Source organism: Schistocerca piceifrons, chromosome X (assembly GCF_021461385.2).
Source record: "Schistocerca piceifrons isolate TAMUIC-IGC-003096 chromosome X, iqSchPice1.1, whole genome shotgun sequence".
NCBI classification, from domain to species: Eukaryota; Metazoa; Arthropoda; class Insecta; order Orthoptera; family Acrididae; genus Schistocerca; species Schistocerca piceifrons.
The window spans coordinates 276,078,551-276,150,639 of record NC_060149.1 but is presented as its reverse complement, the minus strand read 5'-3'; the positions used below and the strand labels follow the sequence as shown (position 1 = coordinate 276,150,639).

Sequence of the window (72,089 nt, the reverse complement as noted above, 5' to 3'; positions counted from 1 at the left end):
TGCGTTCACTATGCTGTTTGTAGTAGCTTACCCGCATTCCTATTTTCCTATTCATTATTAAACCTACTCCTGCATTACCCCTATTTGATTTTGTGTTTAGAACCCTGTAGTCACCTGACCAGAAGTCTTGTTCCTCCTGCCACCGAACTTCACTAATTCCCACTATATCTAACTTCAACCTATCCATTTCCCTTTTTAAATTTTCTAACCTACCTGCCCGATTAAGGGATCTGACATTCCACGCTCCGATCCGTAGAACGCCAGTTTTCTTTCTCCTGATAACGACATCCTCTTGAGTAGTCCCCGCCCGGAGATCCGAATGGGGGACTATTTTACCTCCGGAATATTTTACCCAAGAGGACGCCATCATCATGTAATCATACAGTAAAGCTCCATGCCCTCGGGAAAAATTACGGCTGTAGTTTCCCCTTGCTTTCAGCCGTTCGCAGTACCGGCACGGCAAGGCCGTTTTGGTTAGTGTTTCAAGGCCAGATCAGTCAATCATCCAGACTGTTGCCCTTGCAACTACTGAAAAGGCTGCTGCCCCTCTTCAGGAACCACACGTTTGTCTGGCCTCTCAACAGATACCCCTCCGTTGTGGTTGCACCTACGGTACGGCTATCTGTATCGCTGAGGCACGCAAGCCTCCCCACCAACGACAAGGTCCATGGTTCATGGGGGGAGATACGTAGGAGAGAGCAATATACTGCTTGACTCCTCGGTGAAGATATGTTCTCGAAACTTCAACAAAAGCCCGTACCGAGCTACTGAGCATCTCTCTTGCAGAGTCTTCCACTGGAGTTTATCTATCATCTCCGTAACGCTTTCGCGATTACTAAATGATCCTGTAACGAAGCGCGCTGCTCTCCGTTGGATTTTCTCTATCTCTACTATCAACCCTATCTGGTACGGATCCCACACCAGTGAGCAGTATTCAAGCAGTGGGCGAAGAAGTGTACTGTAACCTACTTCCTTTTTTTTCGGACTGCATTTCCTTAGGATTCTTCCAATGAATCTCAGTCTGGCATCTGCTTTACCGCCGATTAATTTTATATGGTCATTCCATTTTAAATGACTCCTAATGCCTACTCCCAGATAATTTATGGAATTAACTGCTTCCAGTTGCTGACGTGCTATGTTGTAGCTAAATGATAAAGGATCTTTCTTTCTATGTATTCGCAGCACACAGTTTGGCAACGTTCGCAATCTATGCAGAAAACAAATGAACAAACATAAACAGTGTGCTGCGTGCGGAACACATGAACCTACCATATTGTTTCTCTTGTGAAGTTCACAAAAGTGAGGCGAAGTGGAAGCAATACCAACGCAGCGTCCGAAAAAGCGGTTTCAAATAAGGCGAAAAATTGACAGGAGTGAAAGTGTAACCAATTTTAGTTCGGTCTCAACTTCTGCCAGAGGTAGAAGTCCAGATGGGGATACATTGTAATTGTCTCTTGCGTTTTAATATTCGGCTCTTATTAGAGAAGAGGATAGTGACTTGCAACATTACACAATGTATGTGCTCCATTTTACATATACAGTGCTTATTTTTGATCTTGCAGTCATTTTAATTACTTAAGTCAGAGATATGTATGCGTATGTAAATAATGTAATTTGATACTATTTTTATGCCAGATGTAAATATCTTGTGAAAATAATGAATATCGTTGACTTCTGTCAGAGGGTTACGTAATTTTTTTACTGCGTGTTTGACAATATTTTTAATACTAGACTCAGACTGGTTGGAGATAGGAAAGAATACATCGGAAATAATGTTAGTTGACACATTATTTAATTAGTACACTGTGATTGATTAGAAGATGAGGTATCATGGGGTGTAACACACACAACTGTTCTATATTCGTTACCTTACAGTTTTAATGCTGCTCTATGATTTGTTGGAGATATGGGGAGGGGAGGGACTTTAATTTCCCATTAATGCAGTTAGGTTATTTCCGCCATTTTGTGAAATACTGTGCTACGATTTATTAGCGGTAAGAAGTACTTCACTGTGCGATTCGATGGTGATAGGAGGAGGAGGACATGGTTTTTAATTTTCCAGTAATGCAAATGGACTATTTCAGCCACCTTGGATTTTTAATACTACACTATGATTGACTGGAGATAGGAAGGGGGGGGGGGGCAAAACGTGGTGGGAGAGCGGGAGAGGGACGGTGCTTTTGATCTCCAATTATTGATTATTTGATTGATTTCTTTTATTGATTGATAACATCATCATTTGAAGGTCATCAGTAATGTGGTGACAAACAGAGCCGAACTATTTGAAACAGAACAGGGAATCAGCGATCATAAAGCGGTTACAGCATCGGTGATTTTAGCCGTAGGTAGAAATACACTACTGGCCACTAAAATTGCTACACCACGAAGATGACGTGCTACAGACGCGAAATTTAACCGACAGGAAGAAGATGCTGTGATATGCAAATGATTAGCTTTTCAGAGCATTCACACGAGCTGACATGAGGAAAGTTATCAACCGATTTCTCATACACAAACAGCAGTTGACCGGCGTTGCCTGGTGAAACGCTGTTGTGATGCCTCGTGTAAGGAGGAGAAATGCGTACCATCACGTTCCCGACATTGATAAAGGTCAGATTGTAACCTATCGCGATTGCGGTTTATCGTATCGCGACATTGCTGCTCGCGTTGCTCGAGATCCAATGACTTTTAGCAGAATATGGAATTGGTGGGTTCAGGAGGGTAATACGGAACGCCGTGCTGGATCCCAACGGCCTCGTATCACTAGCAGTCGAGATGACAGGCATCTTATCCGCATGGCTGTAACGGATCGTGCAGCCTCGTCTCGATCCCTGAGTCAACGGATGGGAACGTTTGCAAGACAACAACCATCTGCACGAATAGTTCGACGACGTTTGCAGCAGCATGGACTATCAGCTCGGAGACCATGGCTGCGGTTACACTTGACGCTGCATCACAGACAGGAGCGCCTGCGATGGTGTGCTCAACGACGAACCTGGGTGCACGCATGGCAAAACGTCAGTTTTTCGGATGAATCCAGGTTCTGTTTACAGCATCATGATGGTCGCATCCGTGTTTGGCGACATCGCGGTGAACGCACATTGGAAGTGTGTATTCGTCATCGCCATACTGGCGTATCACCCGGTGTGATGGTATGGGGTGCCATTGGTTACACGTCTCGGTGACCTCTTGTTCGCATTGACGGCACTTTGAACAGTGGACGTTACATTTCAGATGTGTTACGACCCGTGGCTCTACCCTACATTCGATCCCTGCGAAACCCTACATTTCAGCAGGACAATGCACGACCGCATGTTGCAGGTCCTGTGCGGGCCTTTCTGGATACAGAAAATGTTCGACTGCTGCCCTGGCCAGCACATTCTTCAGATCTGTCACCAATTGAAAACGTCTGGTCAATGGTGGCCGAGCAATTGGCTCGTCACAATACGCCAGTAACTACTCTTTATGAACTGTGGTATCGTGTTGAAGCTGCATGGGCAGCTGTACATGTACACGCCATCCAAGCTCTGTTTGACTCAAAGCCCAGGCGTATCAAGGCCGTTATTACGGCCAAAGGTGGTTGTTCTGGGTAATGATTTCTCAGGATCTATGCACCCAAACTGCGTGAAAATGTAATCACATGTCAGTCTAGTATAATATATTTGTCCAATGAATACCCGTTTATCATCTGCATTTCTTGGTGTAGCAATTTTAATGGCCAGTAGTGTATTAAAGAAGGTGCGAAGTTTTTTCTGTTTAGCGAAAGTGACAAAAAGCAGATTTCAGAGTACTTGACGGCTCAACACAAAAGTTTTATCTCATGTACCGATAGTGTTGAGGATCAGTGGATAAAGTTAAAAACCATCGCACAATATGCATTAGATGAGTATGTGCCAAGCAAGATCGTAAGAGATGGAAAAGAGCCACCGTGGTACAACAACCGAGTTAGAAAACTGCTATGGAAGCAAAGGGAACTTCACAGCAAACAGAAACATAGCCAAAGCCTTGCAGACAAACAAAAATTACACGAAGCGAAATGTAGTGTGAGGAGGGCTATGCGAGAGGCGTTCGACGAATTCGAAAGTAAAGTTCTATGTACTGAATTGGCAGAAAATCCCAAGAAATTTTGGTCTTATGTCACAGCGGTAGGTCGATCAAATCAAAATGTCCAAACACTCTGTGACCAAAATGGTACTGAAACAGAGGATGACAGACTAAATGCCGAAGTACTAAATGTCTTTTTCCAAAGCTGTTTCACAGAGGATGACTGCACTGTAGTTCCTTCTCTAGATAGTCGCACAGATGACAAAATGGTATGATATCGAAAGAGATGACAGAGGGATAGAGAAACAATTAAAATCGCTCAAAAGAGGGAAGGCCGCTGGACCTAATGGGATACCAGTTCGATTATTTATTTATTTATTTATTTATTGTTCCGTGGGACCAAATTAAGGAGAAGTCTCCATGGTCATGGAACGAGTCAATACACGAAATTATAACACGATTGTACAAACAGATAAAATGAAATATAAGAAACATATTCAGGCGACAAGTCGTAGGTTTAAATAAAGAAAATGAACAATGTAACACTGGAATTTTCTTAATGTTTTAGCTCTTCCAGGAGCTTCGCGACAGAATAGAAGGAGTGAGCCACGAGGAAACTCTTCAGTTTAGACTTAAAAGATTTTGGGCTACTGCTAAGATTTTTGAGTTCTTGTGGTTGCTTATTGAAAATGGATGCAGCAGAATACTGCACTCCTTTCTGCACAAGAGTCAAGGAAGTGCATTCCACATGCAGATTTGATTTCTGCCGAGTGAAAGCTGCTAACACTTTGGAATAAGCTAATATTGCTAACAACAATCGACATCAAAGAAAATATATACTGTGAGGGCAATGTCAGAATTCCCAGGCTATTGAATAGGGGTCGACAAGAGGTCCTCGAACTTACACCACATATAGCTCGAACAGCCCGTTTTTGAGCCAGAAATACCCTTTTTGAATCAGAAGAATTACCCCAAAAGATAATACCATACGACATAAGCGTATGAAAATATGCGAAGTAAACTACTTTTCGTGTTGAACTGTCACTTATTTCAGATACTGTTATAATGGTAAATAAAGCAGCATTTAGTTTCTGAACAAGATCCTGAACATGGGCTTTCCACGGCAGCTTACTATCTATCCGAACGCCTAGGAACTTGAATTGTTCCGTCTCGCCTATAATATGCCCATTCTGTCTGATAAAAATATCGGTTCCTGTTGAATTGTGAGTTAGAAACTGTAAAAACTGAGTCTTACTGTTATTTAGCATCAAATTATTTTCCACAAGCCACAACTTATTTCATGAACTACATTACTTGATACTGTTTCAATATTACACACAAGATCCTTCACTACCAAGCTGGTGTCATCAGCAAACGGAAATATTTTTGAATCACCTGTAATACTAGAAGGCATATCATTATGTAATTAGAAACAACAGTGGCCCCAGCACCGACCCTTGGGGAACGCCCAACTTAAAGTGCCCCATTGGGACTGAGCATCACTACCACTCTCAATGTTGCGGAGAATTACCTTCTGCTTTCTGTTCTTAAAGTAAGAGGCGAACCAATTGTAAGCTACCCCCCTTACTCCATAATGGTCCAACCTCTGCTGTAATATTTTGTGGTCAACACAGTCAAAAGCCTTCGTTAAATCAAAGAAAACACCTAGCGTTCGCAACCTTTTATTTAATCCGTCCAAAACCTCACAGAGAAAAGAGAATATAGAATTTTCAGTTGTTAAACCATTTCTAAAACCAAACCGTACATTCGACAGCAAATTGTGTGAATTTAAATGCTCCAGTAACCTTGTATATACAACCTTCTCAGTAACTTTAGCAAACACCAATGGCATAGAAATAGCTTTAAAATTGTCAACATTATCCCTGTCTCCCTTTTTATAAAGTGACTTCACTACCGAGCACTTTAATCGGTCAGGAAACTGACCACTCCTGAAGGAAAAGTTACAGATATGGCTAAGTACTGGGCTAACATACATAGAACAATACTCCAGTATTCTGCTAGATACCTCGTCATATCCATGAGAGTTCTTGGTATTTAGTGATTTAATTATTAACTCAATCTCCCTCTTGTCAGTATCATGGAGGAGCATTTCAGGTAACAGTCTCGGAACACTTTTTCTAAGAGCGCTATATGAGTCCCTGTTGAGACTAGGTTTCTATTTAGTTCACCTGCTATATTCAGAAAGTGATTATTAAATACTATACATATATGCGACTTATCAGTAACACGGACATTCCCACTACGCACTGATTTTATATCCTCGAACTGTCTCTGCAGACCAGCCACTTCCTTTGCGACTGACCATATGGTTTTTATTTTATCCTGAGACTTAGCTATTCTATCTGCATACCACATACTTTTTGCCTTCCTAATAACATTTTTAAGCACCTTACAATACTGTTTGTAATGGGCTGCTGCATTTAGATTTTGACTGTTTCTAACGTTTTGATATAATTGCCACTTTGTTCTACAAGATATTCTTATCCCTCTAGTCAGCCACCCAGGCTGCCTGCTTGTGCTAGTACCCTGTTTTGAACGTTCTAACGGAAAGCAACTTTCAAACAGCAATAGAAAATTCTTGAGAACAGCATTATATTTATCGTCTACTGTATCAGCACTATAAACATCTTGCCACTCTTGTTCCTTGATAAGGTTTACAAAGGTCTCTACAGCAAGTGGATCAGCTTTCCTAAAAAGTTGATAACTATATTTAACATGTGTTGCAGCACAAAAATCTTTTAGAGTTAAAATTTGTGCATCATGATCTGAAAGGCCATTCCCCATTTCGCTGACAGAATGCCCTTCTAGTAATGAGGAATGAACAAAAATGTTGTCTATGGTTGTTCTACTGTTCCCTTGCACTCTCGTTGGAAAGAATATGGTTTGCATAAGATTATATGAATTAAGGGGGCCTACCAGCATCCTTTTCCTTGCACAATCACTTATACAATTTATACTGAAGTCACCACATATAACTAACTTTTTGTATTTCCTATAAAGTGAACCAAGAACCTTCTGTAGCTTTAGCAAAAATGTTGTGAAATCGGAGTCTGGGGATCTATAAATAACAACAGTTAGAAGTTTTGCTCCACTAAATTTAACCACACCTGCACAACATTCAAACACCTTTTCAGTGCAGTACTTTGAAACATCAATTGACTCAAATGCGATGCCGTTTTTCACATACATGACTACTCCCCCACACCGCAAACAGCTCCTAGAAAAGCTGCCAGCCAACCTGTATCCTGGTAAGTGAAGCCTCTGAATTATCTCCTTATTTAAGAAGTGTTCAGATATACCAATAATTTCAGAGTCAACATCTATAAGCAGTTCACTAACTTTATCTCTAATACCTTGTATATTTTGATGAAATATACTAACTCCCTCAATACTCGGATACCTAAGCTTTGTCAAAAGCGGTTACTCTGTTAGAGAGACTTCCCTTAAGCAGGAATACCTCTCAGCTGACTTCAATCTAAAATTTTACACAGAGAGCGTGAAGGAACTTGCCCCCCTCTTGCAGCGGTGTATCGTTGGTCTCTAGAAGAGCGTAGCATTCCAAAATATTGGAAAAGAGCACAGGTCATACCCGTTTTCAAGAAGGGACGTCAAACAGATGTGCAGAACTATAGACCTATATCTCTAACGTCGGTCAATTGTAAAATTTTGACACGTATTATGTTCGAGTATAACGACTTTTCTGGAGACTAGAAATCTACTCTGTAGGGTTTCAAAAAAGACGATCGTGTGAAACCCAGCTCGCGCTATTCGCCCACGAGACTCAGAGGGCCATAGACACGGGTTCCCAGGTAGCTGCCGTGTTTCTTGACTTCCGCAAGGCGTTCGATACAGTTCCCCACAGTCGTTTAATGAACAAAGTAAGAGCATATGGACTATCAGACCAATTGTGTGATTGGATTGAGGAGTTCCTAGATAACAGAACGCAGCATGTCATTCTCAATGGAGAGAAGTCTTCCGAAGTAAGAGTGATTTCAGGTGTGCCGTAGGGGAGTGTCATAGGACCGTTGCTATTCACAATATATATATATAATCTTGTGGATGACATCAGGAGTTCACTGAGGCTTTTTGCGGATGATGGTGTAGTATATCGAGAGGTTGTAACAATGGGAAATTGTACTGAAATGCAGGAGGATCTGCAACGAATTGACGCATGGTGTAGGGAATCGCAATTGAATCTCAATGTAGACAAGTGTAATGTGCTGCGAATACATAGAAAGAAAGATCCTTTATCATTTAGTTACAATATAGCAGGTCAGCAACTGGAAGAAGTTAATTCCATAAATTATCTGGGACTAGGCATTAGGAGTCATTTAAAATGGAATGACCATATAAAATTAATCGTCGGTAAAGCAGATGCCAGACCAAGATTCATTGGAAGAATCCTAAGGAAATGCAGTCCGAAAACAAAGGAAGTTGGTTACAGTACGCTTCTTCGCCCACTGCTTGAATACTGCTCACCGGTGTGGGATCCGTACCAGAAAGGGTTGATGGAAGAGATACAGAAGATCCATCGGAGAGCAGCGCGCTTCGTTAAAGGATGATTTAGTTATCGCGAAAGCGTTACGGAGATGATAGATAAACTCCAGTGGAAGACTCTGCAAGAGAGACGCTCAGTAGCTTGGTACGGGCTTTTGTTGAAGCTTCGATAATATGCCTTCACCGAGGAGTCAAGCAGTATATTGCTCCCTCCTATGTATATCTTGCGAGGAGACCATCAGGATAAAATCAGAGAGATTAGAGCCCAGACAGAGGCATACCGACAATCTTTCGTTCCACGGACAATACGAGACTGGAATAGAAGGGACAACCGATAGAGGTACTCAAGATACCCTGCGCCACACACCATCAGATGGCTTGCGGAGTATGGATGTAGATGTAGATGTAGATGAATGTCATGAATGACCTGGAACAAAAGGTCAATGACCAAGTTCTAGGTAAGGTATTGTGTCTGTAAGGATTCTAGCTGTACCAGAGTCGCTTTACCTAAACTACTATTGGGTCAGCATTAGATAACGTACGGAAACACTCCCCTGGGACTTAAACTGCATACTCTCATGCAACCGAAACAATTAAACATTATGAATACATCGCTGGTAACAGCGTTTGAATGGACAAATGAAGTCTCCTAGGTCGCTTACTTCAATATATGGGGAGAACCCAAATTCTGGCACCTGGATGGCAGAGTGTGATTGCTTGTATACTAACAGTACGAAAATGTCTAATAAAATTTCGTTCTGCGCATGTTTTTGGTAGGAAATGTTCAAATGTGTGTGAAATCTTAAGGGACTTAACTGCTAAAGTCATCAGTCCCTAAGCTTACACACTACTTAACATCCTAAGCACAAACACACACACCCATGCCCGAGGGAGGACTCGAACCTCCGCCGGGACCAGCCGAGTAGGAAATGGACGTAAAAAATACGCAGTTTGGCAACACCAGAATCACATGTACGAGAACAGTCTTCAATTATTACTTCTTAAGGAATAGAACCCAGTACGTTGTCCTCGATGGTGAGTGTTCATCGGAGGTGAGGGTATCATCTGGAGTGCCCCAGGGAAGTGTGGTAGGTTCGCTGTTGTTTTCTGTCTACATAAATGATCTTTTGGATAGGGTGGATAGCAATGTGCGGCTGTTTGCTGATGAAGCTGTGACGTACGGGAAGGTGTCGTCGTTGAGTGGCTGTTGGAGGATACTAGACGACTTGGACAGGGTTTGTGATTGGTGTAAAGAATGGCAGCTAACTTTAAATATTGATAAATGTAAATTAATGCAGATGAATAGGAAAAAGAATCCCGTAATGTTTGAATACTCCATTAGTAGTGTAGCGCTTGACACAGTCACGTCGATTAAATATTTGGGCGTAACATTGCAGAGCGATATGAAGTGGGACAAGCATGTAATGGCAGTTGTGGGGAAGGCGGATAGTCGTCTTCGGTTCATTGGTAGAATTTTGGGAAGATGTGGTTCATCTGTAGAGGAGACCGCTTATAAAACACTAATACAACCTATTCTTGAGTATTGCTCGAGCGTTTGGGATCCCTATCAGGTCGGATTGAGGGAGGACATAGAAGCAATTCAGAGGCGGGCTGCTAGATTTGTTACTGGTAGGTTTGATCATCAAGCGAGTGTTACGGAAATGCTTCAGGAACTCGGGTGGGAGTCTGTGGAGGAAAGGAGGCTTTCTTTTCGTGAATCGCTACTGAGGAAATTTAGAGAACCAGCATTTGAGGCTGACTGCAGTACAATTTTACTGCCGCCAACTTATATTTCGCGGAAAGACCACAAAGATAAGATAGGAGAGATTAGGGCTCGTACAGAGGCATATAGGCTGTCACTTTTCCCTCGCTCTGTTTGGGAGTGGAACAGGGAGAGAAGATGCTAGTTGTGGTACGAGGTACTCTCCGCCACGCACCGTATGGTGGATTGCGTAGTATGTAGTAGATGTAGATGACTACTACCCACCTGGTGCAGTGGATAGAGTTTTGCAATAGAATACTCTAGTTGAAGCATTGTATTCCCTGTTTAGGAGGAACTTTTTTATGTTTTAACTTTTTTAATTTTAGACTGCATGAAACTGTAGCTTCCTTCTTTATTGTTATACGGCAGTTACAGCAGGTGTTATAAAAACACGTGTAATTACTTAATACTACCAAAGAAATGAGACTACAATCATTTTTATGATTCCACTCTGAAATACGTATTTTGCCTTTAAATTTTTTACTTTGTTATCTTTCAAACACTCCATCACTTAGTGCTTTCCTGCCCATTGTTAGTATTGCTTCGTTGTCCTCGTTTTATCGCTTCCCCCACAGTAAAAAGAGAAAAAAAGCCTCTCTCTCTCTCTCGCTCTCTCCCTTTCCCGGTATATAGCCGCTGTATTACTATAAGAACCCGTGTACCGTATCAAACAGTCTAAAACTAGAAAATAAAAAAGTGAAAAAAATTACACCTAGACTTGGAAACGAACTCGCGAACCCGAGTACTTCAACGTAAAATTCTACTCACTGCACCAGCTGCGCAGCACTAACGCGACAATAGTTGAAGACAGTTGCCATACACGTTATTACAAGTGTTGCGAAATTGCCCATCCTTGACGTCCATTTTCTGCCGAAAATATGAACGGAACGAAATTTGGTTAGAGGTATTGTTAGAGTGCAAGGAACCGCTCTGACGTCTCCAAGTGCACTGATTTTGGTTCACCCTGCATAGGGAGCGTGCGAAGGTGACTGCGAAAACCTCTAACAGCACGAGCGGAAAACTATGAATGAGAGACCGAGAGGTCAGCTGTATTCTGTGCATGTCTTGTGTACGGCGTCCGATACTACAAGCCTAATTTGTGTTGGCTCGCAGGTGTAAAGTGTGACTCATCACATTTGAAGTCTTCCACTATAAAGAAAGGCATAGGCCTTCAAAAAAGGTACATATGTTTTTGAAGTTAAGGGAGTATTGGTGAAGGAAGTGTCCGGGAAGTGTGTTTATTTATTTGTTCTTAAAAATTTCAATTTATTGACGTCCTGCTGGTGCCCATGCAGTCATCTCAGTAGTGGAAAGACTATACGACAGTATGTTTGAGGCATCTTCCTTGTCATTCTTGACAATATCGAATGTAAGGACAACACAACACCAAGTCCCCAAACGGAGAATCAGGCAACTGTTTAAGAGAAATCAGTATTAATCAGCAGCCTTATGCTATTAAAATCAGCCGGCTGAGTGGCCGAGCGATTCTAGGCGCTTCAGTCTGGAACCGCGCGACCGCTACGGTCGCAGGTTCGAATCCTGCCTCGGGCATGGATGTGTGTGCTGTCCTTAGGTTAGTTAGGTTTAAGTAGTTCTAAGTTCTAGGGGACTGATGACCTCAGCTGTTAAGTCCCATAGTGCTCAGAGCCATTTGAACCATTTTGTTGAAATCAAAATAAACTGCGTAAATATTTTTCTCGTAATTGTGTAATGTGAGAATGTTATATGTATAACATTATAAGCGGCATGTGCAGTATCGCATTTGTTTTCAAGTAGACTGTGATCCAAAGTGAATGTGAGTGTAAAGCAAGCCTATCGGAGTGCTGTGAACATATTGCTGCATAGTGCTGTTCATTAAAAGTGAAAGAGATTAGTTTAAATCGTCAATTTTGTACCAACTGGAGAAACCAGAATCTTCTTGTTGCAGCTTGCAGTACAAAGGCGAAACGGTTGAAGAAATATTTCACGGCAAAAACCACACATAATCTGTTAAATTTACAGCAACGGATCAGCTGACTCTTAATCAACAAGAGATTTTTGAAAGGATTAAACAGGTTGAGTTTCCCGTTTCTCACATATTACGAGAAAAAAGTGAAAGTGAAGCTAAGGTTACACTGAGGTGACAGGAGTCATTGGATAGCGATATTCACAAATACAGATAGTGGTAGTATCACGTACACTAGGTATAAAAGGGCAGTGCATTGGCGGAGCTGTCATTTGTACTCAGATGACTCATTTGAAAAGCTTTCCGACGTGATTATGGCCGCTAGACAGGAAGTAACTGACTTTGAACACGGAATGGTAGTTGGAGCTAGATGCATGAGACATTCAACTTCGGAAATAGTTCGGAATTCAATATTCCGAGATCCGCAGTGTGAAGAGTGTCCCGACAATACCAAACTTTAGGTATTACCTCTCACTACGGACAACGCCGTGGCCGACGGCCTTCACTTAATGACCGAGAGCAGCGGCGTTTGCGTAGAGTTGTCAGTGCTAACAGACAAGTAACACTGTGTGAAATAAGGGCAGAAATCAATGTGGGACGTACGACGAACGTATCCTTTGGGACAATGCGGCGAAATCTGGCTTTAATGGGCTATGGCAGCAGACGACTGACGTCATCACCTTTGCTAACACCACGTCATCGCCTGCAGCGCCTCTCCTGGGCTCGTGACCACATCGAATGGACCCTATACGATTGTAAAACCATGGCCTGTTCAGATGAGTCCCGATTTCAGTTGGTAAGAGCTGATGGTAGGATTCAAGTGTGACGCAGACCCCACGGAGCCATGGAACCAAGTTGTCAACAAGTGTGCAAGCTGCTGGTGGCTTCATAATGGTGTGGACTGTTTTAACATGGAATAGACTGGATCCTTTGATCCAACTGAACCGATCATTGACTGGAAATGCCAATGTTCGGGTACATGAAGACCATTTGCAGCCATTCATGGACTTCATGTTTCTAAATAACGATGGAATTTTTGTGGATGACAATGACCATGTCATCCGGCAACAATTGTCCGTGATTGATTTGAAGAACATTCTGGACGATTAGAACGAATGATTTGGCCACCGAGATCACCCGTCGTGAATCCAATCGAACATTTATGAGACATAATCGAGAGGTCAGTTTGTGCACAAAAACCTGCACACCTGTAACACTTTCGCAACTATAGACAGCTACGGAGGAAGCGTGGCACAATATTTCTGCAGGGGACTTCCAACGACTGGCTGAGTCCATGCCATGTCGAGTTGCTTTACTACACCGGGCAAAAGGAGGTATGACACAATATTAGGAGGTATCCCATGACTTCTGTCACCGCATTGCATATCCAACTCAATTGTGAAACAGTTGGCTATGGACGCTGTTGAACGAAGTGAATACCCTTCCTAGAGCATGAAGCTCTCAACTCAGCCATTTTTACACTAGCACGCCGATTTATGCGTAGCTGTTTACTCATTCAAGACTGTTGTAAGTGTCTCCGTTAGAGTAAGGGGCACAAAGCTATTGCCCGCGTGCCGCATCCAGCACGCGACGTCACTTCCTCAGGTCCGAAGAAAGCTTGAGAAAAAATATGAACACAAGGTGTTGTGATACAATTTAAATTTAAATATTATATTCATACTAGATCTTCACACATGTAGATACCTCCTGGCTCCTATGTGCCTTACATTTTCTATCTGCCGGCCGCGGTGGTCTAGCGGCTCTAGACGCTCAGTCCGGAGCCGCGCGACTGCTATGGTCGCAGGTTCGAATCCTGCCTCGGGCATGGATGTGTGTGATGTCCTTAGGTTAGTTAGGTTTAAGTAGTTCTAAGTTCTAGGGGACTTATGACCTCAGCAGTTGAGTCCCATAGTGCTCAGAGCCATTTGAACCATTTTCTATCTACATTTACATCAATACTCCGCAAACCGTCTGACGGCGTTTGGCGTAGGGTACTTCTGGTACCACTAACTGATCCCTCCTTCCTTGTTCCACTCGCGAATGGCACACTCGAAGAATGGTTGTCGGTAAGCCTCTCTATTAGACGTAATTTCTTGAATTTTTTCATCGTGATCATTTCGCGAGATGTGTGTGACAGAAAGTGATATATTGTCCGACTCTTCCGGGAAAGTGCTTTCTCGAAATTTCAGTAGTAAAGCACTCCATTATGCATAGCTATGTTCAGTTGTAAATTATTGTATCTCGATTTTCTTGTTTATTGTAATGTTTGCTTATTTCGCACTATTTCAAGGTTTTGATTATGTTTTTAATTCAACGTCATTTTCATTTTCAGATTCCGTTTACTTCACCTTTCAGCTATGGCCAGAAAAGTGAATGCCGAGAGTCGCGTCTTCAGTGAAATACGGGGGTAAAGTACTACTTCTTTGTGAACACAAAGGACCAGAAAATTGCTTTCGAAATGTTAGACTCTGGCAAGTATGATTCCATGAAACGTCATTTAGAAACTAGAGAAATATCTTCACGAGAAGGCTTTGTTGTAAATAAATCTGTCACACTTACAAGTTAGAAAATGGTGCATGGCAAAACGAGGAGTGTGTGATGGAAACAGCAGATGACTTATGTCCTAAGAAAGCCAATTTATTTTAGGCATCAGCCTTTCGGAAAGCTCAGTTGTGCGGAGAAAAGAAGAAATTGGAAAGTTCATAGCCGCCGGCCGGGGTGGCCGAGCGGTTCTAGGTGCTACAGTCTGGACCGCGCGACCGCTACGGTCGCAGGTTCGAATCCTGCCTCGGGCATGGATGTGTGTGATGTCCTTAGGTTAGTTGGGTTTAAGAAGTTCTAGGGGACTGATGACCTCAGAAGTTAAGTCCCATAGTGCTCAGAGCCATTTGAACCATTTTTAGTTCACAGCCTTACAGATACGCTAGAAAGCTAGTAACTTGATGAGGCATTTTCTGGTGCTGGGTGAGTCTACCAATCTCTAGAGTACATCACAAATTCTCGTGTTTATTCGTGGTGTCAATTTAGACATTCAGACAGCGGAAGAGTTGGTATTCGTTTGTATCATCCATGGAATAACAACCGGAAAATACATTTTCATGGAAGTGCAAACATTTTTCAAGATTGTAGTCTTCAATGGAATCAGCTTCGAGGTGTTGCAATTGATAGAGGAAAAAACATAGATGGAGTGGAACAGTCTGATGGGACAGATTAGGACTCAATTGGAAGATTTGCAAATTTCGGTCGCTCTGTTCATTACTATATCGTATATCAACAAGCACTCTGTGGGAAAGACTTGCGTACCAGTCGTTTCTCCTGCGAACTTCATTCGGGGACGTGCACTGAATCACCGTAATTTCCACTTTTTTTTATTTTTTATTTTTTTTAAGAATTTGAATTCTGTGACGGTGAGGTGGCACAGCTGTGGTAAAGTCCCTGTTTCGTTTTTACAAGCTCTGAACGGCGAGAGATATTTTTCTCACTAAAAACGATAGAGCTGGTCCACAAGTGTCAGACTCTACCTGTTTATTGATTGTTGGTCGACATCACACTCCACATGAATGAACTGAACTTTAAACTTCAGGGAATGTGTAACCTCATCTGTGATCTCTACACAATCATCAAAGGATTTCGGAGAAAGCTATCATTGTTTGAAACGCTACTGGAACGAGACATTTCTTTTAATTTTCGCTGTTTCAAAGAGTTTTCTGCTACAGTCACCAAAGATGTCAACAATGATTTTCCGAAACAAATTATACGCATTGAAGAAGTGAATTTGGAGAGTTTTTCATTTGAAGACAGAAGGAAAACTTGTAGAATTTTACAGCTGCTTACCTGATGTTGAGTTTACGAAACTGAAGAAATTTGGTATGGTATGGCATCAGTGTTTGGAACAACTTACATCTGTGAGCAGACAGTTTCAAAAATGAAGTGTGTGAAGTGAGCACATCGAACGAAACTGTTTAATGAAATTTTGAAAGCTATTCTCTTGATTGTCTGCAGCGTTACCAAACTAAACATTGATGATATCTTGGAAGCTAAACAACAGTTTTTCACTAATCTCACTAAGGTTTTTAAGATTCTTTGATAGCTTTCTTAGCAAATAGACACGCTGGTTATCCTTGTTTTTTGTGCACTGCATGTCGCTCATCCATTATTAATACGGAATTCTGAATCTAGTTTGTAGCCCTTTTTTATCAGAGATTTCGTGGTTTGCAAGTATTGTACAGAATAATGATCATCATTTTGTCAGTTATCCGCCCAGCTGTGATAAAAGTTTGGCGACCTCTGCGCTAGTGTAGCACTTGCAGTGCGCACGCTCCCTGTACGACGATCTGCTGAGTTGATACATTTCATGTGACTTGCTTTATCACACAGCAGTGAGGTGGCACGGCTGTGGTAAAGTCCTGTTTCGTTTTTACAAGCTCTGAACGGTGATAGATATTTTTCTCACTGAAAGAGATAGAGCTGATCCACAAGTGTCAGACTCTGCGCCTGTTGACCGTGTCAGCAGTCCATTCAGTGACGTCCTTTGAGCGAGTGATTGTCACCGGGCACGCCGCTTAGCTCTCAAATGTCAACGCATCCTTCTCGCTCTTCATTATGAAATAAATATTATTCCATCCCAGATATCACAACATGTACCATGTTCATGTTGATAACTTGCAGTTAGTATTACGGAGTAAAATGCCTGTTTCCTAAATTTGTTTTAAGTTTTGTAAAACTTTATATCACAAACTTTTACTTTGATGTTTCAGTATACCTTTCTGATACTATAATTCGAATGTGTATCACAGGTTTTTAACCTTCTTATGAAAGATTTTCGTGAAGACATAGTTTCTTACAAATTTTTAAAAATACCTCTTAATGAAAAAGGACTTTTAATTAAATCGTTACTCTGAACTTTTCACCTCCGTGCCCAGACGCCGCACGCCTGCGCATTAGGAGAGGGGTAACAGCCCTCATAAAACACTCGCACCATGCATTTTATCCGGTCTGGCAAACCATTACTTGGTGACAATGTGACGCTGCTTTCAGTTGCTATCAAATATAATTTTCGGTTTACTTTTGAAGTTGACCTGTATGTGTAGAGTTGACTAAGTAAAATATATATTCTTTTCTTTCTCTTTTCTAGTTCGGATGATGACCAACGGTGGCCGATACCGGTTAACATCACAAAACCTTTCTGTGTGGTTGCGTCAAAGAAAATATTACGTGTACAATCTATCACGTGTCGTCACTATCTCCCGCCAAAATGTCACTTTCTCCATAAAATTTATACTGCGCGTCTAAATTACAGTATATTATTTGAGACTGAACTAGGACTCAGGTAAAATACGGGGTGGTTATAATTAAAGTGCAGCTAGTCACGGACGTGCAGTGTGGGCTGTGATCCTCGTATGGCAACGAAACATGATAGAGATACTAATGCGTTAATGCGGAACAGCCTTACGCTGAAAAAATAGTTCCAATTTTGGCACCAGGTGCAAGTCTGGCCCTGCACAGCATCTCTTCGACGTCTCTGGTGCTCATACTGAACAAACTGTGTAAGCAGCAGTTAAGAATAAAATCAGCCTTTTTCACTTGTTTGACCTTTTCTGCCCAAGTCCCGTTCGTAATGTATTACATATGGAAATATTTCTATACGTCTTTCTTACATTCACAACGCCAGATTTGCACCCGGTCTCCAGAACTGAAACAATTTTTTTTTCGAGCATAGACCGGTTTCAAATCAACGCATTAGAATGTGTACCAAATTTAGCTGCCATACAATAATTACATCCCACACTGGACCTCTGTGAGTATCTGCATTTTAATTATAACCACCCAGTATCTGCAAAAGCATACTAAGATTCGCTAATATCTGTTCTTATTTGACTCACTAATTTCAGCCATGTCGAGCCCATCTCCCACAATAGCACGCAGTTTTAAAACGCTCAATGATAACTGTGTTTCTTGCCTTACTTTGTGAGGCCTAACGTACTGCGAAAAACTACAAAGTCGTTTGTAAATTTCTACTGACAACCTAGAGAACTGTTTGAATAAAGATAATTCTATTTGTTTTGCAGTGTACTATTAGACAGGGTGAGTGCCGTCATTCCTAAGACCACATAAAAATAAATTGAATTTCCTACAGAACTGTTGTGTTGTCAAGTGGTGTCTTCTTGGCAGGAACGACATACTTCATAATTCCATAGAAAGGCATAACCAATTGTACATAGACTGTTCGGTTGAAATAAATACATTATTCAGCACTACTGGCCTATTTAGATAGTAGATCACTGTCAAGCGCATCTGTAGCGTAATAGCGATAACTAAAACAGGACACAAGTTAAGAAGATAAAATTCTATACAACCAGACTGTATGTAATTATAGCGAAAATATAGTCTGATTGCTTACCGAGAGAGATGGATATATTCTTATAGTAAATACACATAGGGAAAAAAGTCACATACCTTGCACGTTTAACAGGGTATGGCAATGTACAGGATAATTTGAAACATACTGAAAAGCTTGTAAGAATGTTGCAGGGTAGATTCTGCTGAGAAAAAATTGTTAAGAAAAAAGCTCGATGCGTTGCGCCGCTTCCGAGTTAATTAGCATTGAAGTTAGCCAAACAGGCCGTTGCGGGCGCAAATTGAAGCGACTCGCCAGAGACGGTGTCGCCAAACGTGTGCTTCATTTGGTTTTCTAAAACAGAGCGAGAGAGCGATACGAAAATTGGATAGGAGACAGCAGTAAGGATCGAACCCGCACCAAAGGCTGAGCAGTATCGTGCGCTTTCATCTACACTATGAGAACAACTGACACTAATTATATCTGTCTGGCCACTTGAATTTGTGTGCGTAGCCGCCTGATTGGTTAACTTCAATGTTAAATAACTCGGGAACAGCTCAACGTATCGATTTTTTCTCAGCAGATACTTCTCAGCACAATCTATCTTGCAACACCCTTACAAACCTTTCAAACTCTTTCTGATCACCCTGTGTAAGGTGTAAAAAGCCACGTATACAAAATTTTAGAGTGTTTTTAGAGGAGATAGAAAGAAACACATTTTTATGTGACAAAAACATCACAGGTGCACCGCTTTCCCGCTAAGGGTCCAAGAAGGTTTTGGCGCTAGTGATGTGCAGTCTGATGAACATTGTTTTCAAGATGTTACTGACTTCTTGCGGATATCTGTTTGTGAGGAGAGATGAAGTGTTTGGTGTAAGAGACGCCGATAGACACTTTGGAACAGCTGGTTGCCGATTTGGCTGAATCTGCAGCCATTATTCATGAAACACCTGGTTTTCTTGAGTGTGTTAGACAGCACCAGTAAACCTCCGATTCTTTAAAGAATCGAACTCCCATGTATGAAACAGCTTCAAACGTCTGATTGCTTTACACATTACTTGATGTGGCAAATAATTGCCTTTAAGCATGTGAGCGAGAAAAACTTAGGAAAGACTTGAAATTTTGCTTAAAGTTTGTTGGAAGTTGCTAAGTAATCTTCTTGTGAAAAACTGTATGAATATAAACACTACAGTTTTTGCTCTATTTTAAGAAAAAAAGTAGGTTTTTAACGCATCTCAATATTTATGACGTCATATCTTCTGAACTATGCGTTGTAAAATGATATAACCTTGCAGGTACATTCAGTGGTATACAGGACGATCAGCTGCCCCTACCTATGGACTTTATGCAACCCACATTGCCTTCAAAAACCACTCGCAAGATTTTCATATTCTCTCGCTTGCTATGTGCAAACTATTAATGCAATAGAGGATATGAAGAGAACATGTTTGTACGAAGTTTATGGTGGTTAAATTTTCTATTGTGCCACATTTTCACTGGAGGCCCCTGTTTTCGAGTCATTCAAGAAAGGCATGGATGAAGGTAACTTCTCTATGGTTTTCTTGAAAAATTCAAAAACTATGGTCTGCAGCGAAAACGAATCCTGGCACAGAATTTAACTACATTAAATTTCCTACTAAAAGGTATAGTTCATTTTTTTCTGTAGGACTAACAGTTAGGGCCTAGTAAGTGAAAGAATATGAAAATTTGTGCGTGGTATGTGAAGGTGTTGCAGGTTGGTTGGTTGTTTTGGGGAAGGAGACCAGACAGCGTGGTCATCGGTCTCATCGGATTAGGGAAGGAAGTCGGCCGTGCCCTTTCAGAGGAACCATCCCGGCATTTGCCTGGAATGATTTAGGGAAATCACGGAAAACCTAAATCAGGATGGCCGGACGCGGGATTGAACCGTCGTCCTCCCGAATGCGAGTCCAGTGTCTAACCACTGCGCCAGCTCGCTCGGTGTTGCAGGTTGCATTAAACCCACAGATAGGGCCAGCTGACACACACTGTATGTACATACCGTATGAAGAGTGTGTTGTTAATAGAGTTAATAGTAAAGAAGTAATAAATTAAAACCTCATGCCTGGTGGTGAGATTCGACTGAATGAACAGTTAAACTGTAGTAAGTGATCAACTGTTTCCCCTTCATCATTTTGGGGGGCTTCTCAGCGCGAAAAAGTTTCGTAAAAGTTTGAAATTGTATGAAAAATCTGTTGGAAAATCGCTAAGAGCTCTCACTCTCAATAAAAAAATGAATGAAACGTGGTTATTTGCGTGTCGTCAGTTACATTGCCTCAAGACAAGTTCTTTCTAACTGTAATACTTGTCTTATTTTGTTAAGTTAATGAGTAGATCATGACAGCAATTCGGTCAACAATTAAACGAAATACTGAAATTCGGATTTTTGTTGCCCCTATGCTGCAACTGATACCAGGTTCCGGGATAGCGTCTTATTAATACAGATCAGCGCGCAGATGCCAGTTGCCCATTAATTTGAACTGACGACATTTTCAGCGTCTTAAACAATATTCATCACACGGCAGTTTGAACAGTCTCTGAACATCACTAGCGTCAAAACCTTCATGAACCCCTAGCGAGGAGACGGTGCACCTGCGACCTTTTGAACACTTTAAAAAATGTTTCTTTTTATCTCTTGTAAATACGTAGTTATTTACACCCTGTATGGACATAATGAAAAAGATAGCAAGCAGTATAAAAACAAAAAATAACGAGAAAACAAGTCTCGTAACAAATAACAGGTAACCACATACAAATACCTTTTCACAGTGCAGCCACAAAAAATTACAGCATAAAACAATGAGCATTCGAAATACGAACAGTCTCAGGTTGTCGTAAATAGCTAGGAATTCTCGGATCCTAGTATAAAAAAGCGCAATGTAAGAAACTCAGCAGTATGAATACAAGCGGCTGAGCAGACGGTCATAATAACAACTCCAGAAGTATCTCATTCAACGCACTCTTAAAGCTATGCTTTAGGAGAAAGACGTGTGTATTATAAATTTTATTATTCATGAGAAAACGAAACGAACAGGTCTCTCTCTCTCTCTCTCTCTCTCTCTCTCCCTTCTCTGTGCGTGGGTGTGCGTGTGCGTGCGTGCGTGCGTGTGTGTGTGTGTGTGTGTGTGTGTGTGTGTGTGTGTGTGTGTAGAAGTATCAAACGTAAGAATAGAGTCAAAAAGTAGCAAAAGTCAAGCCCCAGAATTTTAACCATATACAATGAGAATCATTGAGGAGGACATCGATTTTAGCTAGTACAGTAGCAGAACCTGTAATGTCGCTACCCGTCGCTAGTACAAAGGGAATCGAACCCTACATGTAGACAATAAACATGACATTTAGTTATAAAAGGTAAACAAATTCACCCATACATTTCAAATGTGGGTCATTAAACAGTCCAAAAACATTTACATGAAAGGCTTTAGTAATACATTATGTTTTTGTTATAACGTTACATCCAGTATGGCCACGTACATTTTTATCTTTTTGACTTACGTTCTATTTTAGTAGTCTCTTTTATAGAACAGGTGCGCTTGACAATGATCTCAAGTTTAAACTGTTCAGTAGTTCTAAACAAAGGCTTTATCGCAAATCATTTGGTAATGGCCATGTGTTTCCTTGAATCTAATGTATTGTCTAGAAACCTGGACTGCCATAATGCAGTTGTTGACTTTCCGAAACTGCAGTTACACAAAATAGCACAGTTCCAGAATTTAAAATTTTTGATCACCAGTAACGAATTTTGTGGTTTTTTAGGAAATAATCACTGGCTGTTGATAAATAAAATTACGAAATAAACGTGTCATGTCATAGTTGGCTGGCGGGCCCCCCAGATGTTAAGCAGCTACATGGGAGAGATTTTCTTTATTCACACGCATTTGCGGCTTTCATTTTCACCGCGTGACTATTATATGTTCGTGTATTTGTGAGGTGTGGATGATCTACGACTGATGAAGAAGGAAGAGGGGAGAGAATTAAATTCGGTAATGACACATATTTCAGTATCTCGAATAGAATCCAAGAAGCCGCAGAGCCTAACATCCCTTCCCAGGAAAGGATCGCCAAGCCATCACAGTGTCAGAAACGACGTAGAGAGTTGGGATGTCCCATGATACTGCAGCACAGTCTGATGATCAGAAAGTGTACGATAACGGCTATCCTTCCCTTGTCGACAAAATTCTGATCCCGATAATTTCTTCCACCTGAATGTCTCCGAGCTGAACGACAGCACCGCATTAACATGCATCAGCCTACTCGGCTAAGGAGGCGAAAACATCACGTGTCTTTGCCAGATGCATCCATATCCTATTCGATGGACAGTCTCTAGGTGGTACCACTATAAATTTTTTTCCCAGGCCCCTTTACTGCTTTACATGTCGAGTCATCGACTTTATTCAGTCACACACTCTTACAGATACGCACGAACCCATAAAGCGTTTACATTTTTGTCTGTCATGTATTTTCCCGGGGACAGAATGACTGTTGTTCCAATTCACCGGTTACGGCCAAGGTTCTCAGGAGGGTTTTCGTGGTTGTAAGGCAAATAACGGAACCAGCAGACCAAGAACTTAAACAACCCACTCTAGTTCAGTAAAGAAAAAAAGGAAGCATAAGTACATACAGTGGTTTATTCTACATACTAGTCACTTATTCGTTAGGTGTGTATGACCGAGAATTTGACATCCGCTTGGGATTGTTGTACAGAGTAATTGTGAGATTTAGTATTGCTTTCGTGTGGTGCACAACTACTGCAGGGGATCTGTTACTAAGTTGTTGTCTCTAGAATTAGCCTATGATAGATGTGTTGACAATTTAACTAGGGCTGGTCATGGCTTAACTAACTGTATCACTTCAGCTTGGAGTACTCTGAGGTGGTTAATGAATTTTTTATTGAATGGGACACTAATGAACGTATTGCCGTTTATGCCGTAAGTCCCTGGGACATTGAAGTCTTGTCTAGAACACTCCCCATTTTGAATATCAGTACAAGTTGTGAACAGTTCTGGTCCATAATGTCATTTTCCAAACCAAAGATACGAATATACATATGGCTGGAGCTGGAACATGATATAAAACAGTCTTCTCCGTAGCTAGCTTGGCAAGAAGGCTATAACATCAGCAGAATCAGAGGGCGAACCACTTATGATTGAATTATATTTAAAAACGTACTGAGCTCTTGTCACTAATTTTTGAAATTGGATCTGTCTTATCAGAAAAAACTGTTGTCTTTTAGTCGTCTATTATAAATTTTCTCAGCATTTTGATCGTGTGAGAAGACAGTAACTGCTTCGTTACTGCTGCTTCCATAATTTGTGGCGTCCTGTTTTCTATTTCTCTTAACTGATCGAATCAGAGCACTCTCTGAAACATGCAAGAGATTTTTCGAAAGTCTGAGAGTAAGCGGCGACTTTCTGTAAAAGGTAAGAGCACTTATCTTAGAATATTTGCTGGATCTTTCTAACGTGCAGGAAAAATAAAGGGAAATGGTTCAAAGGCGAAACATTTTCTTTTAGTTAATTTTGGATGACACAAATAAATATATATTTGACGGTCTGTATCACGAGAACCATAGGATACATATGCATTTTAATATATAAAATTTTATTTGATGTTAGATTGATTCAGAGCCGAAAGGGTACACTGCCCAAACCTTTCCCGTGATCCCTTGGACCTCAGTGTATGAGACCGACGCTTTGACAAGACAATCGAAAGGCAATTTAAACTTCAACTGAAAGCTGTGTTAGCGACGGATAGATTGGGCTTTGCATCTCGTCTCGCCTTGTCACTTTGATCACAAACCGTTACACATAGGTATTAGACCTAACTCGTAGCTAATTGCTCCGTGCCACTGCTAGAGTTAGTGGTAGATTCGGAGCTGTCACTAGCTGCCTCTGAGAGTGTACTCGTTTCAGCTGATCCTTGAGGGGCAGTGGTGCTGGAAGCGCTGTCTGGGCTAGTAGTTTCAGAAGATTCGGACGGAGCACGTTCGGTAGAGGCGGGTGAGGATCCACCATTTTCAGTCGAGTCACCAGAAGAAGCCTCTGTGATAACGACAACAGATGGAGTGACTTCCGATGATCCAGTGGAGGTCGAAGCTTCTTCCGCGGCAGCAGGAGTATCGACAGAAGCAATGGGACTGGGTTCTGTGGCGACTGGACTCGCACCGCTGTCTACAGCAGCAGGCGAAGTAGTTTCTCCGCCAGATTCGGAGGGTGCCGCTTCAGTGCTGGATACTGGGGCTTCACTGCTGGAAGCGGGTGCCATTTCGGTACTGCTGGAAGCGGGTGCCATTTCGGTACTGCTGGAAGCGGGTGCCACTTCTGTACTGCTGGAAGCGGGTGCCACTTCTGTACTGCTGGAAGCGGGTGCCACTTCTGTACTGGGTGAAGGCGATGCCTGTTCGGTACTCGGTGCCGCAGAGGCTGCTTCGGAGGCGGCGGGTGCGGATGGGCTGGCTGCCGGTTCCACAGCTGGAGCCGAAGTGGAGGAGACGGCCACGTCGGGGACCGGCTGGGGTGTATCGGCGATGCTGTTGGTCTCTACCGCCGGCACGATCACTTCGGAGCGGCTACTCGCTTCGGAGTTTGGACCCGCTTCGGCAGGTGCGGCGCTGTCCTGTGTGCTGTCCGAGCTGCTGGAACTCGTGGAATTGTCAGCTTCGCCGCCAGCAGCTGCGTCGGCACCGGCGGCTGCGGCTGCGTCGGGTAGGCCGCGCGCCCACGGCGGCAGGAAAGCGTCCAGTGGGATGGAGCCGCCCAGCAGCGGCGCAGTGGCCGCCGGGAACACCACGGAGCTCTCCGCGGCGGCCTTGGCTCGCTCTGCCAGCGACCTGAAGGCGGGGCCCCCATCTGTCGCGTTCTCCGCCCCGCCAGACGCCAGCAGCCGCGTAAACTGCGACGCCTCGCTCAGCAGCTGACGCACCTCCGGCCCGGTCACGAACAGCACCTGGCTGTCAGCGGAGCCGTCGAGGAAAGCGGTGCGGTAGTAGAAGCCCTGGAAGCGGTTCTCCGGCGGAGGCGAGTAGGAGTAGTGCGTCTGCGAGATGGCGGGCTGGGCCGAGTAGTGAGTGGCGACTGCGGGCTGGGCCGAGTAGTGAGTCGCCACTGCCGGTTGAGCGGAGTAGTGCTGGTAGTAGGGCAGCGGCGGCGCCACGTACGCGAAGGGGGGCAGACCGAACACGCCGGCCAGCGCCGTGCGCGACAAGCACACTAGGATCACCTGCAACAGCAACCGTGCACTTGAACACCGAGCTCTGTCGCTCAATTACAAACTGAGGGCGAGCGAACTCGGTCGGGATCTGTTCAAAGAGACCACTAAGAAATTCGGCTTAAATGAATTTTCAGAACTGCGGAAGGTCTCATTCTGGTTGGCTGGGTGGGACTGGAACCTTGCTCCTCCCGAAAAAGAGTCCACGATCTTAACCACTACTCAATCTCGCTCAGTATTATAGTCTGCAATAATGTCATCGCTAACAAAACGACTAAAAAAAGCGTAGTACACTCATGGAAATGGTAAGTGTTACACCACCAACACATTGGCCGAAAGCTACCAAAATGATACTCCAGCATTTCCATGGCTGGGGGATGTGTCTGTTAAACTTTCATCCTAATATGAGCTTATATTCAATATTTTCAGCGCAGCAAAAAGCCGTTCCTACATTAAGGGAATCGTGTGAGTACATGATGGTTATGGAATCGTGTTAGTACGTGATGGTTATTGGGTATGCGTAAAGTTACCGGAATTTTTCATATGGAGACTGCAACACAGCATACCAAGAGGAATTACACATGCAGCTTATCGACATCTTTCGGACTTTGAGAAAGGTCGAATTATTGGCAACAGAGAACTGGTGCAGCATACGTACAGATCGTAGAATCTGTGTTGCAATAACTGCAGAACGAGTGGTGACGATATGATGCACAACAATAGTGTGACAAGAAGAATAACTACACCACGAGAGGATCGTAGAATTGTTCGGCTGCCTCTGACGAATAAACGTATGTCAACAGTTAAAAACCGGACAGTGATTACAGTCAGTGTGTCACTATGAACCTTCGGGAACAGAATACTGAAAGCTTCATTGAGATATCATGTTGCAATGTGTCATGTACCACTGAAATGAAATGAGCGTATGGCATTGTGGGCCGGGAGTCCCCCATTCGGGGGAGTTCGGCCGCCGAGGGCAAGTACTTATTGCATTCGACGCCGCATTGGGCGACTTGCGCGTCGGAGATGGGGATGAAATGATGATGAGGACAACACAACACCCAGTCCCTGAGCGGAGAAAATCTCCTGCCCCAGCCGGGAATCGAACCCGGGCCCCTTGGCGTGGCATGCCGCCGCGCTGACCACTCAGCTAACGGGGGCGAACCATGTACCATTGACACCTTATCACAGACAACAGAGACTTGCATGGTGTAGAACTAATGTGGCGTTCTGTGGTGTTCATCAATGAGTATCGCTTCTTTTTTGTGACTGCCAGATCGATGCCGACAAGTTCGTGGGCGACCTGGCAGCAAGAAGCAGCGATTATTGAGACCACTACCTTTCCAGCTCTCGGAACCGTGGTGTAGGGAGCTATTGGATATAGCACCAGGACCGATTTGGTACTTGCTGATGAGACGTTGAATGGTCGCCAGTATGTGTTAAGAATGGTGAAGACTGTTGTCATGCCCTTCATGATCAGGGCACAAAATGGCATATTTCAGGAGGATAATGCCCCAAACCGCAGTTCACATCACAAAATCGTTGAGGAATGTACAAATTCTTGATTCGCCTACCTAGTCCTCCGATTTGTTAGTCATGGAGCAAGTATGGGATGCGATGGGAAGGTGTATACTTCCAACAGCCTCCAGGTAGCAATCTTCATGAACGTTAGGGAAATATTCCCAAAAAGAGCAAAAATTAGGTAAAACATACCCTAACTGAAGACAGAGTATGTAGTTACTGCAACAGTGCTGCACAAAACAGTTACGTCCAAACCAGTATTATTGAAACCCGCTACTGTCATAAGTACACAACGCCCAGTTCCATGTTTGAGAACGGAACATCAGTTAATGGTTTTAGATTGAGTAAAGATAGTAGAGACAGTGAACTGGATTTATTTTTTTCAGGATAATTGGCGTAGAAATTAGCTCAAACGTCGTCAGAGGCCATTCCGTCAATTATTCATAGACTATAGGACAACCATTCTAACCATTGCTTCAGAATGCAATAAGTTCAGTATGCAGCGCAAACGACAAGTTGCTCTTCGATTACCGATAGTTGGTATAGATGTCGAGAAGGTACAGGATCCCGAGCTCATCATAAGTACCATCCAAGCTTGCTGCAGCTACCAGAGGGGCGATATACGAGGGCTGGAACTTTAATAGTGGGAAATGTTTATTTACAACTTATACAAAATAGATAAATGTTTCAAAGCTTTATTGTCCTTCAGGGTAGTCACCAGAATTGTGTATAACCAGTTGTCAGTGATGTGGAACTCGTAGGATAGCTTTAGCAGCGTCAGTTGTGTTGATAGTTCGAGAGGAGCGGTCTGTTTCCCGAATCTCTGTAACAGTTCTGAAACGAATGCCAAGAAGCGCTTCTTTCATATTAGGAATCAAGTTGAAATCACAAGGGCTTAAGTCCTGGGACTGTGGTAGATAGCAGGCTGTGTTCCAAAAATGAACAGCTTAGAGAAAGAAGCGGCGACACTTTCTGCAGAATCCGCCCATCCTTTTGTAGGACAATGCCCGGTCTCATGTGGCACAACTTGCTACTGATTTGGTCGATCGATGAGGCTTGATTCCTGAGATGAAGGAATCACTTTATGACATTCGTTTCAGAACTGTTGCAGGGATTCGTTAGGCAGTAGACCGCTCCACTCGATGTATGAACACATCTGATGGTGCTAAATGTGTCCTACGACTTCCACATTGCTGGCAAGGGGTTATACACAATGCTGGAGACTACTCTCAAGGGCAGGAAAACTTTGAAACATGTGTCTGCTTTGTATACGTCGTAAATAAATGTTTGCCACTATTAAAGTTCCAACCCTCGTAACTGATTACTGTGCGCAGAAGATTTAATTAAAATGATATTTATGTCAGTAAAATAATGTGTGCCTAAATTACAACTCCTTACAGGAGAGAGCGTTTCTAGTAGCCACGCAAATATGAACAATGAATTGGAGTGTGGTGGAGGATAATATTCTTCACATACGTGTTCCGATTTAGCTAGAAGTATGAAAGCATATATGTTATGATTTGCCTTGGAGATGGATACCAGAATCGTCTATTGAATATCCTCGAAAGGGTCGAGGCAGTGACTGCATGTGACGTGGTATATCTTAGGATGGACGTACAGACCTCAAGTCTCCAGAATGAACTTTACATGGAACTCTAAACGGGTCTACAGAAATGACATTGTGAACGTCCTCATGTAGGTGCAAAATGTGAGAATTTCATTGTACAAGACGACTCTCGACCAAACAGGGTTTTAGATATGTGATCAAAAGTATCCGAACATCCCCAAAACATACTTTTTCATATTTGGTGCATTGTGCTGCCACCTACTGCCAGATGCTTCATATCAGTGACCTCAGTAGTCATTAGACATAGTGAGAGAGCAGAGTGGGGTGCTCCGCGGAACTCACGGGTTTCGAATGTGCTCAGGTGATTGGGTGTCACTTGCGTCATATGCCTGAATGCGAGATTTCCACACTCCTAAACATCCCTAGGTCCGCTGTTTCCGATGTGATAGTGAAATGGAAACGTGAAGGGACACGTGCAGCACAAAAGCATACGGAAGAGGGTCATAATGTGTAATAGGCAGACATCTATCCAGACCATCACACAGGAATTCCAAACTGCATCAGGAGCCACTGCAAGTACTATGGCAGTTAGGCGGAAGGTGAGAAAACTTGGATTTCATGGTCGAGCGGCTGCTCACGAGCCACACATCACACCGGTAAATGCCAAACGATGTCTCGCTTGGTGTACTGAGCGTAAACATTGGACGATTGAACAGTGGAAAAACGTTGTGTCGAGTGACGAATCACAGTACACAATGTGGCGATCCGATGGCAGGGTGTGGGTATGGCGAATGCCCGGTAAACATAATCGGTCAGCGTGTATAGTGCCAACAGTAAAATTCGGAGGCGGTGATGTTATGGTGTGGTCGTGTTTTTCATGGAGGGAGCTTGACCCCCTGTTGCTTTACGTGGCACTATCACAGCACGGGCCTACATTGATGTTTTAAACACCTTCTTGCTTCCCACTGTTGAAGAGCAATTCAGGGATGCCGATTGCATCTTTCAACACGATCGAGCACCTGTTCATAATGCACAACCTGTGGCGTAGTGGTTACACGACAATAACATCCCTGTAATGGACTGGCCTGCACGGAGTCCTGACCTGAATCCTACAGAACGCCTTTGCGATGTTTTGGAACGCCGACTTTGTGCCAGTCCTCACGGACCGATATCGATACCTCTCGTCAGTGCAGCACTCCGTGAAGAATGGGCTGCCATTCCCCAAGAAACCTTCCAGCACCTGATTGAACGTATGCCTGCGAGAATGGGAGCTGTCATCAGTGCTAAGGGTGGGCCAACACCATATTCAATTCCAGCACTACCACGGAGAGCGCCACGAACTTGTAAGTCACTTTCAGCCAGGTAAGTCACTTTTGATCACATGGTGTATATTCAGAAGTAAACAATGGCGCCTATGGAAAGGACACATCGATCGACAGCCTGCACCAGGGGGCATGTTACTGCTACCAGTCCCGTTCCTCAGACCCTTGAAGCGCAGAGAACTGCTTTATATCGAGAACGGCCTTCACTTACTATTTAGCTGGTAGATACCCTCATTCACACCTACACCGATGAGTCAAAATATTATGATCACTGCCGTGAGACTGAATGCTGCCTGTTGGTCTTGAGGGCATGTGATACAGTAAGGGAAGTGTATGTGCGGAGCAGAGACGGATGGGGAATCATTCTAGCGATGATAAATGGAACAAATGCGAAATCCATTTACATAAGCGACTTTGGCAAACGCCAGATTGGGTAGGCCGGCACCTGGGAATGAGCATTTCGGCAACGGCCAAGCTGGTCGGCTGTATGCATGCTACTGTCGTGAGCGTCTATGGAAAGTGATTTGAGGCTGATGAAACTACGAGTAGGCGTCATACCTCATCACATAACATAGGTGTCTGAGGTTTGCCCGTTCTCTAAAGCAAAGTAGGCGGCGATTTGTGGCAGATCTGATGACAGAGTACAGTTCTGGAGCTCACAGTTCAGCGCACATTGTCGGACATGGTGTTCGGCAGCACAACTCCCCAGCTCGTTCTAATGTTGACCCAACAACATCATAAATTATGATTACAGTGTGCACAGGATCATCGATATTGGACAGCAGATAAATGGAATCGTTATACCAAGCCGAATGAATCACGTTTCTTGTTAAACCAGGTCGGTGGTCGTGTTTGGATACGCCGTCATCTAGGCGAACGGCTGCTGGGAACATTCACCGCACTACGGACGCATGCCGGTGGTAGTAGTATTATTTTATGGAGGACATTCACCTGGGCTTCCACGGGTCCTCTGGTAGTAATCGAAAGCACCGTGACAAGTAAGGACTACATGAACATTATTAGGGACCACCTGTACCCCATTATGCTTTGTGTATTCTCCAACAGCGGTGGCATCTTCCAGCAGGATAACTATCCGTGTCACAGGCTGCAGTGACTTGGGGAGCATGATAGTGAACTCATGTTAATCTCTTGTTCATGAAATTTGGCTTATCTGAACCCGATGAAACACATCTCGGACGCTATCGGGCACCAGCTCTGCGCACACAGACCACCGGCCCGTAAATTACGGAAATTGTTTGACTTCATGAAATCTTCCAAGCATTTATCGAATCCATGACACGCAGAATCAGTGCCGTATTGCATTCCACACTTGGTCCAACAGGATTTTAAGCAGGTGGTTAAAATGTTTTTGCTCATCAGTCTATGTATGTAAGTATGTGTGTGTGTGTGTGTGTGTGTGTGTGTGTGTAGTTTTCCTTGTTGGGGTTATCACATTCAGTATTGACGTTATTTGTGAAATACCAAACTCATTTCAAATGTGTACTAGCTGAAATTATTCGTCGGAAACTATATTTTAGTGCATTAGTGGTGCTACTGTAGTTTCATTACGTTTTATCGTGAAACTTCCTGGCAGATTAAAACTGTGTGCCGGACCGGGACTCGAACTCGGGACCTTTGCCTTTCACGGGCAAGTGCTGTACCAACTGAGCCACCCAAGCACGACTCACGCCCCGTCCTCACAGCTTCACTTCTGCCAGTACACACTTCTGGAAAAATCCCCCAGGCTGTGGCTAAGCCATGTCTCCGCAATATCCTTTCTTTCAGGAGTGCTAGTTCTGCAAGGTTCGCAGGAGATCTTCTGTAAAGTTTGGAAGGTAGGAGACGAGGTACTGGCAGAAGTGAAGCTGTGAGGAGGGGGCGTGAGTCGTGCTTGGGTGGCTCAGTTGGTACAGCACTTACCCGCGAAAGGCAAAGGTCCCGAGTTCGAGTCTCGGTCCGGCACACAGTTTTAATCTGCCAGGAAGTTTCATATCGGCGCACACTCAGCTGCAGAGTGAAAATCTCATTCTGGTAACGTTTTATCGTGTTATACACATACCTTTATTAGTTATTGGTGTTCTGTGATTCCGCTTGATTCATGGAAACTTTTTACAACTCCATTAAGACACAAAAGGAGAAATACGGGATGGTCAAAATAAAAGTGACTCAGAAAATATTTATGTCACTGACACGGAATTGAACCTTGTTAATCAACAGGAGAACCGCCAATCGCAGAAAATCTGAAAACAGTTCCTCTGAGTTAATATGGGTAGAGTTCGTTCTTGGGAACTGGAAGAAAATAATAATTGCATCCTTTTAGCGACCTCCCAAGTCAGATGACCCAATTGCTGAAAGGTTCAAAGAAACTTTAGTCTAATTTCAAACATGTTCTCGACTTATACAATTATAAATGGTGGTGACTTCAATTCACCCTCGGTATGTTTGCGAAAATACATGTTTAGATCCGGAGCTACGCATAAAACATCATCTGAAATTGCGCTAAACGCGTTCTCTGAAAATTATTTCGATTCATTGGTTCATGAGCCCACTCTAATAGTAAACGGTTGTGAAAACACACTTGACCTCTTAGCAACAAACAATCCTGGGCTAATAACGAGCATCAAAACGGATACAAGCATTAATGAACACAAGGTTGTCATAGCGAGACTGAATACCGCAACTCCCAAATCCTCCAAATACAAAAGAAAAATAAACCTATTCAAAAAAGCAGATGAAAGTTCCCTCGAAGCTTTCCTGAGAGACAACCTCCGCTCCTTCCAAATTAACAATGTAACTATAGATCAGATGTAGCTTGAATTGGAAGGAATAGTATCGACAGCAATTGAGAGATTTATGCCAAATAAATTAACAAAAGACGGAGTTGATACCCGTTAGTACACAAAACAGGTCAGAACACTGTTGCAGAAACAACGAAACAACCATGCCAACTTTAAACGAAGGCAAAATCCCCAAGACTGGCTAAGTTTTACAGAAGCTCAAAATTTAGTGTTAACTTCAATGCGAGATGCTTTTAATAGTTTCCACAATGAAGGCTCGAACGAAGCCTGGCAAAAAATCAAAAGACATTCTGGTCGTATGAAATGTATGCCAGCGGTAAGACACAATCAGTGCCTTCCCTGCGCGACAGCAATGGAAATACTACCGTTGACAGTGCTGCTAAAGCAAAGTTACTGAACACAACTTTTCGAAACTCCTTCACCAAAGAAGGCGAAGTAAATATTCCAGAATTCGAATCAAGTACAGCTGCCAACATGTGTAATTTAGAAGTAGATGTCCTAGGAGTAGTGAAGCACTTAATGAAACCAAGTCTTCATGTTCAGACTGTACACCAATTAGGCACTTTTCAGCGTATGCTGATGCAATAGGTCCGTTCGACGAAAGATCCATGCCCAAAGACTGGAAAGTTGTGTTCGAACATTTTGCATTGCCTCGAAGGGAACGGTCTATTGACACACAATCAACACGGATTTAGAAAACATCGTGCTGGTGAGACACAACTTGCTCTTTACTCACACGAGTGCTACCGAGAAGGGATTTCAAATTGATTCTGTATTTCTAGATTTCCAGAAGGCTTTTGACACTTTACTTCACAAGCCGCTTTTCATCAAATTGCATGCTTATGGAGTATCGTCTCAGCTACACTACTGGATTCGTGATTTCCCGTCAGAGAGGTCACAATTCGTCGTAACTGACGCAAAGTCATCGTGTAAAACAGAAGTGATTTCTGGGGTTACCCATGGTAGTTTTATAGGATCTCTGCTGTTCCTTATCTATATAAACGCCTTTGGAGACAGCCTGAGCAGCCGTCTTAGGTCGTTTGAAAATGACGCTGTCGACTGTCATCTAGTAAACTCATCAGAAAATCAGACCAAATTGCAAAACGTTTTAGAAAACGTATGTGTATGGTGCGAAAACAGCAACTGACCCTAAATAATGAAAAGTGTGGGGTCATTCACGTGAGTACCAAAAGGAATCCGTTAAACTTCGGTTACACGATGAATCAATTATATCTAAAGGTCGTAAATTGAACCAGATACCTAGGAATCAGAATTACGAACAACTTAAATTGGAAGAATACGTGGAAGACGTTGTGGGGAAGGGGAACCAAAGACAGAACAATTAGAAAATGCAACAGATCTACTAAAAAGCCGGCCGGTGGGGCCGAGCGGTTCTAGGCACTTCAGTCTGGAACCATGCGAGCGCTACGGTCGCAGGTTCGAATCCTGTCTCGGGCATGGATGTGTGTGATGTCCTTAGGTTAGTTAGGTTTAAGTAGTTCTAAGTCTAGGGGACTTATGACCTCAGATGTTAAGTCCCATAGTGATTAGAGCCGTTTGAACGTTACTCTATCCTTGGGGAGCACGTCCATCCCCACATGCAGTTTGTTTTTCCTCGGCACAATGGCATCTACCAATAAGACAATGCAACGTATCACACAGCTCGCGGTGTACGTGCGTGGCTCGGAGGCACCAGGATGAGTTTACCGTGCATCCCGACCACCAAATTCCCCATATAAATCCAATCGAAAATTTGTGGGACTACATCGATCGGTCTGTTCGCAAACAGTGGAGTCGCCATGGCTCCATATCCCTGTCGGTACCTTCCAGAATCTCACTGACTATCTCGACGCACGTCCGCGCTGCAAAATGTGGTTATTCAAGCCTTTGACAGGTTGTCACGTTAATGGGAGTGGGCCGTGTATTTGCCACTCTCTTAAAAGAGCACATTTAGGAGCGCTGTAGAGTGTAGGACTGCTACCAGGCGACAGTGAAGTCAGGTTTATGCACCAGTTGATTATATGGAACTAGTGTAGTAGGGTAAGTCGATATTGAGACGTGGCAGAATGGTAGAAAGAAGCTAACATGTTTCCACTTGCTCACCACTATATCGTGAAAGAAGTTTCCCAATTAGTTGGTGGAACAACGCGGATTGTCCATTGTGTCTACAAGGGATCGTGTACCATTCACTGGTATGTAACACGGCGTAAGAATAACAGTCGTAAAAGATCGTAACCGATGGTAACCGGAGACGAGTGTCATGGTGTTACGCCTTGTCAGTGACAATGGGTTTCAAACCCCACAAGATCTACTGCTGTCTGTGAATGCAGAGGTCCTGATCTTGTGTATAGTAACGCAGGTTCTATTTAGCTCCACTATTTAAACGCAATGTCGGAACAGTGCTTTGAGGAAAGCCAAGAAGCAATGGATTCTCATCCATTATCAAAAAGTAGCTAGCAATTTGTATGAATGATAAGCCTTTTCAGTTCTTAATTCAGATCACTTGCCAATTTCTTTTATACGCAGTATTCACACGATACAGAGGAGGGAGAGTCTTTATCATACTGTGATTATACCTAGTCTCATCCACTAAGACGATGTTAAAATTAATTCTCGTATTAATTAATTAAAACAATTTAAAGCAATGAAATGAGTTAATGTTAAAACTGTAATGATTAGGCTCTTGTCTACATTCTTTACAGTATACACTATCTACTGCAACATATTTACGAAATTAATCTTTCCTTGAACGTTTAAGTAGTGTGGCATATTGTACGTTTGTTGTTGAGGTAGGATTCCGAAGACGAATCAATGTCAGACTCACGCTGCTCGCAAATTCTCAGATAATAATTCAGCCTTCCTAGACAGAATGTAATGTGACTGTGTCTAAGTCCATGCAATGGAAGTACCTGTAACCATCGGTTTCATAATATACAGGATATTAGCAGTATAAGTGCAGATATTGTGATAATTGGTAGTTTAATTTGTACCCCACTCATTGCGTTAGTTGTTTTTTCTCTGCGTCTAACAGTCTTCCCGCAAATACGTCACGTAATTTGCTATCTGATGTTTTCTGCACGGCCGTAACTGTACCAGTAGGTGGACTTCACCTGTCAGAATAGATTTCCCGTTTTGTGTCCACGCGTCCACACTACAGTACCTGACCTGCTGCCCAGGGAAAAATAATATTAATGGCTTGCTCTCGCCACATGTGCTTGGAGGTACTAACCAACCTAAAAATATACTATTTCTAATAACTATGATTATTCATCTGTAAACGAAGTAAATACTGATGTAATGTTGTTCAGTACATTGTCCTCAGTCACCAATAAAAATATTTACATTTATAGCCTGTATAGGTATCTCAAAATGAAGCTGCATTGTACAGGGATGCTGCAATGTGTAACGAAAACTGTTCTTCGTCAAGGACAGTAATCCCGAAACATATTGTTAATCAACCTCTAACCGCGTAATCGGGCTGCTTCCCAAGAAGTGAGATAATATCAGAGCCTGTCGCAACACAAAGCTGGAGTCAGAAACTTTCGGTAGTCCTAGCGGTTTCGGTATCCACGTACTGTCAACAGTTGAATGTAATATGTTCGCTTGCTGTTATAAACAATCTGTTACGACCTTCTTATTTGTCTTCAGCACTCTCGTTTGAAAATGCAATTTATATTTCTCCCTTTTTATCGCATATTCGGCGATAAACGTCTCTAATACTGTACTGTCCGAAAACAGAGAGACGACAGAAGGTCGCAAGCTCTTAGAAATGTGTAGCTTATGTTTCCTATAATTGTAATTTCTTCTCGGCAGGTAAATTAATTAATGTACAATGCATGTGGAAACTTAAAAGGGGTACGTGACACTGTCGTGATTGCCAGAACTTCACCTTTTTTTTTTAGTATGTCTGTATTTATTTAATTTTGTTTGGGTGTAAAGCACCACCAACAAAGAGATCATTAGCGATGAAAGAGAGAATTGCACTACATCGTGGCCTTGTCGAAACAGCCGTCCGTGTATTTGCACGAAGTGATGTAGGATACCGCACAAAATATAGATCGGGATGGACAGATGTGAATTTGAAAACCCTGTCATATTCGGGCTCTTACGGTTGCTACTTTTTCGCTGGAAATGAAACAGTTTCATAAGACCTAATGGTCGAGGTTGATCAAATGTCTTTGCACAGGATAGTAACTTTTATTATATGAAACTGAAAATCTAACTACAAATTCCAGGTTTCGAGTAAACAATACGATGCGGTTGCACTACTGTCGATGAAAACAGCACGATTTTTTTTTCGAATGGTGTAATTATGTAGGTTGTATGTTACGTTATGCGTTACAGAAGACAAATGACACTACTTGCAAGAATTCATAAAGGACAATTACAAGGATGAATCCAAAAGTACGGGCACAAGACCTTTCATGGTAAAACGCTGATACACTGTGTTATGGAAATGGCACTTGCTGCTTTCCAGCATAATAGCTATACTTGACCAAACATTTGTTTCACGGGTTTCAGGAACTATGCTCTCGCGTGAAACACGACACGCCTTCTTCACATACGATAGGTACAATTATTTGATCCTGTATTCCTACATTTGCTTTCCAGCATAATAGCTATACATGACCAAACATTTGTTTCACGGGTTTCAGGAACTATCCTCTCGCGTGAAACACGACACGCCTTCTTCACATACGATAGGTACAAGTGTTTGATCCTGTATTCCTACATTACCGAAACGTGTTCGACACATTGTCGACTGGTACTGAGTATTTTCTTAGATGTGTGAATATAACGTCCAGAGTGTCTGAGTGAAGCGTCATGTGCCAGCCGGCAGCGGTGGCCGAGAGGTTCTAGGCGCTTCAGTCGGGAACCGCGCGACTGCTACGGTCGCAGGTTCGAATCCTGCCTCGGCCATGGATGTGTGTGATGTCTTTAGATAAGTTAGGTTTAAGTAGTTCTAAGTTCTAGGGGACTGATGACCTCAGATGTTACGTCCCATAGCGCTCAGAGCCATTTGAACCATTTCGTTATGTACCCGATGATGTTCTCAACATACATAAACGATTTATCGCTTACTGTCATAAAGACTATTATTATTCGCTGACAATGACGTTGTCGCTGGGTGAAGAGCCGATTTCGGAAGTACTACGCGCAACTATGATACCTACAACATACGGCTGACGTAGATATCGTAAGAATAAGATACAGGTTGACAATTATTGAACTATATGAAATAAAATCGTCATAACTTCTGAACATTTTGCATTAGGACGTTCAAAGTGCACGGTTGCCCGCGGGGCATGATGGGAATTAGTATGCGCTGTATGTTTGGTTTAGCGACGAAGCCTACTTTCATTTGGATGGGTTCATCAATAAGCAAAGTTGGCGCATTTGGGCACTGAGAATCCACATTACGCGACTGAGAAGTCTCTTCATCCTCAACAGGTGACTGTGTGGTGTGCAATGTCCAGTCGCGGAATAATCGGTATTATGTTCCTTGATGGCACGGTGATTACCGAACGGAACGCGAAGGTTTTAGAAGATGATTGCGACTCGTTTTTGTGGGGCTATATTAAAGACAAGGTGTACAGCAATAACCCCAAAACCATTGCTGAGCTGAAAACAGCTATTCAAGTCATCGACAGCATCGATGTTCCAACACTTCAACGAGTCATGCAGGATTTCGCTGTTCGTCTGCGCCACATGATTACCAATGATGGCAGGTATATCGAACATGTCATGACCTAAATCCGAATATCTTTAGTGACGTTTACATGTTGAATAAAGTGTGTGCACGCCGTAGTTTGTAACTAAGTTGTAACTAATTTTTTATATTGGTCAATAATAGTCAGCTTGTATGAGATATAAAGGCGCACACCGAGGCATGCATACGATAATACATGCGTACATTAACACCACAGTGCATCAGTAGAACATTGCAAGAATGGGAATATTCCCCATGTCGACGCCATACCGACAATGGTCGTCTGGGGTAGTGCAGAGCCGCGATTCATCGCTCAAAACACTGGAACGATATTCATCAGCAGTCCATACTTCCGGGTCGCAGCATCATGCAAACTCTGTCGTTTGTGTTGTGTTAGTGACAGCCTACGCATGGGATGGTAATTCCTACTACTAGTCTTCGACCAGTGGTACGGCATGGCACAGTGTCTTGCATGGAGTTCATTACTAGTTCTCAGATGGCAGGTACAGATGTTAAAGAGTTCTGATGTGCTTGTGGAGGTCAGACGTAGTCGAGCGGAACACTGATGACGAGTATGCCTGCCCCCACTTTCCCAGTCCAGGATCGGGCTACTGTCACATCCCAGTGCCCCACAAATCTGCATACTGTACGATTCGACCAGCCAGCCAAATGGAGACCCACAATCGGGCTCCTTTCAAGCATGTCAAGTGCTAATAATGCTGTCTTAAACGAGTACACGGCGTCTCCGTGTCCTATACAGTAATCACTCAACATTTAACACTTTACACATTCCTTATATACTCTACGAGGCCTGGTAGAAACACTAAACACGAACAACACTAATGCACTCTGATGGCTGTTCTATCTATCACAGTGGGTTTCAAGTCTAATGATTTACATATCCGCGTATTCTATGTGTACGAAGTTGGAGTGACTTCCGACCTGTCTTCTGGGTACTTCACTTTTTTTGTCAGCCGGAACTTTATGACCACCGACCTACTATGGATGTAGACCCATCCAGGCGATAGCAGCGTCACTGGGCGAGAAATGACTGCTAGTCAGATACGCGCACCGTGCATTTAGTATAAGTGAGCGTGCTGTCCGTGTGTAGAATATGGAAGGAGGGCGACCGAGGGCAGATTGTAATGGCCCGGACGCTCGGCACGAGCATTTCGGAAACTGCACGATTTGTCCGGTGTTCGAGGAGTGCTGTGGTGAGTGTTTCACACATGTGGCGAAATCAAGGTGAAACCACGTCCAGATATCGTGGAGTTGGGAGGCCATCCGTCATTACAGATGCCGGATCTTTAATGCTGGGCAGAGTACAAGTGTGTCTGAACACACAGTGCACTGAATACTCCTAAAGACGGGCCTCCGCAGCCGACGACCCATGCATGTGCCGAAGTTAACGCCACTTCGGCAACTTCGACCGAAATGGACACATGACTATCGACACTGGACGTTGGTGTTATAACCAGGAATAACACAATAACCTCGTCAGTCTGGTTTATTAAATCACAAATCACTTTTTAACAATTATGTTGCCAAGCGTCTATCCAGGCTCACACTCAGAAGTAATGCATATTTAAAGTTTGGTTATACCAATGTCCAAATGTGCATGGTGGGGTGCACGCCCCGTAATTATTCCCAAGTCCAGTGAAGTTTAGTCTCTCCAAGTGAAGTCGCTAGATTTCCGCCGAGCAGCCAGGTAACCTCGAGTGGTGCGGCGAGTCATCCACAAGCAACTGGAACACGGCGTACTGCACTTTCCGATGAGAACTGTCGTTTGCGGCGGCGGCCGGGTTTATATAAGGCTTGCTAGTTAATGGACCCGTCGTCTGGGGTCGCTGTTTTCCAGGGAAAACCAATCGCAATGTTTCCTGACGTAGCCAATTGCTGTGTGCTGACAAACGCGCGCGCGCGAAGGCGGCCAGCGATGATAGCCGCGAGCCGCGCGGAGAAGTGCGGCCAGCGATGTATTTCTCGGCCACGTAAGGGAGCTTGCGTGTGAAGACGGCCAGCGATGGGAGCAGCGGGCCGCCCAGAGAAGTGCGGCCAGCAATGTATTTGGCGGCCGCGTACTGGAGCGCGTTGTTCGGTGTTTGTTAGAAATGGTGTATACCACAGTTGGTGCAATGGCAGAGCGTTGCATAGTCTGATGAATCCGATACGTTCTTCATCATGCCGATGGAAGGGCACGAATCCGTCGTCCGTCGTCTTCCAAGGGAGCTGCTCCTTGACACCTGTACTGCGGGATGGAGACGAGCTGGCGGAGGCTCCATTATGCTCTGGGGAACAATCACGTGGGCATCCATGGCTCCAGTGGAGCTCGTGCAAGGCATCATGAAGGCCAATGAGTATCGTACACTGGTTGCAGACCACATACGATCATGCAGACCACATACGATCATGACAATAATGTTTCCCGATGGAACTGGATTTTTCAACAAGATAATGCTCAGTTTCACAGGGCCGTGAGTGTGATGGAGTGGTTCGAGGAATACAGCGGCTACTTCCAATTGATGTGTTGGGTCCCCAACTTTCCAGATACAGGGTGTTTCAAAAATGACCGGTATATTTGAAACGGCAATAAAAACTAAACGAGCAGCGATAGAAATACACCGTTTGTTGCAATATGCTTGGGACAACAGTACATTTTCAGGCGGACAAACTTTCGAAATTACAGTAGTTACAATTTTCAACAACAGATGGCGCTGCAAGTGATGTGAACGATATAGAAGACAACGCAGTCTGTGGGTGCGCCATTCTGTACGTCGTCTTTCTGCTGTAAGCGTGTGCTGTTCACAACGTGCAAGTGTGCTGTAGACAACATGGTTTATTCCTTAGAACAGAGGATTTTTCTGGTGTTGGAATTCCATCGCCTAGAACACAGTGTTGTTGCAACAGGACGAAGTTTTCAACGAAGGTTTAATGTAACCAAAGGACCGAAAAGCGATACAATAAAGGATCTGTTTGAAAAATTTCAACGGACTGGGAACGTGACGGATGAACGTGCTGGAAAGGTAGGGCGACCGCGTACGGCAACCACAGAGGGCAACGCGCAGCTAGTGCAGCAGGTGATCCAACAGCGGCCTCGGGTTTCCGTTCGCCGTGTTGCAGCTGCGGTCCAAATGACGCCAAAGTCCACGTATCGTCTCATGCGCCAGAGTTTACACCTCTATCCATACAAAATTCAAACGCGGCAACCCCTCAGCGCCGCTACCATTGCTGCACGAGAGACATTCGCTAACGATATAGTGCACAGGATTGATGACAGCGATATGCATGTGGGCAGCATTTGGTTTACTGACGAAGCTTATTTTTACCTGGACGGCTTCGTCAATAAACAGAACTGGCGCATATGGGGAACCGAAAAGCACCATGTTGCAGTCCCATCGTGCCTGCATCCTCAAAAAGTACTGGTCTGGGCCGCCACTCCTTCCAAAGGAATCATTGGCCCATTTTTCAAATCCGAAACGATTACTGCATCACGCTATCTGGACATTCTTCGTGAATTTGTGGCGGTACAAACTGCCTTAGACGACACTGCGAACACCTCGTGGTTTATGCAAGATGGTGCCCGGCCACATCGCACGGCCGACGTCTTTAATTTCCTGCAAATATTTATTTTACATTGTGACAAATACTTTCCTTGCATGACACACCTATTCGTAAAATTACGTGAAGCCTTAAAGAAAGTCAGAAATCTACTCCATGAAATGCTGCTATTACACCGCCTCTCTGGACATATTACACGGAAGGTTGTGACATTAATGGAATATAAAATTGTTCATAACTGACTAAATATATTTGATTATGTTTAAGAGTGATCGTTGTGTTTCTCGTCTCTCTTCGCCGTGTGACGTTATAAAGGCAACATCAGTTCGCATTCCAAAGCCTCTCGAATCTATCCGCTGGACGTCAACGCTTCTTTCACAATCCATTAAGTCACTTCATTCAACAACGTCCACTGCGTAAACGAACTGTGACAAGCAATGCAAACCGATAGTGCCGAAAGAAAACAATCATCTATACCGGTTCCTCTTTAATACACTGTTCGAGCTGATCCAACGATAAAAGTCGTACCTCGTACTCTCCTCCACAAGCCGCAGCTGCTTCAGAGTGAAAGCGAATTAGAGAAAGAATACTTCACAAGTTAATTTTATAGTCCTGTGAGGTTGCTGGTTGCCCATAAACCTGTTATTAAATGCTGTTTAGGAACTTATGAAGATACTCTATGTTTCCACTGAACAACCATAATTTCAGTCTACTTTGAATGACAGATGCAGAAGTCACAGTGCTGATCACAATACGCAACTTACTTTGCAGTTGCATCGCCATAACCTCTAGTGTCAATAAATCGCTGACATATTTTGATCTCTGCGCACCACGATACTCAGTCCGGTTATGTAATGTCTCGTAACGAAATATATGACATCTATCAACACTGTTATGTTTCGCAGTTAGTTACTTTTAAGTACCTTGTTCAGCAACAAGCTCAATGTTGTGTTTAGACACATACAGGTGAATATTGAGGCAATGATCACGGCACATTTGTGGTTGATTCAAAAACATACGAAGGCATTCTGAAAAGTAATGCCACCGAGTTTTTTATGTGAAAACTCTTAAAGATTTTTAAATATAACAAACGTTATTAACATTCTACATTTTTATTTTTCATGTCTACATATTTATTTCTCAACATAGTTACGTTGGCGACGAACACATCTCTCCCATCGAGAGACCAGTTTGTTGATACCGTCACTGTAGAATGCTTGACTTTGTTAACGGAGCCACAATTTCAGCTCTGCTTGCACCATTTCATCACTATCAAAGTGAAGTTCTTGAAAGTGTCGTTTAAGTTTTGGAAACAGATGAAAATCATGTGGGACCAAGTTCGGGCTGTATGGAGGACGATGCATGACAGTGAAGCCGGGGCGTCAGATTGCTGCAGATGTCGCAGCGCTCGTGTGTGATCTGGCATTGTCATGCTGAAGGAGAGGGTACTCCATGTGTGGACGAATTCGAAACTCGATTATACACTACTGGCCATTAAAATTGCTACACCAAGAAGAAATGCAGATGATAAACGGGTATTTATTGGACAAATATGTTATACTAGAACTGTAGGGTTTCGCAGGGATCGAATGATGGGTAGAGCCACGGCTCGTAACACATCTGAAATGTAACGTCCACTGTTCAAAGTGCCGTCAATGCAGACAAGAGGTGACCGAGACGTGTAACCAATGGCACCCCATACCATCACACCGGGTGATACGCCAGTATGGTGATGAAGAATACACGCTTCCAATGTGCGTTCACCGCGATGCCACCAAACACGGATGCGACCATTATGATGCTGTAAACAGAACCTGGATTCATCCGAAAAAAATGACATTTTGCTGTTCGTGCACCCAGGTTCGTCGTCGAGTACACAATCGCAGGCCCTCCTGTCTGTGATGCAGCGTCGAGGGTAACCGCAGCCATGGTCTCCGAGCTGATAGTCCATGCTGCTGCAAACGTCGTCGAACTGTTCGTGCAGATGGTTGTTGTCTCGCAAACGTCCCCATCTGTTGACTCAGGGATCGAGACGTGGCTGCACGATCCGTTACAGCCATGCGGATAAGATGCCTGTTATCTCGATTGCTAGTGATACGAGGTCGTTGGGATCCAGCACTGCGTTCCGTATTACCCTCTTGAACCCACCGATTCCATATTCTGCTAACAGTCATTGGATCTCGACCAACGCGAGCAGCAATGTCGCGATACGATAAACCGCAATTGCGATAGGCTACAATCCGACCTTTATCAAAGTCGGAAACGTGATGGTACGCATTTCTCCTCCTTACACGAGGCATCACAACAACGTTTCACCAGGCAACGCCGGTCAACTGCTGTTTGTGTATGAGAAATCGGTTGGAAACTTTGCTCATGTCAGCACGTTGCAGGTGTCGCCACCGACGCCAACCTTGTGTGAATGCTCTAAAGAGTTAATCATTTTCACATCACAGCATCTTCTTCCTGTCGATTAAATTTCGCGTCTGTAGCACGTCATCTTCGTGGTGTAGCAATTTTAATGGCCACTAGTGTAGTAAGCTTTTCCTGAAGCACCGTTATAGTTACGTTACACACTGCCTTGCCACCCTACAATCCGGAACCCTCTAACGCCAGAGGGCTGCAAATATGTACACATGAATAATTAATACGCAGAATGTTAATAACGTTTTTTTGTTTCAAAAGCTTGAAGAGATTTCACATACAAAAATTCGGAGGCATTACTTCAGAGGAAGCCCTCGTATATTCTGTAAAGGAATTTAAATTTAGAGGGACAATAGATGATACACCTGGACAGGGTGATAGATGCTGTCTGTCTGCATTAATGTTCGACAGCTATGCAATCAGTCAACGAAATGGTGCAACTGTAAAATGCTGGACTTGTCTTCGTGAGAAGATCGTTTCCGATCTTGTGTCTCCGAGGCTTGTATGAAGTTATGAGTAAGGGAACAGTTCCTTCAGCAAGGCCAGGCTTTGACAATTCTGGAGATTTTTCGGCCAAGTTGGCCATTCAGCTATCACAAGCTAGGATAAACTGGAAATTAACACAGAAACTGAGGTACAACTTCAAACAGCGAAGATCGCTATTGTACAGTATTATGATGACCGGTTTCAGCAAACTACATTGCCATCATCAGATCTGTAAAGCATAGATCAATATCTTCCGCACTACATTTCACTGAATCTTGAGCAATTGCGTCTTATGCCGTATCATATCACAGAACGCTATTTCATGAACATGAGAACAACAGTATATCGGCAAGCCAAGCATAAAATCACTATTACATAAAACAAGATGCATATTGCACTGATCAGACAAGCTCGTGTTCGTACATTAATAAAATGAAGATCGATGATGGCAACGTAGTTTTCTGAAGACGGTCGTCACAATAAAGGCTGTACAATAGCGATCTTGTCTGTATGAAATTATGCCTCAGTTTCTGCATTCATTTAGATCGCCCCTGAGCTTGACAATGTCAAGCATATATGGAGAATAACATCCTTCCAATACTGTCCTACACATATGCGCACTCACTTACAGTGAAAAAGACTTCGTTGACGACGGAACACTAAATGTAGAACAAAATTAAGACGGCACTGAAGCTCCAAACGTAAAGAAGTCTGAGACAAGGTAATGTGCGTGTATGTACGGGATAAACACTGAAGAGGCAGAACTACTGCCCATTGCAAGACTGTGGGACGCCTGGTGGCGTTGGGTGCATGTGACAGGTTAGGGAAAAAATATATATAAGTGGAGCAGAGACGAACGGGGTATCATTCTAGCGACGATATGGGCCGCAAATGGGGAACCCACTGCATAAACTACTTTGACAAGGGCATCTTGTTATGGTCCGTCATCTGGGACGAGCATCTCGGCTGTTCACGTGCTGCTGTCGTGAACATCTATGGATAGTATACTTACATGGATATGGTGTCTGTTCTTTCGGACATGTCCGAAAGAACAGACACCGGTGATGACCTGCAGCTGTCTAGAACGAAATTAGAATTATATTAATACCTTCAGCTGCTGACGGTCGTTGATATATATCAATGAGGACAGGTGAAAATGTGTGCCCCAACCGGGACTCGAACCCGGGATCTCCTGCTTACATGGCAGACGCTCTATCCATCTGAGCCGCCGACGGCACAGAGGATAGTGCGACTGCAGGGACTATTTCGCGCACGCCTCCCGCGAGACCCACATTCTCACCTTGTATGTCCACACACTACGTTCGCAGTGTCCCACCCCAACACACTCATTACTCGTGGAAGAAATTCTTACCAAGACCCGTGAGAGTTCGAGAAATATGTGTGCATCCGCACAGAAGAAGAAGGTCATGGCCGGTATTGCAAGAACTATATACTTATATGGATATGGTGTCTGTTCTTTCTGACTAGGGATAGTCGAGATTGTACTTTGGATCAATAGAAATGAGTTGCCTGGTCGGATGAATCATGATTCGTGTTAGACCAGGTCGATGGTTGCATCCAGATACACCATAATACAGGCGAACGGTTACTCGAAATTTGAAATTTACAGCCCGGCACGATGGGGGCAGTATTATGATATGGCGGAGGAGGGGGTCATTCAGCTGGGCTTCTATGGGACATGTGGTAGTAATTGAAGGCTCCATGATGGCTGTGGACTACGTGAACATCATTGCGGACAACCCGCTTTGCTTCATGCTTAATGGAATCCCCGGCCGCGATGGTATCTTCTAGCAGGATAACAGTCCTTGCCACAAGGCCAAAATGGTGCTATACTGGTTTGAGGAGCATGGTAGTGAACTCAAGCGGATGTCTTGTCCGTCACATTCGTTTGATCTTAACCCGATGGAGCACACGCTATCGGACACCAGCTCCGCACCCACACACCACCGGCCCGTAATTTAAGGGAACTGTGTGACCTGTGCATAGCCATCTGGTGTCGGATTCATCCGGAAACCTACCAAGGACTTTTCGAGTACATTGCACGCAGAACTGTTGCTGTATTACGTTCCAAAATGGACCAACACGCTATTAAGCAGGTGGCCAGAATGTTTTGCCTCATCAGTGTAGCTTTGGTACATCAATTTTATCCGTTTGGATTTTTTTGAACACCACGAATATAGATAAATTTGGTCAAAGGAAACAACAGCAGTCATTATTTTCTGTCTTTGAAAGCATTTATTCAAAGTTTGAAGCGCATTAGGCAATCTTTTCATATGGCATGTCAGGCGGTTCTTGCATCTATATTTCCTATTAGTTAGTGCCGTATATATACACCCACTGATTTTGTATGGCAAAGTGGTGCTTTCATCCTACGGTCGTGTTAACATTTTCGATCTGGGTTGTCATATAGTCCAGTCTGCAGGATTTGGAAGTTAGCCGAATATGATTTGGATTATTCTGAACGAGTTACCGATTTCGGAATCTAATAATCCTGTATATATCAAAGCCGTCTTTAAGGCGTCTTGTCACGGTCCGCGCGGCTTCCTCCGTCGGAGGTTCGAGTCCTCCCTCGGGCATGGATGTGTGTGTCGTCCTTAGCATAAGTTAGTGTAAGTTAGATTAAGTAGTGTGTAAGCTTAGGGACCGATGACCTCAGCAGTTTGGTCCCATAAGACCTTACCACAAATTTCCAAATTTGTACACGTCAAGACTAAATTACTGCATTCTGAAATAAGTCCTTAGCAGAAGGCAAAGTAATGCTAATCGTCTGTATTGCTGGCTTAGCTCATACATTAGAGTGTCGTTTCAAATGGCCTCACAAGGCTATGCTGTACGATCGACTTTCTACGCCGTTATAAGGTAGGAAGGGAGATAGGGATCTAACGTCAAAACATCGTAGAGATCTTTAGATTCGGGACGCAAGTTGGGACTGGAGAATGGTCGAGAAGGAATCGGCTGTGACCTACACTATCTGATCAAAAATATCCGAACGCCTATTAGTGGATATTAATATAGGGTGTGTCCATTCTTCGCCTTTATGACGGGGTGAATTCTGCTGGGGATACTTTCAATGAGGTGTCTCAATGTATGGAGGAGCGGCAGCCCATTCTTCCTCAACAGGAGAAACCAGAGACTGTAGTCATTTTGGACACTGTGGTCTGGAGCGTAGTCGACGCTCTAATTTATTACAAAGGTATCCCACTGGGCTTAGGTCGGGACTCTGGGCAGGCCAGTTCATTTCAAGAATGTTATTAACCACAGACCATTGTCTCACAGACGCTGCTTTACGACAGAGTGCATTGCTGTGCTGATACAGTCATAGTCTCCGAACTAAACCTCTACTTTACGCAGTACACAATGCTGTAAAATGTGTTTACACCATTTTTAAAAACTACAATACGCGGACAACACCCTAGCCACGCAAACTACCTTCATACCGTAACACCACCTCCTTCCTACTACACTGCTGGTACTATACATGATGGCAGGAACCGTTCCCCACGCATTTGTCAAACCCAAACCCTTCCATCGTATCACCACAGAGAATAGCGTGATTCATCACTCCATATCACTCGTTTAGACCCACCCATTGTCCAGTGGCATAGATATTTACACCACCTCAAGCTTCGCTTAGGACTGGCTACAGAAATGTGTGGGTTATGAGGAGCTGTTCGGCCACTGTATCCCACTCTTTTTAACTCGCTAAGCACAATCGTGCTAGTTGGAGTGTTGGTAACACTGTGGAACTCGAGAGCGGTTGCTTCCATCTACTTTGTGCGATTTCTTACAACCACCCTCCGGAATGCTCGATGGCCCCTGGCCGGCAGCACTTGTCTTGGTTTAGGTGTGGTTGTTCCTTCGCGTTTCCAGTCCACAATCACATCACCTTGGGCAGCTTGAGAGGGGCTGGAATAATCCTGATAGATTGGTTACTTAGGTAAGATCCACGTTCGAAGTGACTGAGCTCTCGTGACCGCCCCGTTCTGCTGTTACTGATTCTCAACTGAGAACACAATACCCCACGCTTCCTTTTATACAGGCGGATCCACCTCTAGTGACCTCTGGCGGTCATTTCCGTATTACATAAGGGTATCCGGAAAATTTTGGTCAGATAGTGTATTCATTGAAACCATCCTGGGGTCCTATTGAAGTGATTAAGGGGAACCACAGAAAACCGCCTTATGTCTCAACCATAGCTCCACGTCACTCACCCACAATCCAACATGAACCTCAGCAGAATACAGAAAGAGTAATTAAAGTTTTAGATCATTGGTCTATATTTATGAGACACTTGATAGTTGAGGGATTCACTGCCCATTCCCGAAATCAGTTAGACACTGTGAACTGAGAGAAAAGAAGTACGAATGACAGTGTTCCTGTGTGTCGAAATCGGTGTCACGTTTCACTACCCCATTGCGGTGAAGAGCTTGAAAGTGGTTGCAGCGCCAATCCTGGACAGACAAGACGCAACGACCCCGAGATTTGCGAGCCTTCCTGCGTACTGCATGACCCAAACGGCGGGTGAAAGCCCAGGGCGCCACGCCCGTTGTCACACGCCGCTCGGGCTGGCTCTACAGCTGGCGAGGCCAACGACAGCGTCAGGTGCCGTTTTCCGTCGAGACAGTTTGCCTCTGGCCCTTCTGATACGATTGTGAAACTCGTGAGCACTGCTGTGTGTGTGTGTATGTGTGTCTGTGTGTGCGTGCTCGTCTGTCTTTCGCGATTCTCAGCACTCAAATTTGAGATTATTAGTGACACTGTTAAAACACTCTGAGACGAATGTGGTTAAACACTAATTGATATCTAAATACGTGAGGGAATATTAATAAGAATATTTCTTATTACTTCTGAAAACCTTAAAACAGCAGAACGAATAATATGTGAAACTGTTTATTAACATAGTATGTCGTTGACGTTAGCCGAGGTCGATGATGCCTGTTATCGCGCCGACGCAAGACAGGGATCTCGCCTGTTCTTTTCTGCGATAGTTAAATTTTCAGCACTGTCCGTGTAGAGGTGGAAAATTGCTTCATTCAGTAAGAGTGAAAGCGTCACGGATATGCTAAGCCAGCTTCAGTGGCAGAAGCTGCAAGAGAGGCGTTCCGTCAAGTTCCGAAAGTATACGTTCTCAGAAGAGTCAACCAATAGCTTGCTTCATCCTACGTATATCTCGGGAAAAAGGCATGAAGATTAGGTAAGAGAAATACGAGCTCACACGGAGGCTTACCAGCAATCGTTCTTTCCGCGAACCATTCGCAACTGGAACAGGAAAAATGAGGTAGAGACAGTGGTACTCAAAGTACGCTCCGCCACCCACCGTAAGTGGCTTGCGGAGTATAGATTTAGATGTAGATTGCTGTGTTCAGTGGAGCACGATACGAAATTCAAAACACTACGTCTATAGCTACAGTTGAGCGTATACCGTAGATCTGATGAGTACAGGTAGTAATATCAATTGCTCAAATAAGTATTTCTGCAGATTCAAACTATGTTCTGGACTCACACTCGGGAACTTTACCTTTCGCGGGCAACTGCTCTACCGTCTGTCACCTAAACACGACTCACGACTCGTCGTCACAGCTTTACTTCGGCCAGTACCTCATCTACTAGCATCTAAACTTCACGGAAGTTTCCTGCAAAACTTGCAGGACTAGCAGTCCTGGAAGAAAGGATGTTACGGAGACATGGCTTAACCACAGCCTGAGGAATGTTTCCAGAACGAGTTTTTCACTCTGCAGCAGAGCGTGCGCTGATATGAACCTCTGTGGCAGATTAAAACTTTAGGGCGGGCCGAGAGTCGAACTCGGAACCTTTGCCTTTCGCGGGCAAGTGCTCAACCGACTGATCTACCCAAGCACGAAGGAAGGAGATGAGGTACTGGCGGAACTAAAGCTGTCAGGATGGGTAGTGAGTCGTCCTTGGGGAGCTCAGTCGGTGGAACACTTTCCCGCGATGCGCTAAGGTCCCGTGTTCGAGACTCGGTCTGGCACATAGTTTTAATCTGTCGGGCCGGCCGCGGTGGTCTAGCGGTTAAGGCGCTCAGTCCGGAACCGCGCGGCTGCTCCGGTCGCAGGTTCGAATCCTGCCTCGGGCATGGATGTGTGTGATGTCCTTAGGTTAGTTAGGTTTAAGTAGTTCTAAGTTCTAGGGGACTGATGACCACAGATGTTAAGTCCCATAGCGCTCAGAGCCATTTGAACCATTTTTTTAATCTGTCAGGAAGTTTCATATCAGCTCACAGTCCACAGCAGACTGAAAAACTTGTTCTAATCAAATTAAGCGTTGCAGCGTCTCGGTATCTGTGGGCTTAGATTCAACGCGTGCAGGGACTGAAAAAATAAGTCTTATGAAACTAAAAACAGCTGTACTGTGAAATAAAAACAAATAATTTACCAAAAAATGCACATATTTTCACATCTATGAAATCAAATTCTGCTGCTAGGTAAGACTCCGTGTTACCCTACATGTGGCATTGTAACATGTTTGGGTCTTCCTTGGTGTGTTGTCGACAAGATGGCCCGAGACGTTGCTGTTCAACTCTGTCCCACTTTTCGACATCGTCCATTCTTCCAGTGTGCGAGGAGGGTTCCTGCGAAGATTCACTGCCAATTTAAATTGATCCAACAATGCTCAGTAGGCTTTATGTTGCCAGATGCCGTAGCCCATTCGATTCGGTTCATTCCTGTCTCCTGGAGGAAAGTAATCACAAGGTGGGCGCGGCATGCTCGTGCACGACGAATTCATAGCTGGGCTGGACAACAGGTTGGAGTAATAGTGAGCTTTCTGGTGTTCAGCCGACTTGTTGATTCCATTGTTTGCACAATATTTCGGCGACCGACCCAGGCGTTTTCTTCAGGTGCTGCGAGCTTTCCTATAATGTGTGCTAGCTGCATGGACTCCGACCAGACAGTGAGCTACTGTTGGTCTCACGCCATAGTTTGTAGCGTCTGCTGCGCCCTTTGATACTCTTTTGTTCTATAGAGCACTCACTGGTACTCCTTGAGTATCTTGTCCCGACACTTCACAGCCGTCAAATTATAATCGACACCCTAAACATGACTGAACTACGTTTTTAGTTAAGCCATGGGAGTGGATGGCTGAGACGTGCATTGGTACCTGTGCGTTTACATACTCTTCTACGATGATCATCACTTATCGATGAAGAGAACCCGACACCATTGATCCAGAGTGCATTCCAGGTGCTCCCTCACCAACTGTAGTGCTTAATCTATATCACTAAACGGCTAACCCGGTTCACGATTCATGGGCCCAGTTGAAGGTTGCCTATCCAACGATTTCCAATGACAACAAAAAGTAGACTTTCAGGATGTAATTATTGACCGCAATAAAAATTTAACTGCTGTCATTATCCATTCATTAAGAGACAAAAAATTGCTCTGAGCACTATGGGACTTAACAGCTGTGGTCATCAGTCCCCTAGAACTTAGAACTACTTAAACCTAACTAACCTAAGGACAGCACACAACACCCAGTCACCACGAGGCAGAGAAAATCCCTGACCCCGCCGGAAATCGAACCCGGGAACCTGCGCGCGGGAAGCGAGATCGCTACCGCACGACCACGAGCTGCGGACATTAAGAGACATAACCTTACGTTAAACGTAGGACAGAGTTAGACAGTTATTATAGTTAAAAACTGTGTAGGTGTCTTGAAGCAGCATAACTCACGGTGCACAAATTACACAGACTATAGTCATGCAGTGTTTGAACTGAGAACACTTGGTGACTTCCAACAAACTTTACAGATAATTTCAAACTTTTACAAAACTTTTTATTGTTGGCACTCCCCTCGCCCCCGCCCCCCCTCCAGCCACAAAATAAAAATAGTGGAACGAAAAAAAATTTATCGCTTACTAAATTTTTTTTCTGTTCATGTAGTAAGATTTCAACATCAGACGTGACGTTTTAATTTGTTACTTCTTTACTACCATCTCTATTCGGAACAAATTTTACAGACAGTGTCCACATATACCACCGAAAGTACCTGCAAAATCATATCATTGTACGACACCTAATTAAGGAGGTATGATGTCATAAACACTGAGATGCGTGAAAAACTAGGTTTCATGACACGGAGCGCCTGTTACCCAGACTGCAGTCATCCAGTGTTTGCTAATGAGAGCACTTAGCGACTTCCAACAAACTTTAAGCATAATTTCACACCTTTTATAAACATTTTCTCGTTTATGTCAGATATTTTATGTGTTTCGGCACTTCTGCGTGCTCGCGGAGGCCCTACACGATATTAGGCAAGTGTGCAAGTTTCTTTGCTCTTGAATGTATGAAGACCTTTCACGAAGAAAAAAATCAGAAATGTCGAAAACTTGAACTATGAAATACTGAAATTAAGTAATGAAAATTAAAACAGCAGTACGAAAAGCGTGATCTACAAAGAACTTCATTCCGTCTTTCGTAATTTAACCACGCCACTCGATGGTATCCTTTCGAAACTTCAGGACACATGTCAGCTGCAACGACCTGGCTCCGTCTCTTCCTTAAACATACTTCTGATTTTACGTTTGTTCTTTTTCTCATACTTGTACGTTACAATAGTTTCATTACATCATATTTACCCATAAGCAACAAGAACAACCGATAATACGGGGAACACGTCTGTTCCATCATCCTCTTTTTTTATTTATTTTTTGTCCCTTAACATTATTTAATATTAGAAACTGTTACTATATCCACAGAAAAAAGAAATACGGTCTTTTGGCAGTGGCTTAAGGAATTGATGTAATGGTAAATGTGGTGTCACCGCCAGACACCACACTTGCTAGGTGGTAGCCTTTAAATCGGCCGCGGTCCGTTAGTATACGTCGGACCCGCGTGTCGCATCTGTCAGTGATTGCAGACCGAGCGCCGCCACACGGCAGGTCTAGAGAGACTTCCTAGCACTCGCCCCAGTTGTACAGCCACCTTTGCTAGCGATGGTTCACTGACAAATTACGCTCTCATTTGCCGAGACGATAGTTAGCATAGCCTTCAGCTACGTCAATTGCTACGACCTAGCAAGGCGCCATTATCAATTGCTATTTATCTTGTGATGCATGTACCGTCAGACCGATGTTCACCAATTATGGATTAAAGTTAAGTATTCCAACAGCTACGTACTTTATTTGCTAGACTCAAATCCTTTAACTGTTCCAGACCTCACGCCAGCCTGCGTGAGCTTAAACGAGTGCCTTTCGGCTACCCGTCATTGTGGATTGGCTGTCTTGCCAGTCCACAACAGTAAAGGCACGTTACGAAAGTTGTGGGTTTAAAACAGTTTCTGACTGTGCCAATTCAGATTTCCTGTAATTTTCCTACATCACTTCAAGTGAATGCTGTGATGGATCATTCAAGGCCACGACTGACTTCCTTTCCTTATCTTTGTCAAGCTTAGAAAGTGCTCCGTCGGTACACTAATGACTTCGGTGTAGCTGAAACATAGCCTTCAGCTTCCTTTCTCATTTCTCTCCTTAGGGTTCGAAACTACTTTTTCGTGCCATCAACTGCGACGGAAAGATTCTTCATTGCGTGTATCACAGCCATAAATTTATTAAGTAAATATGGAAATTTTCCACTGAGGCTGCGACGGAAAGATTCTTCATTGGATGTATCACAGCCATAAATTTATTAAGTAAATATGGAAATTTTCCACTGAGGCTGTTAGATATTTCAACTTTTTCTTCATTTCATATCTAGTTTCGCCTTTTTAAGCCTTTATCCTGTGTTTAGCTAGAAAACAGTGTCGTACGTATGAATATGGCAGCGTAATCACATTACGTGCTTCCGTTCGTTTTGGCGTACAATTTACAGACTTAACTGTACTTTATGTTTTGCCAATTAAATCTGTACACCAAACCAAACGGAAGCACGTAATGTAAGTACTCTGCCATTGTTATACTACGGCACATTTTTCTACCTAAATCCTGGATAATGGCTTAAAAAGCCGAAACTAGTTTTGACACAAAGAAATAGTTAAAATAAATAACAGCCTAAGTCGAAAATGTCACATTCTTTTAATTAAATAGAAATTATATGGGTACTTTCAAAATGACTTTGTCGACGAAGTTTTGAACGACAGGACTTGTGAAATATCCTCACTTATAAACAAATATATACGTAAAAAATTATTAGTTATAATAATAAATATTGCTACATTTTATTTCTTAATGCGCAACGCCAGAATTAGTGCTACTTAGCGGTATATTAAGTGCCGTGAGTCAACAACATTTCGGTATTCGGCAATGTATTCACGCTGAGACGAGGGTGGAGAGGGGTTGAAGAGATGTGTATTGCGAGAGGTTGCTGAAGGGACTGCACTAGCAATTAACAGTAGCAGACGTCTGCCGAAGCGGCTCGCACGAGAGTTGCTTTAGGCGTGGCTAGCCTCGATTGCGCACAAAAAAGGATGGAAAAAACCGGACTACTTAGCCTTGGCCCGAGACAAATTACTAACCGGTGTGTGGCGAGGTAGTCGGACGTTTTGTAATCGCACTCAGTTATAGCTTCGTCAAGGTCTCCATTTTATTTTTATTTTTGCCCATCACTACTTTTTGTGCTGTCCGTTACTGGATCGCAGCCCGTCCGTATCCGCACCCGGCGTCATCCTTAATATGCCAAGGCGGGCAGCGAGAAGCCTTCCGACGTCTAGACGCTGCTCTTCCTTTTGCCTGGTCGTCGATGAACGCTGACCGGTTGCCTTGCAGAATGCCGGGATAAGGTCGCCTGAACCTGTCGGTTGCAATTCTGTTGCCATTACCTGGTATGCAGGCTGGCTGAGTGCACCGGGTGGCGCTGAGGTGTTATGCATCAAAGAACTCTTGCAGAATGTCAAATGCCATTGCAACAGTGTCTTTGTCGTTTTTTATGCCTCTGCAGACTAATTTGTCTGATCAACAATGGAGCTAAATGCAAAGTAACCAGCCATTAATATTGTTCTCGAGTTATTCTGTTCGTCGAAATTAATTTGCTTCGTAAAAATTATGTCTGTTCCATGATTAAAACGTTGTTGCTCCAAACAACATTTCTTTTGGCGGATTTTGTGATGCTCTCACTTACTTCATCCATGTTTTAAGTTCATTTATATGTTTTAGGGATCACAGAACACGATTGCAAAGCTAGAAGGGGGAGGGGTGGGGGAGGAGGTGGTGGTGGTTAGTGTTTAACGTCCCGTCGACAACGAGGTCATTAGAGACGGAGCGCAAGCTCGGGTTAGGGAAGGATTGGGAAGGAAATCGGCCGTGCCCTTTCAAAGGAACCATCCCGGCATTTGCCTGAAACGATTTAGGGAAATCACGGAAAACCTAAATCAGGATGGCCGGAGACGGGATTGAACCGTCGTCCTCCCGAATGCGAGTCCAGAGTGCTAATCACTGCGCCACCTCGCTCGGTTAGGTGGGGGAGGAGGAGGGAGGGATAGGCTGGGGAGGGGAGGGGAGGGGTAGGAGTTAAATCAAAGCACGAATCAATACGAAGAAAGAAGAAAGTTTATCAATCGCAGCCTCACTGAAGAAACTATATAGGTATTCGCATGGTTGCTTCCAGTGAGCTACCGAGTGGGGTAGCGCAGTGGTTAGCACACTGGACTCACATTCGGGAGGACTACGGTTCAAACCCGCGTCCGGCCTTCCTCGTCTAGGTTTTCCGAGATTTCCCTAAATCGCTTAAGGCAAATGTCGGGATGGTTGCTTCGGAAGAGCACGGCCGCTTCCCTTCTCCATTCTTCCTTTATACGAGCTTGTGCTCAGTCTCTAATGACCTCGTTGTCCACAGGATGTTAAACGCTAATCTCCTCTCCTGCTCCTTCTCGAGTCAACTATGGGAATCCTAAGTCAAGATGGGCGGACGGGAATTTGAACCTCGCACCTACCAAATATTAGTGAAGTTTCCCAAACACTGTTCGCAAAGGTGTGCTATGGGCTCGATGAATGAATCGTACATAATGTCTTTTAGGAGTCAGGATTCCGTTGCAAATTACACAGTCTTCTAATTTTCAGTCCTCAAATAGAGCCTTCAGGCCTTCTCTTACAGTTAGCACACTGGACTCGCATTCGGGAGGACGACGGTTCAATCCCGCGTCCGGCCATCCTGATTTAGGTTTTCCGTGATTTCCCTAAATCGCTCCAGGCAAATGCCGGGATGGTTCCTTTGAAAGGGCACGGCCGACTTCCTTTCCCATCCTTCCCTAATCCGATGAGACCGATGACCTCGCTGTTTGGTCTCTTCCCCCCAAACAACCAAACCCTTCTCTTACAGCCGGCTTGTGTGGCCGAGCGGTTCTAGGCGCTTCAGTCTGGAACCGCGCAACCGCTACGGTCGCAGGTTCGAATCCTGCCTCGGGCATGGATCTGTGTAATGTCGTTAGGTTGGTTAGGTTTAAGTAGTTCTAAGTTCTAGGGGACTGATGGCCTCAGATGTTAAGTCCCATAGTGCTCAGAGCCATTTGAACCATTTGAACCTCCTTCTCTTACATTTAGAGTTTCTCTTTACAGCTGAAGACTGCTGCGTCATAGAAAATGAGCTAAACACAATAACAATAATACTATCAATAATTCGACTAGTTTTATATCTCACCCAGTAAATCATGAGAGAACTCACAGTTCAACACCGACTGAAAACCTACGGTTTATGTTGTCATTTATCACGTATAAAATTTTTTAGTGCTGGAGAATGACATGTAAAGAATTTGCCAATTCCGGATACCAATGAGCGGTTCAGCTGGATCAGTTCAAATGTTAGTTCTGACGCCTTAACCTCGAAACCGTATAATTAACGTTCGTTCTTACACTAGGTTCGTTGTCGACAGTATGGAGCAGCTGCTTCAATGAATGAACAAAACAGGGCCTTCATCGCTGACAAATATCGAAAGCAGAAGCAGCTAATAGATACGTACTTTCGATTAACTTCTCGTCCGCTCCGCATCAATCAACACTATTCGCTGTGGTTTGTATCAACTGCTGATAACAGTAATTGCTTTTTTCCGTGAATAGTGCTAAATGAATCTCCATGGAATGATGGTTTACGTGCTGGAGTCACGTTCGGAAGTGCCAGTTTCAAATCCCTGCTCCACCTCTCTGAATTAGGTTTCCCTGGGTTCGCTAAATTATTTCAGGCGATGCCAGAATTGCTTCATTAGTAACACCACGGCCAGTGTATTTTACATCCTTTACCAACTGAGCTAGTGCGTCGTTTCTAACGAGCTCGTTGTTAACGCAACAGAAACCTGCAGTTTTCCTTTATTCTTCCAAACGATTGCTCAAGCAGTGAATCAGACGGTTCTGCGCAAATTTTTCGGAACACTAATTCATCAATAATAACACATGCGATGAACAAATGAATAATACATGTGACGAAAATATATGCGATGAAATTTTTTTTCAGTTCAGAGTGATGAAGTTTACCATACTTTCAGGTTAACTGCAGGGGATCTTGGGATATGTATGGGGCAGCACTATAGCAGAAGAAGAGCTGTTTATCAGGCTCACACTGGAAAATTCTTTACAGTCCTCCATTCGTTTCGTAATCCAATTCATATGAGAAAAAGTAAAACGAGTTAACTTCAACGATAAATGATTATGAAAGGAGTTCAGAAAAAATATAGCAGCCTTCGAAAATTCCATGGAAAAGTAACGAAAGCGATTCAAATACGAGCACGTAGAGATTACGTATCTATCCTCTCCAAGAAGCATTCGAAGCCGAGGAAGACGGCAGACAAACGCAGGTGGCACCAAGGTTTAAAAGCTAATTCAGGCAGCACAGGCGTGTCTCGAAAGGATTTGCGAGGATAATACAAGTGGTATACAGATACAAGGAAAATGCCGTCCAACACGGAAAAGTTTTCCCAAAACTCCGACGGACTGTCCCTAGAACAGATTCAGAGAATCAGTACTACTTATAAAGAATTCATAACACAAATGTCACGCAGATAAAAAAGAGAACAGTGGTACGAACGAATACATTTATTTTTCTTACACTCGATTCTTGTAAGGTAAAACATGGAAAGCGAAGAACTGAGTAACCATGAACCTACTCTAACGGGTCTCATAGCGGCTTGAACGATAATAATGCAGTTACAGAATTGAAAACTGATTCAGAATAACCACCTAACCAACACAAATGTACAGCTGTTCCATTCCTCATTCAAATATATTTGCAACTCATTTTATTCTGTGATCATTTTGAAAAAAAAAACAATATCATGGCAATCTTTGGCTTATATATATCTCGCAGTTATCTTTTTTGAAGATAAATACAACGATGGACAACTCTTCTCAAAATATGTATATTCGTATAAGACGCATCCCCGAGCGATCATTCGTCACACTAAACTGAAAAAACGTTTCTTAACTGCAGTTACGAATCACTAATAATTCTAATGAGTTGATGAAATTCTGACTTCGGCCACATGATATGAAGTCTTTGACAAAACTCTTAAAAATGAATTCTTGTTAACGTTATAGTTTGAATCGACTGAAAATTGTCTCTTTATGTCTTTTCGTGGTTAAAGGAACAGTCACTAGTCACTGAGAAATAAATCGTGAGTAGTACTCGTCCATAGAACAGTGCAACATACACTGTCTTTCCGAATCAGGTGAGGGGTCTACCGCTAGACCTCCAATTATCTGGAGCGTGTGTTGCAATCATTACGCAAAGTATAGCAGTGCAATGCAGGAGGACATTACACAAGTGTTTCAGTGTTAAATGACTCAATTTCAAAAGTCGCAAACATACTCCGAAGTAATGAAACCCTACTTCTGACCCAAATTTCCCAGCTCTTGTCGGACTGAATGAAAACAGTAGTCTCTACAAAGTTTCAATTCAGCGTGCGATTCCATGCGGAGAGAAGCTTTCAAAGGAATGCGCTGGAGCTCTGACGCTGTAAACTAAAGTTCGGTTCTCCGTAGTTTTAATGTTGTGATGTAGTCTTACGTATGAAGTAAAAACCGGTCTTTATCGAAGTAAATTACTACACCCCGTAAGACAGAGTACTTCTCGGACTACCGTGATGATTGGAGCGCTTGTTTATTAGGAAATGGTACCTCCCGATGCTTAAAATGTGACTGTAAGAACACATAGAGAAATGTAACACGCTGGACGCTTTATAGATAAATTGTCTTACACTTTGGAAGGTTGTCTTTACCATTAATGTTTAACTATGCAGTATCTTAAAAACAGAAGACACTGATGGTTCTCGTAAAGTGGCATGTGGTGTGTTATGGAATGCAGCAGTGGGTTGAATTTCCTAATCGCCTATTCTAAACTTCCTCGTGTGAACTGCCAAGACTTAATATGTATTACTAAGAGTGCATGAGTAAGTCAGAAAAATCCTGCAGTGTTCATTATTGTATGTAACGTTAGTAGACAGAGTACATATAAACTGTTCACTTTATGTGAATACGACGGAATTCATCAAAACTACTCTTAGCCTCCCGAGCATAGGTCTCACCCTTAATTATTATTATTCTCTGCAGTCCTTGCACCAAAATAATCTGCAGATTTTTCTTTATAGAATTCTCTCGATGAAATATGTCCATCATTTACGAATACGTACTTATACAAGCAAAGAAAACACTTTCAGATAAGCATAATTACATATAATCTTTTAACGGGAGGGTCATTTAATATTTATATTACTACACACCGAGATCGTTTCACGAAAGTTCCGCATGATCTCACTCTAAAACAACGACAGTTGTCTCAAAATAATTGATTGTCCTTAAATTTACAACTGAGCAATATTTCTATCCCAAGAACGTGTTATACACACACACACACACACACACACACACACACACATATATATATATATATATATATATATATATATATATATATATATATATATGCCACGTTCTTGGGATAGAAATATTGCTCAGTTGTATATATATGAAAACTGTGAAAGTGCAAGCAATATTATAACATTACTCTAAGTCACTAATTAGTGTCAAGCACTGTTGGTACGCAAAGGTGAAGTCTCCATCCATAGATACCGGTGAATCTCGACTGACCACTAGTGAAAAGTAATAATCTATCAGAACAAAATATTTCACAAATGACGCGGCTAAGTAACGTCTTCTTGCAGAAACGACGCACAGCACTGTTGCAGAAGCCAGAATGGTGGCGGTGACGGGTACTTACAGGGAGCGCGAGGGCGGCCATGGTAGCTGTCTGCACACTGTGAGCGCCGCCGCTGGAGCCAATGTATATATAGGCGCGGCCCGCCTGGACAGCCTGACCCGGATTGCGGCGTTTGCACCTGGAGCCCAAGCTCAGCCTGATAACGTATTGCAGCTAGCCGTTTTTTCAGCTCTGTCTGCGCGGGCGGGCTAGGTCTCGGCGAGGCGAGGCTGATGGCTCCGCAGAATCGCACCGCCAGCTGGTCTGCCCTCACAGCACAGAGTGCGTCTTCCTCCCACGCTTCGCATCCAGTAGAAGACCCTTCCCTACCTAACTAGTCGACTGCTGCTTCTTCCATTCGTGATCCCGTCGCCTTCCAGCTACAGTACTTTTGCTGGTGGATTTTTCAGCTGGATATTTCGTCCACAAAGGATCGTACCATGACGGCTGCGACTGTTGATGAGTTTAAGTAAAACAATTACCGGCATCAGTCAGTTGTTTATTTTTTCACAATGCGTATCGACGTTTCTCACCCTCATCTCCAGGTGGATGACTGTTGATGACTGTTTTGTTACATTCCTTGTGTTAGTGTAGACCGCAGGCGCCTTTTCCCAGCAGCAGAACACGTTAGGTTTCATGTTTTGCTGGTGACAAAATCGGTCTTTCAAAAAAATAGGCTGTTAAAGTTAAATAAAAAACATGAATTTGTAAGAGTAAAATGTTCTTTAAGGAAAATAGATTGAAAAGATGCTGCATACTGCTATTTGTTGACGGCCGTTGTGGCCGAGCGGTTCTAGGCGCTTCAGTCTGGAACCGTGCGACCGCTACGGTCGCAGGTTCGAATCCTGCCTCGGGTAAGGATGTGTGTGATGTCCTTAGGTTAGTTAGGTTTAAGTAGTTCTAAGTTCTAGGGGACTGATGACCTCAGATGTTAAGTCCCATAGTGCTCAGAGCCATTTGAACCATTTTTTGCTACCTGTTGAATGCGCTCTTCACTGTTAACTACACTCCTGGAAATGGAAAAAAGAACACATTGACACCGGTGTGTCAGACCCACCATACTTGCTCCGGACACTGCGAGAGGGCTGTACAAGCAATGATCACACGCACGACACAGCGGACACACCAGGAACCGCGGTGTTGGCCGTCGAATGGCGCTAGCTGCGCAGCATTTGTGCACCGCCGCCGTCAGTGTCAGCCAGTTTGCCGTGGCATACGGAGCTCCATCGCAGTCTTTAACACTGGTAGCATGCCGCGACAGCGTGGACGTGAACCGTATGTGCAGTTGACGGACTTTGAGCGAGGGCGTATAGTGGGCATGCGGGAGGCCGGGTGGACGTACCGCCGAATTGCTCAACACGTGGGGCGTGAGGTCTCCACAGTACATCGATGTTGTCGCCAGTGGTCGGCGGAAGGTGCACGTGCCCGTCGACCTGGGACCGGACCGCAACGACGCACGGATGCACGCCAAGACCGTAGGATCCTAGGCAGTGCCGTAGGGGACCGCACCGCCACTTCCCAGCAAATTAGGGACACTGTTGCTCCTGGGGTATCGGCGAGGACCATTCGCAACCGTCTCCATGAAGCTGGGCTACGGTCCCGCACACCGTTAGGCCGTCTTCCGCTCACGCCCCAACATCGTGCAGCCCGCCTCCAGTGGTGTCGCGACAGGCGTGAATGGAGGGACGAATGGAAACGTGTCGTCTTCAGCGATGAGAGTCGCTTCTGCCTTGGTGCCAATGATGGTCGTATGCGTGTTTGGCGCCGTGCAGGTGAGCGCCACAATCAGGACTGCATACGACCGAAGCACACAGGGCCAACACCCGGCATCATGGTGTGGGGAGCGATCTCCTACACTGGCCGTACACCACTGGTGATCGTCGAGGGGACACTGAATAGTGCACGGTACATCCAAACCGTCATCGAACCCATCGTTCTACCATTCCTAGACCGGCAAGGGAACTTGCTGTTCCAACAGGACAATGCACGTCCGCATGTATCCCGTGCCACCCAACGTGCTCTAGAAGGTGTAAGTCAACTACCCTGGCCAGCAAGATCTCCGGATCTGTCCCCCATTGAGCATGTTTGGGACTGGATGAAGCGTCGTCTCACGCGGTCTGCACGTCCAGCACGAACGCTGGTCCAACTGAGGCGCCAGGTGGAAATGGCATGGCAAGCCGTTCCACAGGACTACATCCAGCATCTCTACGATCGTCTCCATGGGAGAATAGCAGCCTGCATTGCTGCGAAAGGTGGATATACACTGTACTAGTGCCGACATTGTGCATGCTCTGTTGCCTGTGTCTATGTGCCTGTGGTTCTGTCAGTGTGATCATGTGATGTATCTGACCCCAGGAATGTGTCAATAAAGTTTCCCCTTCCTGGGACAATGAATTCACGGTGTTCTTATTTCAATTTCCAGGAGTGTATGTTTACACTGTCACTTCACACAAAGGTGTTACACATATCAGATATTGTTCCTTTCAGTAATCTTTGCGCTCTATGTAAACATAACGTATCTCTGACATGTGTAACATCTTTGTGTGGAGTGATAGTGTAAATCCACCTTCTTTTAACTTTAACGGTGCCATTTCTGAAAAACAATATTATCGCCAACAAAAGACGAAACATAACCAGCTTTGCAACTAGTCTGCTACTGGCAAAAGACGCCAGTGCTCCACACAACAGGAATGTAGCAATAGAATTCTCCACCTGAAGATGATTGTGTGAACCATCGAAACACATAGTGAGAAAATAAACAAGTGAGTGACACAGTAAATTGTTTTATTTATATTTTTTTCGCTACCAATTCCCAAATTACCTGAGTCGATTCAAACATCAAATCGAGTTGAAAAGCCGCTTCGTTGTCTACATCCTACGACTGACTGTCATTTTCTTGTTTAAAGCCGAATTACATGCAAAAATTGGTTACTATGTGTACATCCGTCGAATAATTTTTTGTTCGGAATTTAAAAGTCCTCTAGCATCGATGATTCTACATCTATGTCCGTATTTTATGAATAAAAGTGCCTTCTCAATTGAAAATGTAAATATTGCCGAACCATCAGTCATGTATGAAAAATACTGACACGAGGAATGGAAATGCTCGTGGAAGCCAACCTCGAGGAAGATCAGCTTGGGTTCCCGAGAAATGAAAGAACACGCGAGGCAATACTGACCCTACGACTTACCTTAGAAGATGAGTGAAAGGAAAGCAAACATACATTTGTAGAATTTGTAAATTTGTGGAAAGCTTTTGACAATATTGCCTCGAATACACTCATTGAAAATCTGAATCGGTGGTTGTAGGAGTCGCAGGACGTGAAAGGAAAGCAGTGGTCGAGATGGGCGTGAGAGAGGGTTGCAGCCTATCCCCGACGTTATTCAGTCGATAAAGCAAGCGATAAATTAAACAAAGGAGAAATTTTTGAAAGGAATTAAGTTTAGGAAGAAGAAACTAAAACTTAGAGGTTTGCCGATGAAACTGTATTTGCTTCCGAGAAGACAAAGGATTTCCATGAGCAGATGAATAGAATGGATAATGTCTTGAAAAGAAGTTGTACGACAACATCAACGAAAGTAAAACGAGAATAATAGAACGTAGTCAAATTAATTAAGATAAGAAATGAGGCAGTAGAAGTAGTAGATGAGGTCTGCTATTTGCGCACGAAAATAACAGCGTGGCCAAGCTAGTTAGGAAATAAAACGCTGATTGGCAATAGCAATTTCTGAATAAGAAAATATTTTAACATGTAATATAAATTTATGAGTTAGTCAGTTTTTCCTGAATATACACTGTGCAACAGATTTAAGGATAGCTTTTTCGATTCCCTAATTGACTTCCATTGCGACGTATAAGTTTGAAATTTGGCTCAAAGATTCCTACAACCTTCCTATGTAATGCTGCAGAAGCTTAGCGTCCTCGACACCGCTTCAAACAGATTTGTCCAACTGATGCACCAGGTAAAGCATGTTAAAAGTAATGATAATAAACACCCTTGAATGTATGTATGAATTCCGCCTTCAGCCACCAAAATCACTGATTCAGATTACGTGCGATATTTATTTATTTAGGGACCCTGTGGTTTGATCAGCAGCTACTCAGGTTTTTACAGCATTGCTGGAGAGATAATGTGTAAGATGGAGAGAATAAGAAAAAGAGAAAAAATAGTGAGCAATCGCCAAGTATAGGGTCGGAGGTACTTTTGCGGTTATAACGGCGGTCAGGGAGGGGGGGGGGGGGAGGTGTCTGAGAAAGGGACCTAATCTGTTACACGACCAACGTACTGTAATCTCCTTTATCGAGAACTGTGAGCGTGCGTGCGGTTGATTCATTTCATATTCCCACACGTTATTAATTCTATGCTCATATGCTGATTCGAATTATGACTACCTCTGCAGCCACAGGTTGCTACAGTTTTTCTTTTGGTAAGGTACACAAACTGACATTTTCTTTGACACTAAATTGCCAGTCCGAGAAGCAAGATGAAATTTGACAAGAACTACTGCGATACTTTAGGAAGCGTTCGTCCAATAACGCTTTACAATAATCAACTGCTGTATGTACTGTAAGTCATAAAGTTTAAACCTAGGCCGTCCTGAATGGAAGTTTGTTACCTTGACCACCTCCCTCGATCTATAGTATACTGTAGCATATTAATGTCAGCTGTACTATAGTCAGCTCGTGAGATTACTAATGTTATGTAATTTGCGATGTTTACTCAAAATAGTTTAGCATTTGATATTCAGTTCACGCAAACCTAGTGGTAAAAGCGTAACTTTAAGCTAGACCAGCATGTAATGATTCTTTCTCACAGAACGGTAGTATTATTTTTGTAGTTGTTGTTAAAGAACTAATTCTTTATTTACAGTGAGAGACTAGTTACGGAGGACTCAAAATGAAAGCGGGCGGACACGTCGCGTAGGTGTTGAAGTATGCATGATAGTCAAATAAGGTTGAAAGGACTCAAGAGTTGCCCGGAATAGACCACACTGTATATATGAAATAGCAGGCCGTCTGTAATTAGCTCGGCATCAATGGAACTTCATTACACAATTTTTCTTCACTTCTTTAAACAGCATGCTTTTTACACACAAAGTTTTCTTTGAAGACAGTAGTGCAGCACTGTATCGTATAGTTATTATGCGATGTACGTAGATTTTTACGTCTTTCCATGGTAAGCTTTGTAACCTGTAGCGTTTATAACTAGGGCAGCTAGTAAAAATTTCATGAATTTGGTTACGAAATGCAACCAAACAAATCCCTACAGTTCCGAAATTTTAGGGGATGCCCAGCATTAGTAACGAAGACTCTAGAAACGTGCCCAAAACACCCATTTCACGCTGGCCGGTACACTAGAAATCATAGATTTACGTCAGACCGAAGATACATCTTTTTCTAAACAGCATTACGCACATTCAATTCACGACTGTCTTAAGTAACTTTCATACCGACGGAGTAATCAACTCTAATGCAAAAATATGTGGTCTATAGACAAAATACTGCAGATTCGAAGATCGTAGCTACATTTCCGCGTACTTCAGAGAGGCTTGCCATCGAGCTTCTGGCACTACCTAATACAGAAGATATAGACTAAAGAACAAAATGTCGAAGGAACTAATTTGTGCAACAGAAATCACCATCGCTGTAGGGTTGGAGCAGTTACGTGACAGTGCGATCGGTTGATGTAAATGACGCTGCGGACGTGAAGGCGGAGGGCAGTTAAACGTCCCGTCGACATCGAGGTCATTAAAGACAGAGCATTAGTTCAGTGGGACAAGGATGTTGGGAAGGAACTGGCCCTGTTTTTATTGAAGAGTCTCTTTTGCCAGTCACCTGATGTCATTCTGGGAATTCACAGAAAATCATGATTAGTCACTCCAATATAGAGTCTTAATGCCTGAAATGCTGCGATGGCTGACTCTATGTCGTGTAAGTGAGCAACAAAGTTGACTGGATTTTCTGGAAAAAAATAATAACGTTACGCATTCGATAATTTTCGTAAGCGTCGTGGCGAAAGGACTCTAGAAACACTGTATTGTTGCAGGGGCCATCAGTTATTATAAGATACTGTCGAATTCTTCTGAAAAAATTCATTGAAATGTTACAACAGACACGTGAAATGTGAATTCAAACGGATAATTTGTTGAAGCAACTTTTTGGATGACAAACCTCAGTGACATGTTCAGGGAGTAGTCCTGTACTAGTAGTAAAATACAGGGTGTATCAAAATGAATCATCCGATTTAAAAAAATCGTAACTAGTATGTTATCTGAAATATGTGCGTGAACAACGTATTGTTGGAAAGAGCAAACTCTCGAGTTTTACGTTGTTACCGCTAGGTAGCAGCAGTGTGTGCCCACATCAGTTCCTGTAAAAATGGTGTCGGGACAACAGAAAGCGTTTTGTGTTCGGCGTTTTGCGCAGTGCGGGACAGTAATAGCTGTTCACTGTGACATTCTTTCTAGGTATGGTGTGCATTCTCTTACAGCACAGACCATTCGACGATGGCATGAACAATTCCGAGAAAGCAAATCGCCGGGCCGTCCCCGAGTGCCTGACACAGACATCGAACGCATCCGCCATAGTGTCACAAGCAGTCCGCAGAAATCAGTTCGCCGTGCAGCTCGACAGCTGAGTATGCCCCCGATGTCCGTCTGGCGTGTGTTGCGTCGACGTTTACACAAAATTCAGCTACTGCAAGCTCTTCGTGAAGGTGACAAACAACAACGTGTGGAGTTCTGTAATTTCGTCCTTGGCAAGATGGAGGATGACAGTTTTCTTCCACACTTAGTGTTTAGGAACGAGTCAACATTCCATTTAAATGGAAAGGTGAACCATCATAATGTGAGAATATGAGGTACGGAACAACCACATGAAATTGTACAACATGAGAGGGATGCTCCAAAATTTAATGTATTTTGTGCAGTTTCACAGGAAAAGGTGTATGGTACATTTTTCTTTGGCGGGAACACTGTTACAGGAAGCAAATCTCTCGATATGCTTGAAAATTTTCTTTTCCCACAGTTGGAGACTGATTCGAACGGCTTCATTTACCAACGGGGTGGGGCGCTGCCACACTGGCATCTGGAAGTGCGGGACTTTTTAAATCAAAGGATTACTGAACGACGGATCGATAGCACTGGACCAAATGATTCAGCCTTACATTACTGGCCTCCAAGGTCACCGGACCTGACTGTGTGTGATTATTTCTTGTGTGGTTTTTATAAAAGACTCTGTTTATGTACGCCGGCCTGGGTGGCCGGGCGGTTCTAGGCGCTACAGTCTGGAACCGCGTGACTGCTACGGTCGCAGGTTCGAGTCCTGCCTCGGGCATGGATGTGTGTGATGTTCTTAGGTTAGTTAGGTTTAAGTAGTTCTAAGTTCTAGGGGACCTTAGAAGTTATGTCCGATAGTGCTCAGAGCGATTTTTTCTATTTATGTGCCTCCGTTACCAACAACAATGAATGAACTGAGACATCGCATAACGGCAACTGTGGAAGCTGTAACTCAAGACATGCTAGCTGCAGAGTGAAAAGATATGAAAAAAACTTTTTGAGTTTCCCGTTCATCAAAAAACAAAATTCATTGTATATGTTTATTAGTTTCAGAAATATAGACGTGCCAAAACGGGTGATTCTTTTTGATGTGCCCTGTGTATACCCCACCTGACAAAAAAGTGAAGCACTCAGAAGATATGGTCGGTATGTCAATGTAAGTTCGTACATGTATACGCCATCGGCGGGAGTGTATGTGACTAGCGCTACAATTCTCTATCATAGAATGGCCACCAGAGTGGACTGTTCGCGTGTATTATTGTTATCAGGCCTGGGAGGGAAAGTAGATGTTGAGAGATCATTGTGAAGAACAAGGTGAAGCCGCATACTCGTATGAGATAGCGTTATCCGAGTTTGAATGGGGCCTCATTGTAGGGCTCCATTTGGCCGAGGGAGCGAGGCGGTGCTTTGGTTAGTACAATGGATTCGCATTCGGGACGACGGTTCAAATCTGCGTCCTGCCATCGAGGTTTGCATTTTCCATGATTTCTCTAAATCGCTCCACGCAAATGCCGGGATGGTTCTTTTGAAAGGGCACGGGCGATTTCGTTCCCTATATTTTACAACATACCAAGTTTGTGCTCTATCGCTAATGACCTTGATGTCGAGTGGGTATGATTTCAAATAATGTTAATCTGTAGGGAAGTTCCTTTCATCCTTCCTACCATCTGACCGGCTAGCAGCGTCGTGCAATATGCAGATTAGTGGGGAATTCGGATGTGACATTGTCCCAGCTTAGGAAACAAGAAGGCAGACATACTCGTCGTCAAGATTGCGACCGATAACATCTGACAGTCACACGGGAGGAATGTCGTATAGCGTATCAAACACATCGTAACCCCTTCACATCTGCGCCTGCCATACGAGAACAAGAAATGGACTCCCAGCAACGTTCTGTGTAATCTCGCATCATTGGTCGGAGACTGGCAGTAGTCGGACTAGATAGTTACCTTCCCATACGTAGCTGCCTTTGGAGTGGTGCCCGTGGCCGGGACGTATGGCCTGTAGAAGGAGTGACGACGTATTGTCTTTACCAACGAATCGCGATTCTGCACTAGCCAAGATGAACACCATAGATGAGTATGGCGACGACCTGGGTTCTTTCATCCAATGTTCTGAACAGATACAGAGGTGTTGTTTCTGACGTCATGGTGTGGCGTGCCATCGAGTGTAACTTCAGGCCATTGTAGGTGATGACTGAGGGAACTCTGATGGCACAACGGTCCCCGAGAGAACACGTGTTGGACCAGCTCGGACGTCAGTTCGGTCCGAGTGCCTGTGTCCGAGATATCAAGGACAAGTTACAACTTTTATGGGCCAGTTTGCCTCAGCAGGGGAAACAACGGTTTTATGACGCGCTTCCCAACAGAATCAGTTCATGCATTCAGGCCAGGAAATGTGGGAGGGAAAGTGGGGGAGGGGGGGTGTGTGTGTGGAGGGGAGGGGAATGGAGGATGCAATGTGATACTGCTGTGTGCTCATACTGCCAAGTTGTTTGTAAATTTGACTCGGTATTGCAGTCACTGAAACAACATAACGTACCACGCTACCTATATTGTTTCGTTTCGTTTCCTTCTTCCCTTCTGTGTGCTTTACTTTTTTGTCAGCCTGCGTAAAAATGAAAAACTGATGATTTTTCGATTTCAAATATTCTATGTATGTGGTCACGTCATGGCTCTCAATCAAAATCGTTCTATAGTTATTATTTTTTTTATTAAAATTATTTGAGAAGTGCCTCTGTGATCTATATCTGGAATATAATGAGCAGTATTTACGGTAACTTAGCTGATTATTTTAGTGAAAGTAACAGGTTCGTATATTCGTGGCATCTTGCTCTTTCTGAGTTTCTTCCCATATTTTAATAGAAATTTATCAAGAGCCTTATCTGCTCGTCCTCTGATATCAGGGCTTTTGTGGCAATTACATAATACCTCTCAATGCCATACCATATCTGTCACGGTCGTAATATCTACGACAATGCACCCAGCACAAAGTCGTATTACAAGCTCAATATTAGAAAAAATCGTACTGCAATTCTCTGATGAGTTTTAACGAACTAATCATGGAAAGCGTAAGTGAGGGACAATATCTCTGTCGGCAGCTATTGCATTTATGATACGATAGTGAAGATTCCTTGAAAATGGAGGCTGTAGTGGTCCGCCGTAATAAATGAAGCGAACGACCGACAGGCGCTGGATAACACAGTGTTGTTTTAATGATCGTGATATGTAATGAATGTCACTTTGAAGTGAGTAACTTATTTGAAGTGGGGGCTCACGAATATGTACTGTATAATTCCAAGGATTGATGGCGGATACTAAGAACCAAGTTCTTCCGTCAAATAGTTTGAACGACTTTCTGAGAGAGCCAGAAATAAGGCACTCGGTGGATACAGTTGCAGATAAAGTTTAGAAAGCGTAGTTTCTTGAATTTCACACATGAAGTTTTACTAATGCTGTATGCAAGAAGTGAAACTGAAAGTATGGATGACAGTAGAGCGGCTAGTGTGACGAACAGGCATTTCTTACGTAATCCCCGATTGGGATTTGCCGGAGACCTACCAAGTGGACACAATAAAAACTTTAAATTATAGCCCCCTGGCACTTCCTCGATACACATTTTAAACTCCGCGTGTGACTGCATCTACGTATATGTTTGTTAACCATTTGTGGTCGGTATTTAGCATACCATTAGCACAGCGTTAGAGGAGCAGTAACACTGACTGCCTTATGGAAGCCTGGTCAGTGCCAAAGCTCGTAACAATCAGATAATATTAAACAGAGTAGAAATACGTAGCCTGGGATAAGCGACAAGGGCTTCATGCCTTTCCGAGACAATCGTGAAACGTACAACTTCAGTGAGATAATAAATAATATATACGTAGTATGTAAATAGATCCGTGTCTCTTTTTTAATTAGGTGGTTGCCTGTAATTATTTTTATTTTATGACGTTTTATTTTAGAGTACAACTTCATACCTGTTCCTTAAGATTATTTTAACGTTCATAATTAAGAAATACGGGATTTCATTCAAGTAGCAATAAATAATTTACTATCGCTAAGTTTCTTCAACGATCTAGTGTAGGAATAGAACAGAGAAAGTATTTGTGAAGCATTAATAAACAACAGCAAGCGTCTCTCTCTATGACCTGGAGAACCTGTTAGTTGAATC

General features: G+C 43.6%; 1 protein-coding gene across 1 annotated transcript; it reads right to left on the bottom strand.

Annotated features, from left to right (window-relative positions):
- Nucleotides 1–24,137: 24,137 nt before the first annotated feature.
- LOC124721869 (flocculation protein FLO11-like) lies at nt 24,138–61,500 on the bottom strand. Its single transcript, XM_047247007.1, has 2 exons — nt 61,383–61,500; nt 24,138–25,842 (listed from the first exon to the last, which is right to left on the bottom strand). The coding sequence occupies exons 1-2, from the start codon at nt 61,401–61,403 to the stop codon at nt 24,445–24,447; spliced, it is 1,419 nt and encodes a 472-aa protein (XP_047102963.1). The 5' UTR covers nt 61,404–61,500; the 3' UTR covers nt 24,138–24,444.
- Between the last annotated feature and the right edge of the window lie 10,589 nt (nt 61,501–72,089).

Coding starts and splice junctions, on each gene's coding strand:
- LOC124721869 (XM_047247007.1), bottom strand. CDS start 61,403: ATGGCCGCCCTCGCGCTCCCT. Junction 25,843..61,382: donor TGGCCGCCCTCGCGCTCCCT/GTAAGTACCCGT, acceptor TTGCTGTTGCAG/GTGATCCTAGTGTGCTTGTC.